The sequence below is a fragment of the Medicago sativa genome, chromosome 5, assembly GCF_051527215.1.
Source record: "Medicago sativa cultivar Bolivia chromosome 5, Bolivia_mono, whole genome shotgun sequence".
In the NCBI taxonomy this organism is placed as follows: Eukaryota; Viridiplantae; Streptophyta; class Magnoliopsida; order Fabales; family Fabaceae; genus Medicago; species Medicago sativa.
In genome coordinates, this window is record NC_140753.1 from 25118931 (window position 1) to 25190284 (window position 71354).

Genomic DNA, 71354 nt, shown 5'->3' on the forward strand with positions numbered 1-71354 from the left:
CTATGCCTCTTAGAATTATGTTGCAGCGAACCTTGGGACTCAACGTAAATTAGTAACTACTGTGTTCATATGCATTGGAAATCAATAATGATTTTTGAAGTACAGTAAATGTAAACAAGAGGAACAAATGTGTTCAATGTATTCTTAATATTTTTTTTTCAGTTTCTATGAATTATTAATTTATGATTTTCTTGGGACCGAAAATTATAAAGGGATCTCCCGAAAAATTATTATCTTATTATTTTATCGAGTTTTTCAATTTTTTACATTGGCCCAAGTCGGGACCAGACAAATTTATTATTTTAGAGAGTTTATTAATTTACCGAGTATTAAATTAAAGAGTTTCTACTGTACTTGGTCCCCATCTTGATTAGGTAAAAGTACATAAGGACATTTTTTTAGGAAATTCACTTGTCCCCAATTTGATATAAATACCCTAGACAAAGGTGTGAAATCTACGTTCACAGTGTTTTTGTACAAAAATAAGTTGCTAATTTCTGTCTTTTTGTGAAACTAATTTCTTTCTACACAACCTTTTTTTTTCTCTCTTGCAGTTGTACCAGCTGCTCACTACCCTATTGACTCATGTAACTTATACAAGTTATACACTCGTAAGTATTGGTAATATCTATAACAACTAATAACTTCCCCTAAGCTATGAAATTATTTATACATATATTTTATATTTTATACATTTGTTTTTATCAAAATCTTAGATTTATATCATAATTTTAAGATGTTACATTAGTTAGGATAAGTCTTTTTTTTTTTTGTCAAGTAGCTTAGTGGTTAGAGCTCACACATTTTAAATGTGAAGAAGTGGGTTATTCAGGGTTTCGAACCCCAACCCATATAACATATAATATGCAATATCCCTACAAACTGAGCTAAGCTCACAGGGATAGTTGTGATAAGTCCTATACGTTTACAAGTATATTTTTGAGAATACTTTTATAAAGATAAACTTAGGGTAATTTTAATTCTATAATAAACGTTTTGTTAAAAAGTAAATTAGCTTTTATTAAAATGAAAATTTTAAACAAAATTAACTGAATTTCTAGAAGAAAAAAAAATTGATTGGAGACCATTAAATTTTATTATAAGGCTAAGTTTACCTTAGCTCAATTTTTTATTTTTATTTTATTTTATGATAAATGTAATTTGCCTAAAGTTTAAGGAACAACGCGTGCAAAAGAAGACATGAATAGGAAGGAGGGTCATCTAAGGTGGTCCAAAAAAGCTACCAAAGCAGCTTAGACAAAACATAAAACATTGATGCAAGAATTAGCCTCACCATAAATACGATTGATATGAATTGTCAAGATTAATCATTGATCAAATTGACAATCTAAACCATATTAGGCTGGATGGAGGCCATTAGCCATTCTTGATGGTGGTAAGTAGAAACGGTTGTGTTTTACTACTTAAAAGTACTTGAAGAGATTAAGTTAAATATTACCAGTTAGAATTATCCGAACATATTTAAATTCCCCTAAATTATAATGTCATTAATTTAAATTTTGGAGTTACTTAAAATGTACTTGAAGGTCTTAAAGAATATTTGGTGCACTCGTTAGCAAAACCTTTAAAGGAAAATTATCATGTTAGTAAATCACAATTAATCATGTGTATGACTTTGAAAATGATAGACAAATAATTTTAATGATATGATGATTATGATTAATTCACAATGTAAAAACTCTTTTGATTGACATTGTATACGAATTAAATCATTTTAAGTTATCATGTAAAATAAATATTTCTAAAGTATAGAGTTTAGAAAATTAGTGTATTTTTGGTGTAAACCGGGTATTCTCCGCAATCAACTGCGAAGATTAATCCATCGAACATTGTGGGACCCAAATGGACGGCAAACTCTCCCTAAGAGTTTTAACGCTGGATGCCCAAAGCTTGATTCAAACCCAATACCTTGGCTAATTTAGAAGAGACTCGTGTTATCTCATCTAAACGCTCTTGGGTATAAACTATATTTTCATAAATTAGAAGAGACTCGTGTTATCTCATTTAAGCGCTATTGGGTATAAACTATATTTTCATAAATTAGTGTATGATATGCTATAAACTATATTTTCATAAATTCTAAAAAAAAAAAAAAACTTGCAAAAACATACAAAGAGCTGATGATATTTTTCCTCATTAAATTTTTAGGATATTTAGGAAAAATCATAAAGTGTGTCCTGATCATGTACTCTATCAAACACATCCCTAACTATATCAATATTTCAAAATAGTTTATGTATTTGTCAAACATACCTCTATCAACATCAATTTGATGACCCTCTTAACAACATTCATGTGACGAGTTAAGTGAACAAATGAGTAGTTTGTGACTTTGTGAGTCACTCTCAAAAATGTCATAAACTCTATCAATATTCAAAAGGAGTCTCTCATTCGGTCAAACATTACTCATAATGGGTATTCAAGAAATGATTCATCATAAATGTATATTTTCTGATTTTTTTATGGTGCAGTCAATTAATTGTGTAAAATTTATGCTTATTCTTTTAGAACCATTTAGATAATTGTAATTATTTTGGGTGAATGCAGTTTTTCCTAATGAAGCTGAAAGTAACTGAACATGCACCTGTTGTGAGTGTATCCGATGCAACTAGAAAAGAAGAAAAAGCAAAGACATAAAATAATGCTCAAATTTGAAGGGTCATTTGTTGAACTTAGAATGCTAAGATTTTGTGTCACTCTGATGAGTTATATTTTGCTAATGTTTATGTTTGTATTTGAGTTGTATGTCGTGATGATAGTAAGACAACCTTGATCAAGGCATAACATGTCATTGATTTAGTCCACTAAAGGTCACCCATAAGCTAAAGGCATAACATGTCATTTTTATTTAAAATAATAATAAAAAAAAAAGTAGAGATCATCCATAAGCGAAAGACATGACATATCATTTACATCCAAAATAACATAAAAAAAAGCTTAATATATCATTTGGTCCCTTAACTTATTTTTGGTTTTCACTTTGGTCCCTTAACTATAAAGTGTCTCAATTTGGTCTCATAAATCTTCTACCGTTTACTATTTTGGTCCTCTCCGTTAGTTTTTTAATGTGTAACATTTCTGATATAATTTCAACCATTCGATTGCAGGTCCATTATATACAATAGTGAACCATCACCACATAATTTTTTTCCCTCTCTTCATCTTCTTCCTTCCACCACTTCTTCATGTTCATACAATTGGAACATAGTTTTTTACTCATGGATGATTTTGAAAGTGGCTTATAAAGTTAGGAACTAATTTGGTCATTTAATATGATGATGGTCGAAGACTATTTTAAAAATCAAGAGAGCCGGAGACATTTTTAAGAGTGTCTCTTGAGGCAAAAATTGATTTTCTAAAATTGATTTTAACTAAACGTAACTTTTTTTTTAGTGTATACATTTATGAAAAAACTAAGTTGAATAAGAAATTTGAGTGTTAACATCAATTTTGTAATAAAAAAGTTTCAATTTCTAACTTCAAATGAAATCAATTTTAAATCAATTATACTAAAAAACAATCAAACATGTTGAAATCAATTCTACACTTTCAGAATCAATTTGATCCCTTTAAAAATGAAATCAAACATAATTTACTACATTTATCCAAGTTAGATTTGAGAAGAAAGCACATCAAGAAAGAAAACTATCAACCATAAGTGAAATTTGAATTCCGTCTCATTAGCCAATTAACAAAGTTAGAGAAATTTACTCAACTAAGAAAAACAAAACAAAAACTCATTCACTTGAAACAAATCTAGAAATCTGATTCACATATCCAATACCTATCATTAAAACCACAGGCACAGCTTTATAGGACCCACGATGTTAATTATTTCTCAAAAAATATAGTACTATACAAACATCATATGAATGTAGCAAATGTCAATGTCATGGTGCACAGAGTTTTTGTTCATTCATTCATTCATTCAAACTCACAATTGTATTGGCTACACTACACATGTTATACGGACAGACTTTATCTAATATTTACTTCGTTCAAGTTACTTTCGAAATTCAGTGTATTTTGTTGTTAGTTTTACATCGCTTAAATTTTTGAGTTGTTGAATGTATAAATATGTTTGAATACATTTATCCTTTGAGCTAGTTTGTGAAATGAAATTCAAGACCATTTTACATGGTATTAGAGTTGGGGAAGGGATTGTAATGTGAGAATTAGACTCAGACCCATGTTAAGTGTGAGGGTGGGTGGCTCAGGTTTCCAGGCTTATGGTTTGAATATCCTCATCCTTTAAGAGTTACGATCACAAATCACAGAAGAGAAAAACATACAAGACCTATGAAGTCCGGATACGGGTACGATACGATATGGGTACGTGGATACGCGAATTTTTCATAATTTAGGATATGATACGGCTAAGATACGTTAACAGAAATTTTATATTTTTTTGAGGGAGAAATTTTATATTAAAACTTATATGTATGTAAAATAAATGAAGAAAATAAACATTAATTAAAAGAACTCAACACAAATTTTATCTAATGTTGATTAGCTGAATCACCCCTCCCTCGTTACCTTCATCCACAAAAAGTATAATTTTAAGTGGTTCATCGAGAAACAATTTTAGGGATATATTTAAAATTGAATCATATACATCTCTACTAAATGTTTACAACATTATCTCACTTTTTTACTCTTAATCTTTTTTTAGGATACATATTTGTGAAGTATCTTATAAGTATTCTTATGTATCTGTATTGTATAAGTATTCGTTAATTTCGATACTTCGTGGGTGCGTATCTGAGAGCATTTGTGGAGTATATCTGATACGGATACGTCTCTGTTTTAAAATATCCAAGCTTCATAATACAAGACTTATCTCACGTGTGCATCGTTATGATAGTTTACGGGTACATAGATAAAGATACCTATAACTTTACATGAGTGCGTGAAACGACGAAGATAAACTCCAAAACATCACAGTATTTTCCAACAACAACGTAGAAAATATGAAAATACAAGTTGGTCCACAATTTCTGCAATCTGTGCCACTATTTTTATTTCACACGTTTGTCGAATAGTCTTTTGCCACGTGGAGTTGATTAGTGGGACCTGTTTGGATGCCTTATATTGCTGCCAACTATGTCTATCTATGACAACTGCCGTCACTGTTTGACAATGTTTTTTGTGTTCATGGTTTTTCCTCCTATAAATCAAAATTTTGACTTTATTTTTTTCTTTATGTCTTTTTTTCGGAGAGGAATTTTATTTGATTGATGTCTCATTTTTCATCTCTGAGACAAATTAAATATGAAATTCAATGTATTTCCTGAAGAAAAAAAATCTGATAAAAAATAAGTAGAGATAACTTTTAGTCTCTGATCTTAAAAAGGTAAAGATTAAATTGTTTTGATTTATTTTTCTTATAATTTAAAAATAACTTATTTTTTTCAATAATTTGACGAAACGTTGCAGTTAAAAAAAATAAAAATAGATGCCGTAGTTTTGTTTTTATTAAATTTTAGTGTTTTTTGTTTTTTAATATCAAAATAAGTCTTACATTCATTACATTTTTATAAAGTTTTAGTGTTTTTTTTTAGGGATAAAGTTTTAGTGTTATTAATTCTTTCATGAATGTCATTTTAAGATCAAATTGTTGAAACATTCGTAACATGATCTAATTGATTTAGTCAATTACCGAAAAATAAACTAATAAATAAATAAAAATTAGTTGAACCAACTATACTTCAATATTCTCATAAATAAAAAAACTATACTTCCATACAATGTAACCAACACACTAACGAGAATTCGAACATAACAAATCAAAATTTAAATTTAAAATGTAAAATGAGAAAATTAAAATTGTTAGTGTAACAAACTCATAATTTGTTATAATCTTTAATTTATAAATTAATGTTGATATTATTTACTTTACACTCTAAATTGACCAACTCGGTTTAGAGGAGCCGGATCGAGAAACAATCAATACCAACAATCAGTGTCATTAGAATATGTCATCATAGAAAAACAACATATAATATAATATAACTAACCCTAGAAGGAGAAATTCTAATATGGTCATATGATCAAATAAAAAGTGTTTGGTCACACACACATAAAGAAATATTTTTTTAATAATAAAGAGGAAATTGATAAAAAAAAATGATTAAATATTTTAAGGACCATCTTTTTATGTGTGTGCAAACACTATTGATTTAGTCTTGTGATCATGTAAGAATACCTCCCCAGAAGTTGGCAAATTCCAGTGCATCACATTAAAACGCACGGTTTGGTAAGATATTAAATATCTCTTGCATCTTATACTTATATATTTATTAATTTGATTATGGGGACAAGATAGTTGGAGTCTTTTTTGTAACTTCAACAAATAAATAAAAGGTGGCTTCAACTTTCACAACCTCTCTTATATTAATATATCTTTTTATTTATTTTTTCCTTTTGTCTATTCTATTATATTCACTTCCAAGCTTCTCTTCTATTCTTTCTTTCTTTCATATCATTGTTTCTATGTGACAGAACTTTCTTGTATGATATTGTTGTTGGAGAAGGATCTGAAACATCAAAGGTAACATATAGATTGATATATAAACATGGGAGCATGTGTGTCAACTCAACAAGGTTGTGTTGGAGGAATGTTTAAGAAGAAAAACAGAAAAAGGAAAAGAATAATTGGATTCAAGAGAAGAGTTTCTTCTCAGTTTTCATCATTGGATAATAGCAAAGTTGATTTGCCAAGTTTGCCTCAACATTCTTTTACCAACCCAACTTTCCAAGGTTCATGTTATTCTTTGTTTTTTTGTTTTTTTTATTGACTTGCATTTTTTCACAGAAATTATTTTGTACTTTAAGTTTATAGAGCTGGTTTTGTTTTTGTGTTTTTCAAATTGAATTTGGTATTTTAAGTGCATGTTTGGATTGTCATAGGTGAATATCACCGCTATTTTGACAAAAGTTACATTTTATAGTTTCTACATAATCTTAGTATCACCGTGATTTTGTCAAACTTACAGCGAATACAAACATGCATTAAGAGGTTCTTTTATTTATTGAGTTTTTTTTTTTATTTTTTTCAATTGTTTCGATGTTTTTGGTGTAGTTGAAAGTTTAGACTTTAGGAGAATATTGTAGTTGAAGTTTGTTTGTTACTTTGTGGAAATTTTGACTAAAGTAAAATTAAAGTTGAGCAATTACTTTAGGAAGATATAAAAAAGATGTTAATGATTGGTGCAAATTACATTTTTTTTCTTTTTCCCTTTTCTCTTAGCATTGTCAATATTGTGTTTGAGTTTTAAGCACGGTAGGCCAAATTTTAGGCCTAAGAGTCAAAAATGAGGTAGTGGTAATAATAATATTAAATTGTTATGTTGATATCTATCACTATTGACCACTTAATGTAATATTTTAAGTTTTTTGGCCATGTGAATCTGTTTCATCATTTAATGCATAATTTATTTTTCATCATATCTTAGTTGAATTTTGTATGACATTTTAAATTTGTGTTTGCAGGAAGCATTGAAGAGGCATGGTTTGATTCAGTTACTGTATTTGATTCTGACTGTGATGATGATTACCAGAGTGTTCCTGATGGTATGATTTTGATTATTTTTCTTACAATAAACTAAGAGTTTAATTTTGATACATTGCCGGTTTAAAACCGTCAATGAAATTACACGCTTTTTAATGATCTGATAGTTATGATTGATTGACCGGCATATACATAAACTAAATCGTTAAAATACAATTAATATCTGCAGATGTTGTATCTCTGAATGGAATTGAAGTTGGATCTGTATCAAGTCTTCCACATTCAAGAGATACCAATCAATCGCAGAAACCGAATATCTCTGAGGCTGCTAGAAGTTCAGATGTTCAACATGTCGGTGTAGATGGAAATATGATTGAAGTAAATGAACCTGTGTTCCTTGACGATATTTCCTCTGTCGATGCGAGTTCAAATAAGGACGAAGGAATTTTGGATAATTGTGGCATTATTCCAAACAATTGTTTGCCATGTCTTGCATCTACCATTCCTTCTCTTGAAAAAAGAAGATCATGTTCAAGTCCTCCTAATTCAAAGAAGAAGGCTCCTCCGAAACTTTCTAGTCGATGTGAGTTCGAATTCTTGACACAGCAGTCTTGCGTAGAATCGTTGTTTTTTAGGAGTCTGCATCTTGTGTTGCAGTTGTGTGTAAACGTAAATATTCTAATTCTTCTTTTTGCTTCATTTAATGTTTTTTAGTTTCTTCGAAGACACTACAAAGACCAATTGCAGGTTCTCAAGTACCCTTTTGTCCAATTGACAAGAAAATGCTTGATTGTTGGTCACACATTGAGCCAGGAACTTTCAAAGTACGAGGCGTAACTTATTTCAAGTAAGATTTAGATTCTGTCAGTAATTTGTTTTTTTACGAGTAGAAATTGAACTCGGTGTCTCAGTTTACAACACTCACATACAATGTGCACCGACCACTCACACCAAACCCCGGTGGTTGTCTGTAACTTGTTTAAGAATGCATACATGTGCGCAAATAAATGCATAAACAGTTTAAGCCACATGATCATAAACATATGCTTTGAAGGCATACACATTCATAGAAAATAGTGTTGACGTAGCTGTTTTTCATTATGACAGGGACAGGAAGAAGGAATTTGCTCCTAACTATTCTGCATATTATCCATTTGGAGTTGATGTTTTCTTATCTCCGCGAAAAGTGGACCATATCGCTCGGTTTGTTGAACTTCCTACTGTTAGTTCCTCTGCCAAATTTCCACCAATTCTTGTTGTAAATGTTCAGGTACTCTTACTTTGCTTAAACTTAGTTACACACTTTTTAGTCTTTTTCCAAAAAAGTTATATGAACATATTGTTGCTGCATATTCTCAGACTCTTTGTTTTGTGGATTTCAGATTCCGCTGTACCCTACAACGCTTTTCCAAGGTGAAATTGATGGAGAAGGAGCGAGTTTTGTCTTGTATTTTAAGCTTTCGGAAAGTTACGCGAAGGAACTTCCTCAACATTTTCAAGAAAACATCAGAGTAAGTAGGATTCTTCATGTCTCAATTTAGTGCTTGATTTTATCGATATATCTGGCTAAAAATGCTATTGTTCTGTTTCTTTCAGTCAATAAGTTCTTTAAGATTATTTCTTACAATGTTGTCATTAAACAAAAATTTGTGAAATTAATAGATACATGTCACCAACTTATGTGTTGCTAATGAAATAAAATCTGTCCATGTCGTTTGACAGAAGTTGATGGATGATGAAGTTGAAAAGGTAAAGGGCTTTCCAGTCGATACGATTGCACCGTTTCGAGAACGATTGAAAATACTAGGCCGTGTTGGCAATATAGAAGACCTTCATTTGAGTGCGGCTGAAAGGAAGCTTATGCAGGCTTACAATGAGAAACCTGTTCTTTCACGTCCCCAACACGAGTTTTATTCTGTATGTCTCCTTCACTAATTGTAAATTTCTAATGTTTTCTACTTCCTTCAATCATTTTGAAAGTCTGTTTTTCCCTTAGTGAAATATGAATGTGAAGTTCAACACATGCATATGGATTTTACATTAATGATCCCATCCATATTCATGCAATTATGTGGTTAGTTTAGTGCTTTCTTTAATGTTAAGAGTTAATGTAGAATTACTTCTCAAGTGGATGTCAAACTGAGAAAGACAAGAAAATTTATATCACTAACCCTGTCTAAAATAATATCTTAATTAAGTGCTTATGTATATGCTATTTTTATAACAATAATAAAATAAAGTCAAACTTTTTTCATATAAGTCATAAGCTATTTTTGTAAGGTATACTATAGAGCTTATAGAATTAAGTTGATAACAGCTTATGAACATGTCATAAGTTGTTACCATAAGCTCTATCAGCAGAATCACAAGCTGGTAAATCAGTAGTAGATAAGCTCAAATAAGCGAATTCAAGCTGACCCTAAATTAAATGACAGACTTTCAAATAAAGTGAGTGAGAAACTTCAATTTTTCATGTGGGGCTCCTTCCACTTTTTGATAATTTTGTACAACTATTTGCTTACAGTTTTATGGATTAATTGTGGTACCTTTATCTTTGGCCCACTATTTAAAGTGGTGTCATTCCACTATAAAAGATCTAGTACTTTACTCTCTGACCTTTATTTCTAATAACCTAACTAACCAATATGTTTATTTATTTTTGCAGGGAGAAAATTACTTTGAGATTGATATAGATATGCATAGATTTGGTTATATCTCAAGAAAAGGGTTTGAAGCATTCATGGACAGATTAAAGATCTGCACTCTAGATATTGGTCTTACAATTCAGGCAAGTAGTTTTTATCTTATGAAAAAAATCAAATGCATTTTATTTTATGCTTCTACTAATTATTATCATATTAATATTTGATTCAGGGGAACAAAGTTGAGGAGCTGCCAGAGCAAGTGTTATGTTGTATTAGGTTAAATGGCATTGACCACTTGAATTACCACCAACTAGGGCTAACTCAAGATCCTCTCTAATAATATAATGGAAAATGCATTTGCATATCTTGGAATTAATTATTAATAATGGTAATTTCAAGATGAGTTTTCAATTCAATTCTATCTAGCTCTTTGTTACTATGAATTCTGATTTCGTGCCATCAGTGATTCCATGCATTAATTCAATCAACAATTCAAAGTTGATCCAACGACTATAAATTGCTGATTGCGTGAATGCAATATGAATGAATGTGTTAGTATAGGTTTCCAATATAACCCTATCTAGCTCTTTGTTACTATGAATTTGTATTTCATGCGATTTCATGCATTCACATAATTAGTAGTTCAAAGTTGATTCGACAACTCTGAGTTGTTCACTACATGAATGTATAGAATCTCTCGCATATCAAAAATCAAAAACGTGTCTAATGTCTAATATGTGTCAATGTCAAAATTGTCAAATGTGTCAAGTGTCATTGTCAAAATATTATAGGCAAAGACATCTTGTCATACACAATTATTGAAGCAACGTGCGTGTGATGATGGGATAGAAACTGTGTTTGTGTCTTGTGATAATGGCCAATGCCAGCCACAAGTCAAAGGAGGGGTCAAGTGGCACAAGAAAGGAAACATGGACCTACTACTCATTCATGTCTACTTAAATTTCAAAACCATATAGGGTCCATCCATATACTACATACTAAAGGAACTGTTTCATTATTTAAATGAAAAAATTTATTATTATTGGTAAAGAAACAAAGGTAAAGAGACATAAATTCAAACTAGTGAGCTCTGAAAACAATGTCCTTTTTTGTGTAATAAAAAAACAATGTCATATTCCTGTTTGTTTTTTCATGGAGGTGTACAATTTCTGCTAACAAATGAGTGTGGTGACATTTAGCATGGGAATGAACTCTTTTTTCCCATGATGGGAAAGTGTGCTTTACAACCATAGATTTAATATTATTTTAATTGGATGGTTGTGATGGAAGAAGTGGTAATTGTTGCAACTTGTTGTTGGACATTGGGTAACAAAAATTCTGGCCCCACCAATTAATTAAATAATAATAATTCAGCATTTTTTTTGACAAATAATAATTCAGCATTTGTTTGTTTTAAATTTTTTTTTTTTATGAATTCATGGGCCTTAGCATGAATTGAAGCCAAGCAAATAAATAATGGCTATTTTAATTCAGCATTTGTTTGTTTTAAATAAGTTTAATTTAATATTTGTTGATTTGTTTTTTTTTTTCATGCCAATTTTGGTTGATTTATTAAAGAATGGCTATTTTTTGTGCATTTTTTTTTTAAACATGAATTGAAGCCAAGCAAATAAATAAGAAAGAAGCTTATATCTCCCAGAAGTGTTCATCGCTTCTTCATTCTCAGATTCCTTTCGACTCCTTCTTCTTCATTCCACCTTTCTATTCCTTCTTCTTCATTCCACAAGCTTCATATGCAAAAGAGATGACAGATCCGTGTATAAATTACCCCCAATTTTTTCAAATTTCAATCAGAATTGACAAATTTCATGTTTTAAATGCTAAATCGTTTAAGAATCACTTAAAATCCATACCTTCAGTTGAAGAAACGAGATCGATGGATGAAGGTGTTTTGCTTGGTTCGAACAAACAACCTCTGTCAATGGAGATTAGGAGTGATTGGGGAAAGGTTTTTGATGAAAAAAGTCTCAGTAATGAAGAAGAAGAGAAGATAGATCAACAATGAAGAAGAGAAGTTGGTATACTTGAGATTTTCAGAAGCATAGTATTTTCAGAAGCATCCATCGTATTTTTGGATGTAGAAGAATAAAACGATGTTAAACAAAGAATATGATTTTCTGGTTGATAATAGCAATTGGGGGGTGTGGTCCAGAAAGAAGAAACATTATTAAAAAACTGATTTTAAATTTTTTGTTTTTTATTTTGGTTCAGGTTACCGACCCACAGGTGGCAGGGAAAAAGACACTTTCCCATGATGGGAAAAAAGAGTCCATTCCCACCCTAAACGCCACCATGAATACCACTTTACCAGATGAACGTGTGCATAGTTAGTAGTGATTGAAAGCAACTAATAATGGAATCATAGTGTAGTGTCACAGGTTTTGTATTCTGTGCAAAATCATAATCTTATTGGGAGATTCATTAGTTCTTTCCTTCTTAAGTAAGGCAAACTTTTCTGTTAATTATCTAAAAATAGATGATAATTTGTTTATTATATTATTATAAGATATACAAATACAAGCATGGTTTTCACTTTTCATTACAATATTTAATAATCTTATTGGGAGAGATTGATTTATCCTGTCCTTGAGTGATGCAAAATCATATTGTCAATTAAAATATATATATATATATATATATATATATATATATATATATATATGATTATTTTATTTATAAGATATACAAGCATGGTTTTCATTACAATATTTATTAGTTCTTTTTGACAATCACAATTGGCGCTTTGATTGAGATTTGGGCTATGAAAAATGGTAGGCTGGATTAAGGTAATCTATCGAATCTTGATAGATGAGTGAAGTTGGCAAAGAGAAAAGGGTTATCGCTTGATTAGTGATGATATAATTATAGCCGTTGTGGATGCTGCTCTTAAAGGAGGCAACAATATTATGAATCTCACATTGAATAAATTAAAAAACTTGATGTATAGTTCTACCTAATGGTCTGGTTTTTAAATTGAACCATCTACCTAATGAACTATAGAATATTGATAGATGAGTGAGTCGACAAATAAAAAAGGGCTATCATTGGATTAGTGTCGACATCGTTACAGTCGTTGTGAATCCCGCTCTAAAAAAGGAGGCAACAATATTATGAATCTCTCATTGATTGAGTAAATAAAAACACTCGATGTATAGTCCTGCCTAATGGACTAGTCTCATAAATTGGACCATCAACGTGGTCGTAACCATGAGTTTTGTACATAAAGGGGTGATGGATTTATAACCATACTCATAAATAAGGCAGAGAGGTTCACAAGGTTAATAGAAAGATAAAGTATTTGAAGATTTTGAAGGTAAGACCCTTCAATCAAAATATTGGAAATGTTAAACATTATTAAAGAGCCGAATGAGTTGACCTATATATTGATTTTGGTATTTGTCCTAACAAGGTATTGCCACAAAGGTTAAAGAAAGCAGATTCTCCAAACCAAAAATCAATACCACTTTTAAGTTTGTTGTTTTGATAATGAAACTATTTGAAGAGAAATTAGGTAGCTAAGGTCATAGACTCTTAAGAAGCCCAGAGAAGGCATTTCACAAGAACTTGAGGGAAATATGATGATTCCTCGTGGGGCTGGTATCCATATACAAAACCGAAATAGCAGATATATAATTGGTATTGGTCTCTCAAGTTTGAGTGAAGAGTCTTATATTGAATGGAAATGTGAACGTTGAGAAACATATATAAGATATGTGATCATATGTCCAATGATTTAAAATTTTGGATGAAAACGTAGTGTTCAAGTCGATATTTAAGTACCCAGTAGTGGTATTAGAGTTGATAGTTTGACCTAGATTGCTGTTAGTGTACTCAATCTCAGTAACCCTAGTTAAAGTTGATCATTGAAATCAAGAATTGGACTAAGACTGCACAAAATAAAGAGCATCACATTATGGAAATATTATCTAATCAGGACTCTTCTGTTCTCTATCTTTCTCATGCTTCATGGTTTTCAATAATATTTGACAGACCATAGAGGTCCTTAAATTCTCCATCACAGATGTATGACACATTAGAGCAATATCATGGACATCCACCAATGCCACCAAATATGTCAATCACCCATGTTATTGAGGTGTTGAGCCTTATTAGTTAGCATTGGTATTATTTGTAGAAGCTGCTCTATGTTGCTCCACCCAAATGAAGGTGGCTTTACTTATTTTATTCAATGTTACCTTGCAATTGAAAAGGCTCTTAAGAATGTTGGCTAGCTCAGACTTCATTTTCACAAATACTCCAAACTTCAAGGGTAAGAAAGAACAACATAATATTGCATTTAAATGTAAACAGTAAATAGACAAATATCAGAGAAGTTTTAGATCTGCAAAATTACAAAAGCAATCAAAGGTTGACGAATTATCCATGGTGAATTGGTGATGACCGTAGCAATGAAATGGTGGATGTTTAGTTGTTTTTGCTTTTTTGGCCGATTCATTAAAAAAAAAAAATCAAACCGTGATGAGGCAAAAATAATCAAGCGCGTGAACTACTCCCTCCGGTCTCAAATGAAAGAAACTTTTCAATTTTTTGGTTCATTCAATAAATGATGTATGTTGTCTATAATAAAGACCACATACATCATTTATTGAATGAATCTAAGTGAAAAATTTCTTACATTTGAGACCGGATGGAGTACCTCAGAAAACCATTTATTTAATCTCAGCCATACAATTTTAATCCAAAAGCTAATAAGCATTCCACCATTCTCATATATAAATTACATTCTCGTATGATATGTCTTGCGGGACATATATATATTACATTTTATTTTTGAAAGCATTATAATTATTCACCGATTCTTAACCAAAAAAAAAATTATTCTCCGATTTGAAATATTTTAGAAATATTGAATGGTGTTTCATTTTCAATCTCAATAAAAAAACATCTCTCTATATACATAAGTAACTATACTTAATTGCATTTTTTACCCCACAAATTTGTTAATTGTGGACTTTAACCCACTATTTTTTTTTAACAATTTTAGCCCCCAAATCTCCCACGTTTAATTACGTAGCGCCCTCTCTCAATTTAATGTTGAGTTGCTAATTTTTTTTTTTGAAGCAGCATATATATTTCATATAACAGCCTAGCACAAGAAGTGCAAAAGGCAAAGAAGAACAAATAGAAACCCAAAAGGCTATAACAGAAAGCAAAAAGCACAGGAATCCTCACAAGCAAAACCAAAAATACAGCAACTAGAGCCCTCAAAAAACACACACCAGTGACTAACCAAAACTGCCAACCTCCAGCTACAACACCAACAAACCTGTCAAAAACCTGTGCTCAAAGAACAGCAGCCCTCACCTCCTCTTTAAACACTCGGGTTCCAACACTATTCATAATAGAGGCAAGATCCGATCCTTAATAACTCAACATAAAATTGATTGAGAAGCCACATCATATAAAGGATTCCTGTTATATTGGAGTCACGTCAAGTGCTCATCCTTTATTCACTCACAATCACCTTGCTATCATGGATATTAATTAAAATTAAAATTAAAATAAACGATGAGCACTTGACGTGACTTCAGTGATTTCAATTACTTATCATGCTTCTTAATTTGCAATTCCTTCAATACGGTTGCATGCTACCATATACTGTAAATTGATTGCAACAACAAATAAAACTCCTTGAAATTCTTAAGTGCTTGCAATGTCTTCAACACATGCATCTTCATAAGAGATTAAATCACTACATACAGAGGTTAAATCTACCATCATTCACATCTACCATCATGTTTGCTTAGGTTAAATCTAGCAATATTAGTACTTAAAAAAAAATATTATGAAAGTTTTGTGCAGACAGGAGCCAGCCCCTGACTCCGGTGGTGCTATGAGCTAGACTTCCTTGTTAACGATATCCAGGTACCTCTGGCAAAATAGATTTTAGAAACAACTGTTAGTACATTTATGAATAATAGATTTTTAATCAAACAAAGAAGAATCAACAAAGGAAGATCAGACAAAAGAAACAACACCCAAAGAGAAGAACACCATGACCAACAAAGAAAGGAACCATTTTTTTAGATGTTATTTCAAGTAGCTTTTGAGGTTAAAATCATTCACTATATTAGTTTACTATATTTCAAGTACATTTTCTTCCAATTTTAACCTTCAATATTAGTTTACTATATTTTACCATTTTTTATAGCTTATAAGCTCGTACGACTAAAAATGTCATGTTTAGTAAGGGGGTGTTTGTTTCCTAGTTGTAAAAATCATTCACAAGAATATAGAAGTTACAAAGAAAGGTTCCTATGTTTGTTACAATGTTAGGAAATTAATTCCCGGATATAAAACATTCCCAGGAATAAAATAACCTACCATTTCCCATGTTTTTATTTCCAAGAAAATGGGTGAGAATAAAATATTCCCATGAAGGTGGGGGGAAAAACTTAAATAACCACCTAGTCACTACCCATATTCTCCAAGTTTACAAATAATCATAGGAATGTAGTAAATATTAACCAAATGCTTTTTTCAAAAAGTACCCGGGATTATGATTTCACTTCTTAGTTCCTGGGAACATTAATATTGGGTATAAATTTCTCATCCAAGAAACAAACGCCCCCTAATTGTTTTTCATCACGAGCTTATACAGTCAATCCAGTTTCTACTATATGCCTATGCTTCCTTTTTACAGACCCATTTTGATGTTTACAGACCCATTTTGATGGTGAGTCTGTGAATAATGCCAAGATTGTTCAAATATAAGAGGTAGGGGCCAAATTCACCACCACCATTAGTCTGAACAGACTTGATGGAAGAGTTGTACAGAAGTTTTACCATATTTATATTTTTGAAATTTTGGAAGGTTGTTAATGTGGGAGACATCAGTTTTAACGGAAATATCCAGGTCCAAAAATTGCAGTAACCTCCAAAAGAATCTACTGGAGCAGGTCCCCATAAATTACAAAAGATGAGTTCTAAAGTTTATTAATTAATTATTATAAGTGGCAGTAGAAGTAAAAGAGGGAAGTCTATGAGCTTTCCCCAAACAACAGGCAGAACAAAAATCAGAAAGCATTTTATTAGATAAATTATGATTAAAGTTTCATGACAGATTTGAGCACCTCATAGTGAGGATGTCCAAGTCTATAGTGCCAGATTTTGTACAATGAAGGAAAATTTTGAACAGACTAGCTAGGGGTGGACAGAAAACCGCCACCCGCCTTGAACCCGAAAACCCGAATAGAAAAATTGACAAACGGGTGGTGTAGGATCGGGTCGTCGGGTCAACATTTTTGGTTTAATCTGGGTAGTAACAGTCGAGTGCGGATGGTCAAAATTCATCCATCAGAAACCGAAACTGACCCGTATTAATTTAATTTTTTATTCAGATATGAAGGGGTGATGTGAGGACTCTCGTGCTCGACTTGAGAACCACACACAGACAGAACAACGGCCAACTGATATAACTAGAAAAGATGTAATTAATTATATTTTTATACTAAAGTTGAGCAGCTTTAATATTCCTTCACTTGCAAACACGCTACCAAGTACTACAGTACCAACTATCAATCAATTTTCTTTTTACTTTTTATTAATGATAATTAATAATAATAAATAAATCCCTAGAAAAGTGGAAATCATCATTAGTTACTAGTTACTACTTACTACCAGTAAACACGGCGCTGTCTACAGTGGGAGACCTTGATAGGTCTTGTACCGTGCATGACCTTTCAAAACCATTAGATTGATTAAACACACCGTAAATCAAATACACTTGATTATTTTTCTTGTCTCCCTTTCATTGACTTTCATCAAAGACAAACACCCATCACATCAGACTTCTCAAATCCATCTTCTTCTTCTGGCTATTTCACTCTCATTATTTATGTATTCATCATAAAATCAACACTTTTTTGATGCAAAACAGCAATGTGTCTAATTGTAAAATTCTCAACCAATTGTTCATGTGTTTCTAAAAAAAATTCATGCTTATATTTAGCATAAACTTAGAAAAGAATGGAACTCAAATCTGTAAATCTACCATGTGAAAAGATTTTTGAGAAACCCAGTAAATAAAAGATTCAAATTCCATTTATATCAAAGGTTTTAGAACAAAACTTCAATATTTAACAGAAAAACGTAAAAATTTCTAGAGGTTTTATGTCTGTGTGACTGCTGATGTGTTTTAGACTATCGATTTAAGTCCTATAGAGAGTTTATTGGGATGTTTGTACTTTTGCTCATGCTGACAGTCTATGATAAGATCTATAAGGTTTCATTATCCAACGGCCAAATTTTTCTTATTTAGCTTGCTCACGGTGGGAGACCTACCAATGTCTCTCATGGTAGACAGAGCCAGTAAACACATCTCTCTCTTGAGAGAGAAAACAGATTTGAGATTTTTCAAAAAATTCTTCTCTATCTCTCATCTTGTTTGTATTTTCATCTTACCCATCTTTTTATTTTTTTGAAGCAGCAAAAAAATGAATTTATTAATTTAGGAACACACAAGATGTGCAAGTAACAAACGGAAAGTACCAAGAATATAGCTTGTAGCCAAATTAAACCCAAAATAAATAAAACTCCACACCTAACACCAAGGAGCAAACCGAACTCATATCAGCACCAAAACAGACTTGTTACACGCCTAAAAGCAGGAACTACGGAGCTAAGATAACAGAGACATTCTATACAGCCTGACCTTAAATTTCCACAACACTCAACACAGACTCTATAACACTATAACCAACACAGATGCATCCTCCTCAGTCCGAACAGAAAAATGCAACCCCAAAACCAAACATAAAGGATTGAAGAAAACACATGATGGACAGTACATTAATAAATTTACCAAAAACTTACATGGAGAATAAGCTCGGAGACCTTATTTTTTGCCCCTTTCTTCGACAGCTCCTCCTTCTCCGTGTACCTCAAAGCCCGTATCCTTATCAACAAATTTATCATATGAATAGTTCATATCACTGATAATATTTGTTTTCTCGAGCTTTTGGACGAACTTCTTTACTTCTTGAAACTAGGTCGAATGAGGGAGGACAGAATCACATAAAGAAATACTACATGAATTAATTTTTGAACTTAAAATTAAACATACAACATACATCGGAAGACAGGGGACAACCATCAGGCTGTCCAACGTCCAAGCCCCAATCCACCCTTCCAAACACCATGCCCTTGACATTGTTCCGATCAACCTATAATTAATTAAAATGAAAATGATTATAAGTACGGGCTCCTTTATTTCAGATGCAATAACAAAACTATAATTAATTAAATGATTATAAGTACCATCTGCTTGATTTCAGATGCAATAACAGCAACATTCCTGGGCTCTCCAGACTTATCATTCAAGGGTATACGGCTGAAGATTAACAAAAATACCCTATTAATGTTTTAGTTTTTTTTTTTTTTAAAAAATGATTTAAAAAACAATACTAAAAAAACATATAAAAATGACAAATCTGATTCTTTTTGCTAATTATTATTATACGTAGATTTGTCCTTGAGTTTCCTCTCCAAATCTCCCATGAAAACTCCAAGAAACTCAGTGCCAACATTGACCCCCATAATTCTTCCAGGTAGTGCTTTGCTTAAAAATTGAAACAGCTGCTTAGGGGGCATGTACTTCATTGCCTATTTAATCGGTGAACAAAGGATACCAACATGTACAATACAAAGAAAACAAAAAATATAAGCAAAATGATTATCAAAATTACCCACAGTACAGCACAGCAGTAAATATAAGAAATAGATCAACAACAAACTTAAAAGATATCCAGGCAGCGTATTAGCAGATGTATTTACCAATTATAGATCAACTTTGTATTTGGACAAAACAAAACAAAAAAATTGACAAAGTTACAATCTAAACTAGATTGTTGCGTCTAACTCTCACTTCACTTCCTCTTCAACTCCATTTCTCACCTCTTCATTCTTTCACATTTTCCCCCAAATTCTTAAATCTCGATTCCTTCAAAACCCTAACCCAAACCCTATTAAGGGTTTTAAACTGCTAATACATCTGATTATAACCCATAAATCAGAGAGAGAGAGAGAGAGAGAAGGTTCAAACCTGATCGATAAGGAAGCAGCGATTCAAAAGGTGATGCGGCAGCTGTACTCAAGAGAATAGCGGCGGTGCTCAAAAGCAAGGAATTGGGGTTTTGTGTTTGATATATACTGTAGGGGGTTTAGGCTTATTATTCATTTTTTTTTTTTTTGAGGAAGGCTTATTATTCATTGTAAATAGGTTTAAATTAAAAAAATATTTATATAATTTCTTATAGATGTCGAGTTATACAATCAAGTAATTCGGTTTAATCCAATTCAGTCATGCGGTTCAACCAATGACTTATTGGTTCGACCGATGACTCAGTTACATAGTGACCTTACCAAATCGACGAGCAATCTGTTTTTTAAAACAATGACTTGCCGTGAATATTATAATTTATAACTATTATTTGTAAATTAAAAATTAAAGGTATCCCCGTGAATCTAACTTAGTTGGTAGGGATATTGCATATTATATGCAGGGGTCGAGGTTCGAATCTCGGACACTCTACTTCTTCACATTTACTTCTTCACATTTAAAATGTGTGATCTCTAACCACTAGACTACTTGACAAAAAAAAGATTAAAGGTTATATTTTAATTTATTTAATGATAATTATTATAATAAAGGTTATTATTTCAATTATATTATAAATACGGTATATGGTTATGTCCTGAGAATTTTGCCATTTATTTATTTTATTTAAATACAACATGAGCGCCGTTATTTATTTTATTTAAATACGACCTGTGCGTCGTGATTTATTTTAATTATTTTATTTAAGTGTTAAATAATGTAGTTACTCAAGCTCGGGAAAAGATAACGCCAAAAGATGGTTCAAAACTTGTGAAGTTTGTTCATGTTCGAAGTATTGTGATAAAATAGTATATTTAATTAATTTTTACGCAGTAGGACATAACCATATACCAAATTTATTATTACTTTATGAATGTGATGCATAAAGTATATGTTTAGTTAGCGCGTGTATGAGATGTATGCTTAACATGTTTTAGATGTATGCTATCATGTATGTTTATTATGTTTTATATAGTTGCTATCTATGAACATGAATGTCATGTATCATTAAAAGACGCGTGTATGTGATACACATGTCGGTGAGAACAAACTTAATTAAAATCCTTCAAATAGAATATTAAGTTAAAGGGTCATGTTAACTCGTGCCCTTATTTATGGCACATGTCAATCAACCCAAAAGTAAAGACTTTCACTTATATTTTGTGCATTCAATTAATTAGAAGTTTAACAATTAAATTCAATGCATACATTCAATGCATAATATATGGTAACCTGGAGGAGCTCCATATAAAATTAAAGGGAAATGATAGCTACAATGACAAAATGTATCAAGAAAATTTTAAGACAATGTATTTACTAACACATTTCCTTAATTACACACCATTACCTCCTTGATTTCCGGCAAACAACAAATTTAATTGGCTGAGACTTTTTCTTGATAAATTCTTGATAAAAACTCACTAGATAAATAGCAATGCTCAAAATTAAAATGATGCTACTGTTTGAAGACTTTTAATTATATACACTTGTGAACATATTTTGGTTAGACTATAGAAAAAGAAAGAAAGAAAAAAGAGAGATATTTTGGTCAGAGCTAAATTTTGTCAAGCTTTGATGGATGTAGCTGTTTAAGCTCATTTGTATAGTGGAGACTACAAAGGGAGGGAGAACCTTATGATGGTTAGGAAAAATAGTGAGCATTTGGTTTTTAGGATGTCTTTGTTAAAGACTATCCATGTAATGTAATAATATTTACTCATCTGCAAGTAGCTTCTTTTTTTCATTCTTAAAAAAATCATAGCTTAAAGTGCAGTAGGAATAGTTCAATAATGATATTGTATGTTAGGGAATCATTATGAATAGCATTGAGGGAAAAGTTCGACAATGCTCATGCGGAAAATCATAGCTACTTGTTCGACAATGCCTATGTATACATTTCAATGTATGAAACTTGAAGAACATCAATTTATGTCTTTCCAGTTATAATATTCTTAAATAATATACAATCCTTCCAAATGAAAATATCAAAATTCTAATACAAAATAAAGCTAAAAAGTTGCAAAAGCAGTGACTGAATTGTGTCTTTATGATGATAGATGGATCGTTCATCTTGTGTCTCTATGGTTATTGTGTTGATCTTTCATATGATATTGTTCCTACAAAAAGACACAAAGAGATTAGTGCATTTTTTTTAATTAAACTTTGATTTTGCCACACAATAAACAACTAGCTGAGTGTTTTGCCATACAATAAGAGAGTACCTGAAATAGATCAGAACGAGTAACATTATCGTATTTCATTTGAGAATAATCTGGAACCTGCATGGAATATACTAAATCAGTTATGTCAATGATATAAACATTAGTAACACCTACTGCTGTCAAATTTACAGGAAACTCAGCCGCAGATCACACCTAAGATAAACACAGCTCCTTTGGCATCCAATTTATATTAATTTTCAAATAAAAATCAAACAATATTAAATTCTATATATGCACCTTGTTTACTTCAGCAAAATGTTCTTGATTTGGATTGAAGGGAGCTAAATTGTTTATAGTACCATATCCATTCTTCCTAAAATAATCTTGCTCACACTACAAATACACAGGGAGATAAACATTAATTTATGGTATAAATACTGAAATGGAAATAAATAAAACATATATCCTATGTTTAAACCTGATTTATTGCACTGCTATGTTCTTCATTTGACAAATTCAAAATCGCCTCTTCTGAACTCTGACAAATTATTCTTTTTTGGCTACTTTGAGTTTTTTTTTTTTCTGCAATCTTCTTCTTTATAACTTAATCAACTATAGAAGCCTTTCGTTTTGAAGGAGGGCGCCCTTTTCCTCTAGCCACTACGGGGTCCAGAATTCTAGACGCTTGATTTTGAATTGAATTTACTTCTTTCTATAATAATAGGAGAAGTTTTTTTACAAGTTAACTTAATTTTCAAGTCCTTGATCCAATTCATCACTTCCAATAACTCTTCTTCGGTGTTTATCTCTGTAGAAGCAACTTCATAAAAGGCATCACATGCTTCACCAACACGCTGTAACTAAACATTTCCAGTTATCAATACCACATTTTATAACGGTATGTCGTCGCTTTATATCCTTCCTCCACTGAGAAAAAATATAATGAGATGGCACTGAATCTGTTTTACCAGAGAGTTTAAGCACACAGAGTATTTGTCTACACAATATGCCTTTAAACTCAAATAAGCAGTAAGTGCATTGTATCTCAAAGTCTTTTTCATTGTAGGACACCTTGAATACCACATCTTTTGCTTTATCGTATACTTTCTTACTTTTTATCACATAAAATATAGAATTTAAACCCACCAATTCTTCAAATGAAGTATTGCAATACATCATAGAAGCAACTTCTACTTGAAATTCTTTGAATTTTGCATTGGTAAATGATTTTTGGAATTGGGATTCAAAGCCAAAACGACTTGCACAAGCAATTTACTGAATTAAATGAACCAAAATCTACCCTGCTTTCCTTTTCAATCTTATATTTCAATTTCAATGCACTGTCATATTGTTCAACAAATTGCTTCAATGATGTCTTTGAGCATATATATTTACGTAGTGCCACCTCTAAATTTAATGTTGAGTTACTATATTTTTTTTTTAAGCAGCATATATATTTCATATAACAGCCTAGCACAAGAAGTGCAAAAGGCAAAGAACAAATAGAAACCCAAAAGGCTGCAACAGAAAGCAAAAAGCACAGGAATCCCCCCCAAGCAAAACCAAAAATACAGCAGCTAGAGCCCTCAAAAAACACACACCAGTGACCAAAATCACAGCAAAACAGCACATGTACCACCCCCCATAACCAAAACTGCCAACCTCCAGCTACAACACCAACAAACAGCCACCTACTGTCGAAAACCTGTGCGCAAAGAACAGCAGCCCTCACCTCTCTTCAAACACTCTCGGGTACCATCACCATTCATAATAGAGGCAAGATCCGATACTTAATAACTAAACATAAAATTGATTGAGAAGCCACATCATATAAAGGATTCCTGTTATATTGGAGTGCTCATCCTTTATTCTCAATCACCTTGCTATCATGGATATTAATTAAAATTAAAATTAAAATTAAAATAAAGATTGAGCACTTGACGTGACTTCAGTGATATCAATTTCTTTTCATGCTTTTTAATTTGCAATTCCTTCAATAAGGTTGCCTGCTACCATATACTGTAAATTGATTGCAACAAAAAATAAAACTCCTAGAAATTCTTAAGCGCTTGCAATGTCTTCAACACATACACATGCATCTTCATAGGAGATTAATTCACTAGATACAGAGAAACTGTACTCGTATTTTATATGGATGATAAGTCATCATTCACATTTATCATCATTTTTGCTTAGGTTAAATCTAGCAATGTTAGAAACAACTGTTATCATCTGCCAACCTCTATCAACCTTGTGTGTGGCTCCGCCCTGACTCCGGTGGTGCTACGAGCTAGACTTCCATGTTTACGTAATCTAGGTAGGTCTGGCAAAATAGATTTAAGAAACAACTGTTAGTCTACTCGATACATTAATGAAATAATATATTTTTAATCAAACAAAGAAGAATCACAAAGGAAGATCAGACAAAAGAAACAACACCCAAAGAGAAGAACACCATGACCAACAAAGAAAGGGACCAGCCATTAGATGTTATTTCAAGTAGCTTTTGAGCTTAAAGCTTATAGCTTCTTACATTTTCTTCCAATTTTAACCTTCAATATTATTTTACTATATTTTACCATTTTTTATAGCTTATAAGCTCGTATGACTAAAAATGTCGTGTTTAGTAAGGGGGTGTTTGTTTCCTAGTTGTAAAAATCATTCGCAAAAATATAGAAGTTACAAAGAAGGGTTCCTATGTTTGTTACAATGTTAGGAAATTAATTCCCGGATATAAAACATTCCCACGAATAAAATAACCTCCCATTTCTCATGTTTTTATTTCCAAGAAAATGGGTGGGAAAAAAAATATTCCCATAAAGGTGGGGATAAAACTTAAATAACCACCTAGTAACTACCCATATTCTCCAAGTTTACAAATAATCATAGGAATGTAGTAAATATTAACCAAACGCTTTTTTTGAAAAGTACCCGGGATTATGATTTCACTTCTTAATTCCTGGGAACATTATTCTTGGGTATAAAGTTCTCATGCAAGAAACAAACGCCCATGCTTTCCTTTTTACAAACCCATTTTGATGGTGAGTATGAGGGGAGGTGAGTCTGTGAATAATGCCAAGATTGTTCAAATAAGAGGTGAAGGGGCGAAATTCACCACCACCATTAGTCTGAACACACTTGATGGAAGTGTTGTATCGTAGTTCTACCATATTTTTGAAATTTTGGAAGGTTGTTAATGTGGGAGACTTCAGTTTTAAAGGAAATAGCCAGGTCAAAAAATTGCAGTAACCTCCAAAAGACTCTACTGGAGCAGGTCCCCATAAATAACAAAATTTGAGTTCTAAAGTTTATTAATTATTATAAGTTGCAGTAGAAGTAAAAGAGGGAAGTCTATGAGCTTTCCCCAAACAACAGGCAGAACAAAATCAGAAAGCATTTTATTAGGTAAATTATGATTAAAAAGTTCAATGACAGATTTGAGCACCTCATAGTGAGGATGTCCAAGTCTGTAGTACCAGATTTTGTACAATGAAGGAAAATTTTGAACAGACTCGCTAGGGGTGGACAGAAAAGCGCCACCCACCTCAAACCGAATAGAAAAATTGACAAACGGGCGGTGTAGGATCGGGTCATCGGGACGTCGGTTGAACATTTTTGGTTTAATCTGGGTAGTAACTGTCGAGTGCAGATGGTCAAAATTCATCCATCAAAAACCGAAACCAACCCGTATTATTTTAATTTTTTATTCGGATATGAAGGGGTGATGTGAGGACTCAGTCTCAAGAACCACACACAGACAGAACAACTGCCAACTGGTGTAACTTGGAAAGGTGTAATTAATTATGTTTTTATACTAAAGTTGAGCAGCTTAAATATTCCTTCACCTGCAAACATGCTAGCAAGTACTACCAGTACCAACTATCAATCAATTTTCTTTTTATTTTTTATTAATAATAATAAATAAATCCCTAGTAAAGTGGAAATCATCATTAGTTACTAGTTACTAGTTACTACCAGTAAACACATCTCTCTCTTAAAAACAGATTTGAGATTTTTCAAAAAGTTCTTCTCTCATCTCCCATCTTGTTTGTATTTTCATCTTTTACCCATCTTTTTATTTTTTTGAAGCAGCAAAAAAATGAATTTATTAATTTAGGAACGCACAAGATGTGCAAGTAACAAACAGAAAGTACCAAGAATGTAGCCTGTAGCCAAATTAAACCCAAAATAAATAAAACTCCACACCTAACACCAAGGAGCAAACCGAACTCCTTATATCAGCACCAAAACAGACTTGTTACACGCCTAAAAGCAGGAACTACGGAACTAAGATAACAGAGACATTCTATACAGCCTGACCTTAAATTTCCACAACACTCAAAACAGACTCTATAACACTATAACCAACACAGATGCATCCTCCTAAGTTCACATAAAAACGCAACCCCAAAACCAGACATAAAGGATCGAAGAAAACACATGATGGACAGTACATCAATAAATTTACCTGGAGAAGACGTTCGGCGACCATATTTTTCGCCCTTTTCTTCGACAGCTCCTTGTTTTCCTCCTCCTTCAAAACCCACATCCATATCAAAGCACTCTGCACATTTTAAAACTGATATCATATAAATAACACAAGCCTATGTATATAGCAAGAAATAAACGTGTGATTCACCTTACTGGAGAAGCCATCTTTTGCGTATGTATAGTTCATATCACTGATAATATTTGTTTCCGTAAGCTTTTGGACGAACTTCATAATATTTGCTTCTTGAACCTAGGTCGAATGAGGGAAGACAGAATCACATCAAGAAATACTACATAAATTAATTTTTAGTACAACATACATTATGAAATTAAACATACAACATACATTGGAAGACAGCGGAAGACCATCGGGCTGTCCAATGTCCAAGCCCCCTGTAGTCTTGGAGGACAAATTTATATTGGAAGACTGAAGTCCATCCTTGGGCTTTCCAATCACCATGCCCTTGACATTGTTCCGATCAACCTATAATTAATTAAAATGAAAATGATTATAGGTACAGGCTCCTTTATTTCAGATGCAATAACAAAACTATAATTAATTAACTGATTATAAGTACCAGCTCCTTGATTTCAGATGCAATAACAGCATCACTCTTGGGCTCTCCAGACTTATCATTCATCTGTATAAGGCTGAAGATAACAAACATACCCATTAATGTTTAAAAATAAACATGGCAACTCCCTAAACCCTGAAAAAAAAAAAAAAAAACAAATGGGGCTAATTATTATTATACCTAGATTTCTCCGGGACTTTCACCTCCAAATCTGACATGTCAACTCCGGCTTTCATCTCCAAATCTGACATGGTAACTCCAAGAAACTTAGTGCCAACGTCGACCGCCATAAGTCTTCCACCAGGTTGTGCTTTGCATAAATATTTAACCAGCTGGATAGGGCGCATGTAATTCATTGCCAACAACAATAACAGATCCAAACAAGATGTGATAATGAAACGAGACCTGCGATGAGATGTAGACAGAAAATAAAGATCCAAACAAACATGTATATCAGTTAAAAAAAAATGGTAATGAATGAACTAGAGTAAATAGAAGCAAAATTTTTAGGCAGCAATCCACTTAAACACAACCTTCAGTCTTGTATATCAGTGTATATTTAGTGCTTGTTTATTTCTTTAAAATTGAACAGAATTAAAAAGTTCTGTTCTGTTCTACTAAAACATTCATTTGGTTCCTCCTATGATTAAAATAAATAAATAATCATATTTTAGTGAACCAAACTACCCACAAACAGCATCAACAACAAACTTAAAAGAGATTCAAAGAAAACCCTCTCTAGGTGTATTAGCAAGTTGAACAAAAAAAACCACTAACATTAAACATTTAACTATATACAAACACCCATAAATCAGAGAGAGAGAGAGAGCGATAGAGAGAGAGACCTGATCGATAAGAGGTGATGCGGCGGCGGTGCTCAAGAGAATAGGGGCGGTGTTTGATATGAGTCTGACTCTCAATAGAAAATCATTTCTATTTATATTAGGATTGATCTTTTTTTTTTATTGGATAATTGGGAATGATTTTTTGTTGATGTATATTAGGCAAAATTGCACTTTTATCTTATTTTAATTTTAATTTTGTCTTTTTGGTCCATTTTTCATGTGAATTTTCAAGCTTTAAATATAATATTCTTTTATAAACGTAGATAAAGACCATATATTGTCGCTTCTCTTCTCTTTTCTCCTACGTGAACCAGTATTCACTAAACATAGAAGCTCAAAAGAGAGTGTAACGTTCACGTAGGAGAAGAAGAGAAGCGCGTGTTTCTCCTCTATTTTTTTTTAATTAAAAAAGCTGATGTTTTGTTTATTTTTAATCTGAACCATTCAAACCTTTTTTTTCACATGTCACTCATCCAAGTCTCTAAATGGGGTAAATGGAGCATACCCGGACTCATGATTCCCTCCCATTCCATCATCTTCCTTCATTTTTCATTCCCCCCAATTTGGGGTGTATAGGATGGAATGAGGTCTCCTAATGAGACAATTACCTTTTTAACCCGGTTTGTTATTTACTTAATCACACGTATCATCTGCTCCTTGTTTCTTCGTGAGTTCTTTCTTCCGTGCTCCTTCCTTGTTTCTTCTTCGTGAGTTCAAGTAAAACTGCAAATACCCGAAAGTATCAAACTCTACATTTTATAACATGTGATTATGCCATTAACATACTTCTTAATGAACTTGCTTTTATGGAGATAGTGGGACGTCATGGACAAATTTTAAAAACAAAATTAATCATTTTTTGCTATTATTTTTATCATAAGTTATATTATAATTCTATATATGATAGTATTTTTAAATAAGGGTAAAAATGGAATAAAAAAATTATAATGTATTCCATTCCGTCAATTTCCAATCAATGGAATAGAGAGTTTGTTCCGTTCCGTCGTAAAATACCCAAACATCCAAATGGAAACTATACTCCATTCTGTTCCGCTCCGTCCCACTCCATTATGTTCGTTTTAAAGTATCCAAACATAGGGTAAGAGAATTAGTTTTTGTATAAACATAAACGTAGCTTCTCTCCATTCATTTATGTCGAGCACAAGGAACATGAAGACGCCCAGAAGAATCAGCTAAATGAATCTGATGTAAGAATCCTTAAAAAATGAAATGAAAAGGGTTTTCTTGGAACAACCAAATTTGAAAACACTGACGACCGCAGCGGAGACGAAGCAAGTCAAAAACATTGGCGACGACGGAGACGGTGGCTGTTGTGCGCCTTGAACCATGTCGCCTCTTGTCACCGGAACCACCCCATATGTTGCAGTCGTGAAACCCCCAACCATAATATCTCTCAAATACTCTCAATCCATTTGATCGTACGCCTTACTAATATCAAGTATAAGAGCAACATCACATTATTTACCTTTTGCATTATCCAAAATGTATCTCCCCAGAACAAAGGCAGATTGATTTTGATAGCCACCATAGAGCAATAGGCCGTCAGTCTTTCATAGAAACTCGAACATCTATTGAATAACTACTGTATCTGGTCCATAACCGAAGTAATTACCCGTGAAAACACATCACACTGACTCATGATAGGACATGATATATATGAGCAACCAATTCAAAGGAAAGTTGAACTATTCTTTGTTACATGTATTAAAAGCGGTTACGGATGTTCCAACCAATTGTTGTTTTTAATTAATTATTAAATGAAACTTACAAGATTACCCTTATATTTAAAATATGTTTGAACAGTGACATGGGTTACTTAGGTAAAAAAACAAGTGGATATCGCTTGGTAACTTACACCTTAGTATTTTTAAGTGGGTGTAAGTTAGCAGCCCTATATATATAACCCATTTAAAACACCTAAAATGAAGAACTCTATTGTGGATGCTCTCCATCCACACTTGAATTCACTTGTGACAAAGTCAAACATGATTATAAAGATTTTAAATTGATTTAATATGTTTGAGAGTTCTGTAGTAGAATTAATTTTGTTTTTAAAATTGATTCTTAATTGAAATTAAGGTTTGTAATTTTTGCTTCTAAATTAGATATTTTTTTGAAGGGTGCTTCTAAATTAAATATGGTTTTTACATTTAAATTTATTGTTTAATTTGTTTTTATGGGAACATATACAAATACAAATTATTTTACCTTCGAATTAACTTTTATAACTAAAATTGGTTTTACAAAATTCAATCAAAATTATTTTGTGTGGATCGTTGAACTTAGCGGACTCCACTAATACTATGTCAAATCATTTTGAAACAACTCATTTATTTCTATTTTTAATTATAACAGCACAACTCTTAGGGTGTGTTTGGATCACCAAAGAAAGTGAAAGGAAAGATTGTAAGAGGAAAGATTGTTAAAGGAAAGAAAGTATGAGGAAAGTGAATGGAAAGTGAGATGATTTGTTAGGTTGTTTGATTATAGTGAAAGTGAATAGAAAGTGGAAGGAAAGAATAAACTATATTTTGTAAATGACATTTATACCCTTTTATAAAAATGATATATACACACATGTATTATACAATTTTAATTTAATATAACAAATTATTTTAATAACATATGTACCAATAACAAATTATTTCACAGTTTTTAGTCCCTGTAACATTTTCCATCAGCATTTTTAGTCCCTATAAATTTTTCCATCAGCACTTTTAGTCTCTGTCCAAAATTTCCATCAACAGTTTTAGTCCCTAAAATGCTTAAGGAAAATGTTACAAGGACTAAAAAGTGTGATTTTATTTTGTAGGGACTTAAAACAAAACTGTGAATATTTATAGAGACTAAAAACTTAATTAACCCTTAATTAAATAATATAATATTTTTATTAATATACCTATTAGATAAATAAATGAATATATTAATAAATAATAAATATATCATGACAGACAGTAGAAATAAATATATAATACATGTTTTTGATTTGCCATTTTTTTTTAGGTACGGTCATATTCAATAAAAAAATAGAAAATGGCAAGGCAATAGTCTTTCAGCCTTTTCCGTGCCCTTTCCATCCTATATAGAGCAGAAACAAGTTTGTACGTGGACCCCACAAAAAACAATCTTTCCTTGCTACAGTAATAATTGAACCAAACCATGGAATCACAAATTTCAAAAAACTTTCAGTCTCCATAGCTATCTTTCCCTCTACTTTCTTTGGTTCCAAACATACCCTTAAGAATTTGTCTTTCAAAAAAAACTCTTAAGAATTTACAAAGAGTTCCATGTTTTATCTCACATATTAATATTTTTTGGGTTGTGTTAACCGGTGCCCCGGGGGCACCGGTTAAGGAAACCAAAAAAAGAAAGTTTTAGTTTAAAAGTAATATTTTTTTAAACCTTTAAAGAGTTGACTTCACAAGTTCCAATGCATTATTACTATATATGCTTCCTTCACCGGGACACGGTTAACATTTCCCATATTTTTTATTTACATTTTACGTAAAAAGAACCAACTATCAAAAAGTGAATGACTTATATTGTGTTGGTGTGTCAAACGAAAGTTAGAAATTTCATATTAAATGAAAGAATAAATTTTGAATTGTTATGAAACTAAGTAAATAGAAACAATAATAGAGAGAAGGAGAAGAAGAGAGAATAAGGAGAAGTATTCTTATTCACTGATGTGTTTATGAATGTTACAATGAGCTCTATTTATAGGGAAATAGAGTAGCATATGAACTAAGCCCAATAACCTAGTGGAATGGCCCATTAACCAATTTGCTATTTGGACATCCACTATTAATATTTATAACACTCCCCCTTGGATGTCCATTGAGGATATGCCTCATTAAAACCTTACTAAAATAAAAACCCAGTGGGAAAAAATTTAGTGAAGGAAAAAGAGTACAATATCCTTTTGAGTGTGAGCTGCCTCATTAAAAACCTTACCAGGAAAACCCAATGGGATAAAGCCTAGGTGAAGGGAAAAAGAGTGCAGAACACATTTATTTCTCCCCCTCATGAAGACAAATATCTCTTAGACGACAAAGACCAATTTTAGTACAAGTTTCTCAAAAACTTTACATGGGAGTGACTTTGTAAAAATATCTGCAAGATTATCACACGACCGAATTTGTTGAATGCTGATATCACCATTCTTCTGAAGATCATGAGTGAAAAAGAATTTTGGAGAAATATGTTTTGTTCGGTCTCCTTTAATGTATCCTTCTTTCAACTGAGCGATGCATGCCGTGTTATCTTCGTAAATAATTGTTGCATCCATTTTTCCGGAGGATAAACCACAATTCTTTTGTATGTGCTCAATCATGGATCGTAACCAAACACATTCTCTACTTGCCTCTTGTAATTGCTGTATCTCCACTTGTAAACAAATAACCTGTTTGTGATCTCCATGATGAAGATCTGACAAATAACCTGCATCTGCATAACCAATTAATTCTAGTTTGGGTACTTTAGGATAAAACAAACCCATATCCATTGTACCTCGAAGATAACGAAATACATGCTTGACCCCATTCCAATGTCTCTGTGTAGGTGAAGAACTGTATCTTGATAATAGGTTGACAGAAAATGATATATCTGGACGCGTATAATTAGCAAGGTACATTAGTGCTCCTATTGCACTAAGATATGGTACTTCAGGACCAAGTAGTTCTTCACCATCTTCTCGAGGTCTAAAAGGATCTTTCTCCACATCTAGTGATCTAACAACCATTGGAGTCGGCAATGGATGAGATTTGTCCATGTAGAAACGTTTTAACACTTTTGCTATGTAAGTTTCTTGATGCACAAAAATTCCATTATTTAAATGTTCGATTTGTAATCCGAGACAAAACTTTGTCTTTCCCAAGTCTTTCATTTCGAATTCTTTCTTCAGGCAATCTATGGCTTTTGGAAGCTCTTCGGGAGTCCCAATAATGTTTATGTCATCAACATAGACAGCAATTATAGCAAATTCATTTTCAGATCTTTTCATAAAAATACATGGACAAACAGAGTCATTTTTGTATCCCTCCTTTAGCAAATATTCACTGAGGCGATTATACCACATGCGTCCAGATTGTTTTAGCCCATAGAGAGACTTATTTAATTTTATGGAGTAGTCTTCCCTAGATCCTGAACTATTTGCATCAGGCAAGTTAAATCCTTCAGGGATCTTCATGTAGATGTCATTATCAAGTGAGCCATACAAGTAGGCAGTGACCACATCCATCATGTGCAAATTTAGCCCTTCATGAGCTATAAGACTAATTAAATATCTAAAAGTAGTTGCATCAACTACAGGTGAATATGTCTCATTAAAGTCAATCCCAGGTCTTTGCGAAAATCCTTGAGCAACGAGTCTTGCTTTATATCTTGCAATTTCACCATTCTCGTTACGTTTTCGCACAAACACCCATTTATACCCAACTGGTTTCACTCCTTTAGGTGTTCGGACGACAGGTCCAAAGACTTTTCTCTTGTTGAGCGAGTTTAATTCTGCTTCAATTGCATCTTTCCATTTTGGCCAATTCTCGCTTTGTCTACAATCTTTAATAGACCTAGGTTCATGATCCTCGTTATCATTCATCATATTTCGCGCTATATTATATGCAAAAATATCGTCAACGTTGACTTCATGTCGGTTCCATTGGATTTTAGTAGTGACATAATTTACTGAGATCTCTTTATTTTCGGGAATTTCAGGTACCTGATCAGTTTCTTTTGGAACTGAAATATCAATTATGTCAGAACACTCTTTTAGAGTTTCTATATCCTCGTTTGGGTTATCTTTCCTTTAAGCTCATTTTCTTATTTGAGGTTTTTTTTTTCTATATATTTGGAACCGATTGGTCTACCATGCTTCAGGCACAGTTGAGACTCATTTGCAATATTAGAATATCCTACAGGGATATCTATTTCGTTTGGAGCATTAGCAGCTGATATTCAATTTGTTTAACTTTGCAAATGAGTTATATCTTGAGGATCATGATGAGACAATAATATTTCCTTTCAAATAATTATTTGAACTTCATGTTCACATTTTTTAGCTGCTTCTCATCTCCCCCTAATATTGGGAAAACTAATCTATCAATCGATAATCAACCTACTGGGCTGTAAACAAGTTGACTTAATAAAACTTATGATAGATGGAGATTCATATCAAAAATGTTTTCCCAATATTCTTTCAAGATTTATCCTAGTGTATTATATTGGAACAACTGTGATATACAAAACACATCCAAAAATTTACTAAGATGAGAAATATTAGATTGTTAGCCTAAAACCAATGATGAATTAGAGGGAGGACTTACATATAGTAATAAGTTGGCTTGATGCAAATCAATATATCAACATAAAAGATTGTTGATTCTCAAAATAGAGTTTATAATGTATGGTTTCATAAGTATCAAACATACAATTAACTTTAGACGTCTAAAGAATGGATCTTCAAGTCCATTTTTTTATGAGCATATGCTAGCAATTTTTCAATATCAATTTTAATTGACAAATGATACTTATCAAACGCTTTCTGAAAATTTCAGAAAATAAACTCTTTATCAACTTTGTTGACAAAATAATCTCACAAACTTCTGGTTGTGAATTGACAATAGTCATACATGTCATTTAGTTTATCCACACTTTCGATATATCGATTCACAAATATCACCAATTTTGAGAGACTCAAATTCTCATATTTTCTACTTCCTTGAAAATATTAAGACACAAAAGTTATTTGATTGAAGAATCTACTGGATCTTCAATACAAATCCATTAAAATTTATCTATTTTGCATCATAATAGATCCGGGATAACCCAACCGGTCTTGCCAACGACAAACTTAATATAGTATGTAAACTTCTGGTTTACATAATATGTGCTTTCATTGCACTAATATAAGCGTATTACAAATCATAGACAACATCACTTTTCCATTACGCTTATTTTCACCAGAGTATATCTCATAATAGAGATATTTAACATATATTTTTCAATATGATATCCATTTGGATGGATATTTTATAACTCAATAAAATCATATTAGAATGCAATCTCAACGTGTAACTTTGTTACTTTATGTAACAATACATTAGCTCTTCAGGAGCTTCGAGTAATCTTGTAGTTCTTCGGGAATTATACCACAAATAATCAAGAAAAACAATTTTGAGCAATCCTTCTGGAATTGTTATATATTTTTAAGAATTGTCATTTGAAAGATGATTTGTAAACTTCTGGTTTACAATAATATTCGCTTCATTTGTTTTTATCAATTTGAAACAATAACAATAAACAACAACAAAATTCTACCCAAATAAAATTATATAAGGAATATTCTTAAAACCTTGATTTATCTTTTGCATAACCATCATTTTATCAATTATAAAATAAACTAAACACGAAATTTCTCGAAGAACTAAAAGTTTATAAATCATAAAGCTTTTCTTTCAAGGTAATATTTAGGCAACACAAATTGTCAATAAAATATCCTTTTCAAGTTTGATATCTCCACCATGTAAATTACATGTGAGATCAAGATCAAATAAATGTATTTCATAAGAAAATATACATATCTAACATGTATTGTTTATGAGATAATAATCTTGGAGGATTTAGAAGTAAATAAGAGAATGATAATTCATAGAAAATATTTTCAAGAATTATGTAAATAAAAGATTTGTGCTTACCTTGTAATTCAAGCCATCTAGAAGTCTTATGCAATAAGAAAGAAGAAAATCATAACCAAACTTTGATAATGCAATAAGAAAACAATCTTTCAAGATTCAATCCATATGATATAAATATAATCGTATCAAGAAAATCTTTGATCAAATAGTAATTTTCTATCTAATCTAAGTTCATACTAAAGGAATTGTATGACCTAGGCATGTATCATATCAATACTAATCTTTACTAAATCAATTACCATAACCATGATATTAGTTATATAAAACAAATAGTATGAATCATTCACTTCTGGGAATGACGTTCAATGTGACTTTTCACTATTTTGATCAAAAACCACTCATTAATCAATTACAAATGTGAGTAACCTTTCAAAAATATTCTTCAAGATATTCACTCATTTTGCTACTTCAGGAGCATATTTCGAGTGGTATAAAAACATATATTGTCTCATATTTTCCTCCTTTTTTTTCATGATAAAATAGATCTTATAAATTTGTGTTATGTTATGATTTAAATGTGTAGTTCTTCAAGAACTCAACATCAAATTTACATAAACGGTGACCAAGAAAAATCACCGTTTTTTACGGCCCATAAGGGTGTTTATTAAACCATTAGTTCTTCAGGAACTATGCCACAAATCTTCATGAACAATGATTGAGATAATTCATTCCTTAAGTAGTCCTTCAGGAATGCTTTCAATAATATGTTTATTTTAGTTCTTCAAGAACTATATCACAGATGTTCATAACCAATGATCTTTGAAAATTATTCTTCAAGTAATCCTTAAAAGGAGGTATCAATATTGAATTTTTCAAGAATTCATTGAGAATAAAAATTGGCTTTTTAAATTTTCAGGAATTAGCCAACAGATTTAAACAAAATTTGAGACTTTTGAGTTCTTTTGAAACTCATAGAGAATAAACTCTAGACTTTTGAATTCTTGTGAAATTCATATAAAATTTGGTTTTTAAGTTCTTCAAGAACTATATAACCGATCCAATCAGTTAATTGTAGGATCCTTCTAGGATGTATCATTACTGAATTCTTCATGAATTCATAGAAAATAAAACCGAGTATTTAAGTTCTTCAAGAACTATGCAATATATTTAAACAATAAAATCAATTCTCTAACAATCTTTTAGAGATCAACACTTTTGAATTTTTCAAAAATGTATACAGAATAAATAATAACAGTAATATAAAAAAATTCACATAATTATGATTTAATGCAACCATAATGACAATATTAAAATATGGTAATTATTCATGCATATTAAAATACTATTGATTACAATATTAAAATACAATAAAATTCACATTAAAGAAGAAAAATTGTTACTACTCTTACACATTAAGGTATTATTCATCACAATAATTAAAATAAACACTAAAGATGATCATAGTAAAACAGACCAAATTTACGATAAAAATAATGAAAATTGTGCTACTTTTGCAATGCTTCAGGGATATTAAAATACTTACTGAATTCTTTTTGAGTTCTTCTGGAACTATATAATAAATTTTATCTTGATCAAAAATATAATAAATATAATTAATTCATTTTTACAATCCTTCAGGGACGTATCTTTGTTGAATTCATCTGGAATTCAGTAAAAATTGTGTTTTTTAAGCAATCCTTCAGGGATGCAACATCTTTGAATTCATCAGGAATTTATTGGATAACAATTTGAGTTTTTAAGCAATCCTTCAGGGATGCAGCACCTTTGAATTCATCAGGAATTCATTGGAAAACAGTTTGAGTTTTTAAGCAATCATTTAGGGATGCGTTTCTTTTTTAATATAGTTCTTCAGGAACTATATTATAGATATGATCAATCTTTTGTGCAATCCTTCAGGGATGCTTGAATTTTTTAATTAAAAAATAAACAAACAGTATATAATTTGCATAATAACGATAAAGTGTATCTATAAGGCATTGATTCCAAATTGATGGAATTACAACAATAGCCTATAATCATCGATACAAAATTTCAATCTACTATAATAGATTAAGAAGAGTTATGTACCTTCTTAGTTGATTAGAGCGTGCTGATAACGTGTTATGAAACTAAGTAAATAGAAACAATAATAGAGAGAAGGAGAAGAAGAGAGAACAAGGAGAAGTATTCTTATTCACTGATGTGTTTATGAATGTTACAATGAGCTCTATTTATAGGGAAATATAGTAGCATATGAACTAAGCCCAATAACCTAGTGGAATGACCCATTAACCAATTTGCTATTTGGACATCCACTATTAATATTTATAACATGAACAACATATAGTTACCTATAGATATGAAATCCAACCTCATTTGTGTTGTTGCTCTAAGCCAATATAATAATCCAACCTATTCATCCACCCAAAAGTCCCTACAATATGAAGGACTCTTGTGTTTCACTAAACTTTCAATTTAAGAGATTATTAGACCATGTACAATGAGGGTGTTGAATCTGACTTTCAACAAGTGGAACCTGTCCAATGGTGTGTTGAATGTTGTTGAGGGATGAGCTGGAGGTGAGAGTTGTTGAATCCATTCAACGTTGTTGAAGCCTGCTCCATTGTGCCACCTGTCGCAGCTTGGTTGGTGAGAAATGGAGCGTGTAACAAACACGCCGACAGAAGCGCGTGGAATGTCAGTGGACGGAGAGAGAAGAAAGAAAATATGGAATAAGGGGACGCGTGTTGGTTTTGTATTGGCTGAACTGTTTTTAATTTTTTTTAATAATTCTACATCAATTATTTTGTTGAAAAAAAATTTTAAAAAAATATATATATATATCAAAATTCAAGATTTTTTTTTCTCTATAAATAGAGACTTGGTTCATTTCATTTGGACACAGAAAAAAATACCAAGTTTTTCACTATCTTCTTCTTATTATATCTTTCTATTAGCAAACTAAGTGAAGTTTTAATCTTCTTTTTAGTGAAATGGATCCCAAAAATAAAAATAAATTATTTAAATAAATTTTTTTCAATTTTTTTTCAGTTTTTCTTTATTTTAATTTAATTATAATCGATAATTGTAATTTTATGTAATTATAAAAACAAAAATATAAAATTAAATAAGAATAAGAAATAAAAGGTGGTGGGGTAGAGTGTTGAATGAAAAAAACCATTGGAGAGGTTAAAGTTGAATGAGTGTTGAATTAAGAGAGAGAAAATGATGTGGAGTGTTGGGAATTGAAAAAGTGGGTGTTGAAGGTTGTTTAATGTTGGTGACCATTGTAAATGGTCTTACATGGAAGACTTCCATGTTGCAGTCGTTGAAATACACATTTTATCATGTTAAAGACTAGAAGGAAATCTCGACTAGAATTAGAGGTACTATAAACACACTTAGTTGATGTCCCACTATAGAAGCCACCGGGGACCACTAGATTGAATTAGTCTACCCCCAAGTCATTACAAGTTACAACGACCCACACCTCTATCAAAGTCAAGTCATCATCATTCTCCAACGGTCTAGACTCTCAAAACTTATATAAACCTCAACGCTCAAACTAGACCATTTCTACCTTTGATAGTTTCCATTTTCTTTTCAATCATACATTTCATCGTCACTTCTTACATGTAAAGTAATATTTTCGAATTAAATATTGGTCAAATATAAGCATATTTTAATTACAACAATAAGAGCAATTACATATTTTTTTAATTAGGAATATGATATGTTGTTGTAACGAAGTAGTAATATTCTTGAGAAAGAATAAAAAATTGTCCACCGACCCATTTGGCAATTGGAGAATGAGGTGTGCCATGCAAGACCACTTGTCTCCTTAGCGGCTATCCCTCAAAAGGAAATTTTGAACCCACTACAATTAATCATGTCATCTTTCTCAATCTTTTCAAGGAAAATGTTAATCCCAAAAAATTTAACATGAAAATACTGCTACTTATTTTTTTCATTAACATGTTCAACATTGATTATTGGAATTTTTCATCCATTCTTTTCTCTATTTACAATTTTCTTTTTAAATTTTTTGTTAGCATAACCCTTATAATAATAATAACTATTTAGTTTAGTTTATATATGCGACAATGTAAATAAAAATTTACAAAGCTGTCCAATTAAATATTATAATCTAGGGTTACGTTTTTTATCTTTATAAATATACAAATTTTACGTTTTAGTCCCTCTAAAATTTTCTTTCAACTTTTAGTCTCTATAAAATTATCAATCACTACTTTTAGTTCCTATTTTTAAGTCAATTTTTATATTTTTTTAATGAAATTGTGCAGAAATGTATAGAATATTATAAAAATCTAAAAAAATTATAATTTTTTAACAAAACATAAATTAAATATGGATTTTTAACCGCCAAAATTATAAAAAATTATATTTAATTAATGTTTTGTTAAAAAAATTATTTTTTTGGGATAGACTCTTATAGTATTGTAAATTTTCTGTAAATTTTTTATTTAAAAATATGAATTTTAAATATGAGTTTACTTAAAATGAATGACAAAAAATGAAGATGATAAACTTTTGGGACTTAAAGTCGAAGAAAAATAAAAATAACAACTGAACGGTTTCTATGAACTTATTTCACTTGATAAAGGACAATGAATTTTAATTATATTGGGTCAGAGTTTAAAATCCAAACAATCCATATGTTTATCTTAAATGTGAATTTCTAACTATTTGACGATAAAAATAACAATTGAGCAAAATAAGCACAATTCACGCAAAACTAAATTATATTAAAAATACAGAATAGTATTTTGTTTGAAAAAGTCAACAAGAACATTCACAACAAATTTAAAGAGTCGAAAACAAATTTGAAAAGAGAATTTGTGACTTTTTTTTACAAAAGAATCTGTGACTTGAACACCAAAATCTTTGATAAATTATCATCAATATAAAGAAAATTCCAATTGAAAGACTTGACACACAATTGAAATATTATACCTTCGTCTTACATAACTCTATGACAATAAGAAATAAACTGTTTTCTAAAAAAAATTGTTTATAGTTTTAAATATTTTTTTGACCAAAATAATTTAAATAAATGTAAATATGTAGTAAGGTGGTCTTGTGATAATATTTTTTCTCTCATGAAATTAAGCATATTAATATTACATTCATAATTAATTTATAATTTTATCATCCATTTAGAGTCAACTACATTTTTTTAGAGACAACATCAACTATTATTTTGCATAAAAAATTTGTTCTTTTCAAAAATCAAGTTTAAGTTCTTTTGAATGATTATTTTTTGGTGAAAATTATTAATCATTTGAACGCAATTACTAGGTTTAAATCAAATTATAAATATATTTGTTTAAAAAAATATCTGGTTATTCATAACATAAATAAATTTTAATATTTAAGATAAAGAAAAATTTCCCATTTCCTCAAAAAAAAAAAAAAGATAAAGAAAAATTTCCTTCACATTTATTTTGACCAACTCTCTCTCTTATTTTTGACTAAGTTTTGACCAACTCTATTCTTGTTTATGATATATGAAATGTTTTTTTTTTCTTATAAAAAAAAAGCATATGGAATATTTTCGGGTTTTTCTCAGTCTTATGTTTTGTATATAGAATATTTTTTATAATTAAAATGATTATTCTTAATTTGACCAAAATATAATTAATATTTTCAAATTAATTAAAAACTAAAAGTTCATATTATTTTTACTTTTACAATAAGAAACAGCTTTCATTTTCATTCTCTTTCTCTGTTCTCTCTGCATTCATATTTATTCATGTGACTGCAACAACAAAGTTTTTTCACAACCTTCCCACAAAATTCCATTTTTCAACAAGCTTTCAAATTCCTTCAAAACAAACCCACAAAAAAAAAAAAAAAAACCATTTTTTTCATTCTTCAAAAAATCTCAAACTTTTTGCTTCCATTTTCGTAGCAAAATCAAAGCAAAAGCAGAACAAAGATGAAGAAGGTGAAGCTTGAAGTGTTCACAGTCCCAAACAGACTCACACTGATTCAAATTTTCATGATGATGATGCTTCTCTACATGCTTTTCATGAGCTTTGAAATTCCCTTAGCTTTCAAAGCAGGGTTAGGTTCAGAAACCGTAGCTAATATTGGGGTTTTCACCACCGACGCAATGCCACTTTTGGAAGAACAAAATCACAAACAAAAACGACCCTTTGGGCTATTATTACAGAAAGTTTCAACCTTGAGCTTTAACAATAGCTTTGAAGGTGTATCAGAGCTTCACAAGGTAGCAAAACATGCTTACAGTTCTGGTAAAAAGTTATGGGAAGAAGTTGAAAGTGGTAAAGTTAAGAGTTTTTCAGGTTTTAAAAAAGCCGAAAATGGTTCTGATTCGGATACTTGTTTGAGTTCAGTTTCAGTTTCTGGGTTTGAGTTTAGGGAGAAGTTGAAAGGGGTTATGGTTTTGAATTGTGGGTTGACACTTTGGTCTCATGTGACTGTTGTGGGGACACCACGTCATGCACATGGTGAGAGTGATCCAAAGATTGGTGGTGTGAAAAATGGTGATGAAAAGGTTATGGTTTCACAGTTTATGTTGGAGTTGCAGGGTTTGAAAGCTGTTGATAATGAAGAGCCACCAAAGATATTGCATTTTAATCCTAGGCTTAAAGGGGATTGGAGTGGAAAGCCTGTTATTGAACAGAATACTTGTTATAGGATGCAATGGGGGACTGGTCTTAGGTGTGAGGGATGGAAGTCTCGCGCAGACGAGGAAACTGGTAATGTATTAGCCCTTTGATATGCATGTACGATCATGTGTTTTTGTTTGGTTTTTTGAATTGAATTTAAGATAAGGGGTTTTTCTAGATATTGTTTGCAAAGATTTTGTGTTGTTTGATTAATGGGGGTAGCCGGGTACTGAATTAATTTTGTTGGACTTTGCAGTTTTCAATTGTAATCTATGAAGCACAAACATGACACTTGACACTACACTTGACGCTGGTAATAATTGAGAAAATAGAATAACTGAATGCAATCACATACATTGGTGTAAGACACTAAGATGTGTCAGACACTAGACACGCCTTCAATCTGAAGTGTTGATTCTGTATAGATTGTTTGATTAATGGGGTAGATAGTTTATTTTGGACTTTGGAGTTTTCAGTTGTAATCTATGAATCACTGACACAGACATTGACATGGTGACACTGATAATAATTTGAGAAAATGATATAATTGAATGCAACCACATGTATCGGTGTTGTGTCAGACATTGAGACGTGACGGACACTAGACATCCCTTCAATCTGAAGTGTCGATGATACATAGCACCATAGATTATGATGCCATTGGGGAGTGGGAATTCTTCTTACATTCTGCAATTGATAACACTGGTTTATGTTTGTGTTTGGTTTTTCAATTGAATTTTGGAAAAGGGGTTGTTTTTGATATTGTTTGTAGAGATTTTGTGTTGCTTGATTAATGGGGGTAGGGAGATTATTTTGGAGTTTTCAATTGTAGTGAATGTGATTTCTTTAGTTCTTTGAAGGAACTTGATTTGTGTTTTCTACAATTAACATTGTGGTTTGTTTGCGTTTTGAGTTGGGAAAAAGAAAAAGGGTATAGTTTGGTCAAACTTTTTTACAATATTTTTGAACAAGAACTTTTTTACAATATTAACCATTTTTGTTTCAAAATCTTCAAAGTGGATTGACTATCATGTGTCTTAATGAAGACAGGATTACTATACAATAATTAACGATAAAATTGTTGTGGCTCCCATTGTAAAAGAGATTGGAGAATTGTCTTAGGTGGTTTGGGGATGTGTGGGAAACACCTACCGCTATGGAGGCTTGGATAGCTGTTGATCAAATAAGAATAGTCCAATAGCTAGAGATAGAGATTGACTTAGACGGAAGAATAGTCCGGTAGCTAGAGATAGACATTGACTAAGACGGGAGAATAGTTCAATAGCTAGAGATAGACATTGACTTGGACAGAGACTAAAGAAAATTGCACACGTCAAACAATTAAGAACCGTTTTAGCGGTAAATGGTCTATCTTGGGACCTGATACGTGATAGGGATTTAAGATATTTATTAATCAATGTAGCCAACGCTGATAGCAATTTATGGCACCGATTGATACATGTAGCCGACTCCATATAGTGAGAAAACATCTGGGTGATTGTTGTTGTTGACTATCATAAATTTTATCTCAAAATTTCAATTTTTGGAAAGATGGAAATCATCGGATGATTGTGTAAACACTAGTTTTTGCTGACTGATTGATATTATTCTTTTCATTCTCTTTTCTGAATGAATACATTTTGTATGCATGTTTGTTTCATTGTTTTTTCCTTCTGTGTCTTGTTACAAGGGACATTAATTTCTTTACTGATTTTTGTGATGGTATTATGAAGTTGATGGACAGGTGAAATGTGAGAAATGGATTCATGACGATGATAATCGATCGGAAGAGTGGAAGGCGACATGGTGGTTGAACAGACTGATGGGGCGAAAAAAGGTTGTGCCTGTTGAATGGCCATATCCTTTTGCCGAGGGGAAATTATCTGTTCTCACCATAAGTGCTGGCTTGGAAGGTTACCATATTACTGTAGATGGGAGGCATGTGACTTCCTTTCCGTATCGCACAGTAAGTACGCTAATCATATCATAGAGAAATTATTTTTTGACATCAAAAAATTGATGTTAAAAACGGTGTCATTTGGTTTTTGTATATACTTTTGAAATACATGTAAGTTGTAGAAGATAAAAAGCAAGAAAGAGATAAATACATATGATATCTGTATTTTGATGTTCAAAAAAACACATCTGTATCTGTTATCTCCTGCCGGATTGTTGTGAAAGTGACTCAAAATTGGAGTTTGGAGGCCAAAAATTGATGTTTGCTGAAAGTACAAATCGGGGCCCGAATGGCAAAAATCGGGGCCCGATTTTGGCTGTCTTTGGGAGCAGTTTGGTACTGGAAAAATCGGCGCCCGAATGGTAAAAATCGGGGCCCGATTTTGCGTGCTGTTATTTTTCAGAAACGTATTTTTTGGGCCAGATTTGGTACAATTTTATGGGGGTTTCTTTTACTATAAATATAGGCATTGTATCAGTGTAAACCTTGAGATAGAGGGGGCTGAAACAAGGGTTTAGAAAGGCAACAACAAAACTAGGGTTTGTATAGAGTTTGTCTCTTTGGAACAAACACTAGGTTTTGAGGGTTGATTCACCTTGGGAAACACTATTAGGATTGAGTCTCTTGGTTACGGGAAGAGGCTGGGATTTGGGTAGAATTAGGCGGGAGACTTATTCTTGTAATCCATCTCTTTTGTAACGTTACTCATCATATAGTGGAACGGAGGGCTGCTCTCTCCCCCAGACTAGGTCAATTTGGACCGAACTGGGTAAACAGATTCTTTGTGTTCTCTCTTCTTCTTTTCTCTTGCTGTGTTGTTTTCTACTTTTGGCTTGTGATTATAACTGTTCTATTCACTTTGATTATTGGTTGCTTTATTATCCCTTGCTCCACACATCAAGTTGTTATTGGTGTGAGTTTTCTCATCGAATTCGCAACACGGATGACTACAAAAATGTCATTCTTTAAGTGTTGATTATAATCACATTTTGTAGGGCTTTGCTCTTGAGGATGCTACTGGACTATCCATAAATGGAGATGTTGATGTGCACTCTATATATGCTGCTTCCTTACCTACATCACATCCTAGCTTTGCTCCTCAGATGCATCTTGAATTGCTTCCTCGGTGGAAGGCACCACCTATTCTCAACGTGAACGTTGAGCTTTTCATCGGTATCCTTTCCGCTGGCAACCATTTTGCTGAACGGATGGCAGTGAGGAAGTCATGGATGCAACATAAGCTAATCAAATCCTCACATGTTGTGGCTCGGTTTTTCGTGGCCTTGGTAAGAGAGGCTGCATCTTATATCTACCCTAAATAATGATAAAAAAAATCTATGAATAGTTTACACTATGTTTTGATCTTACGATTGTTCCATTTCTCATATGATAGCATGGAAGGAAGGATATAAATGTGGAGATAAAGAAAGAAGCTGAGTATTTCGGCGATATTATTATAGTACCATACATGGATCATTATGACCTTGTTGTTTTGAAGACCGTAGCCATATGTGAATACGGGGTAAGTGATCGGAGAGGAAAACATGTTGCTTATTTGTATGTTGTATACATTGTTAAGTTGATTTATTATTGGTTGTTGTTGAACACGATTTTTTGCAGATACGCTCGGTGGCTGCTAAGTATATCATGAAGTGTGATGATGACACATTTGTTAGAGTGGATTCTGTCATAAGCGAAGCGAGAGAAGTTCAAACTGGCAAAAGCCTTTATATGGGAAATATGAATTACCACCACAAGCCTCTTCGTGATGGGAAATGGGCTGTAACTTACGAGGTATAAGTTTTCTTTTGGTTTTCTGCGTTCTGGAGTGGTTATTTTATTTTTCAGTTTATAACGATGTTTTATATTATAGGTAGCTGGCTTTTGGCACACATTTTGCGTAATCTGAGTTTAAAATAGTTACTTTTATCAGTTCTTTCTTCAACAATAAGCTGAAGTTCTACCCTGTTTTGAAAATTCTATGCAATGATATTTATGACATTCACTATCTTCGACTTTTGATTTGTTTTGTGGCTTTGGATTGTCATCTCTGAAAACATTGTTGAATGTGTTCTCATTTTATTTTATTTTGCATAATTTTCAGGAATGGGTAGAGGAAGAGTATCCTCCCTATGCTAATGGTCCGGGTTACATCGTCTCATCTGACATTGCTCGGTTCATTGTATCCGAATTTGAACACCAAAGATTGAAAGTATGTCTGCAAATCATCTTTTCTAGTCCCTCATTTTGAGTCCATTTGCTACAAATTCTTTTTTAAAAAACACTTCTTTTGAATTAATCACGTTTAGAGTATTTCATCCGTGTGTTGCAATAATTTTAAAAAGGTGAATATGAAAAACAGTTTTGAGTAGTTTCTCTTAAAAATAGTCTCTGCCCCTCAATGCACTTTGTTGTATGTTACATTGCATAGAACAAAGTGTATATGAATGTGTTCATAACATCTTCAACTTTGTACGCATGTTTGCGTTTCGATACATGTAAATCTTGGCTTTTAACCGACTTTGACATGATGCAGTTATTTAAAATGGAAGATGTGAGCATGGGAATGTGGGTAGAACAATTCAACAGCTCAAGAGAAGTAGAGTATGTGCACAGCTTTAAGTTCTGCCAATTCGGGTGCATCGAAGATTACTACACCGCACATTACCAATCGCCAAGACAAATGACTTGCATGTGGGATAAATTGCAACATCAAGGTAAACCACTTTGTTGCAACATGAGATGACAAATATAGAGAAGCACAGCTAGGAAAAGTTACATTGTCCTGATAACCTTTATTTATATAAATGCGCCCTCTTTGGAGGCGGTTTTGGCTCAAAGTATCGTTGTTTTCGCCCTTATTTGATCCATCCTCTCACCAAAAAGAACAGAATATATAGCCTAGGCATGTTAATTTTCTATATATATCGAGAGAGAGCGAGAGTTGGGTACTACAGCGATCGTCGAAGGAACAAACCAATGGTTTGTATATTTGTAGTTTAGACTGTAGAGTAAGACGTGGTATAAGCGGAATAAAATTATTTTATTTTTCTTCGACTTTATTTTCGTATGATCTTTCATACATTTTAAGTTGCTGCTGGATGAAGAAGCAAGTCTTGTTATGCCAAATTTTGAGTCCAGAAGGTTATGATGTGCTACAAGATAAACTGTAGTTACACAGTTCATATGAATATATCACATTCACAATTGCTAAAATAATTTTCTCCCTCCGTCTCCGATTAATTGTCGCATTGGATTGTGGACGGTTCTTAAGAAGATTATTAATTGAGTTGATTTTAATGGTGAAAATTAATATTATATTTACTAAAACATTCTTAAGTGGAGTGAACCACAATAAATAAGGGTATATTAGTGGAGAAAATTAATAAATCTTGTATGGATATTTAAAGTGACAATTAATTTGAGTTAGAGAATAAAAAACAAAAACTACAATTATTATGAGACGAACGGAGTAACTAGTGTGCACCGTAAAATGTTTAACACATAGATTTTTTTAAGGGAATGTTTAACATAGATGTTCAATTAGTTTTTATTATTTAGATATTTTTGTAAGTAAATTTTGAAGCAATAGAGTGATATGTTTAAACGGTGAGATCTAAACCTACGTCTATGTTAGACAATTATATTATTGGTGCGTACTACAAATTAAATTTGTGAAACTTAGTGTGAAAGAAAGTCATACTCGGTGGAAGTTTTTGGAATAATTAAATCAAACGATTTGTATATTTTTTTTTTCAAGAGAATAAATGATGTCGACTATATTTATTCAAAAAGAAAAAAGTTGATGTCGACTATATTGGTTTTATTTGGAAAAATATTCATGTGTCGTAACACTCACGTGTATGCTAAACTATGCAAAGGGGTGTAAGATTTGATAGATTGATACTCATTCGGATCACATTTATAAATAACTATTTGTTTTTCAAGTTCATTAAAAAACTTATGTATAAGTTGGAACATTGTTATATACAGGGTTGAAGTTTAAACCCTCAACATTCCACTTATCCACCTTTAAAAAAGTGAATTATAGCCACTAGACTTAAAAAAAAAAAAACTTACGTATATAAACTATTAGAGGGAGTCACTTATATACTTGGTATTAAATAGACCATTTATTTGGAAGAATTTTGCGACCATTTATTTGGATGAATTTTGCGTTTACCACCTGCAGAGGAGAATTTAATTTTTTTTGAAAGAATTCCACTCTCTTACTGAGTGTTTTTTGGGGCAGTCATATTGAATTAAGCTTTCAGGGTTATTGAGGGAAGAGGAAGACTTGTTTTTCTATTTTAGATCACGGATACTATAAGATATATATATTTTTTTAAAATCAATTAAGTGTGATTTAAGTAGTATATAATTATTAGTGAAAAAACAGGCGTTCACATTTAAGTCTTTTCGTCCTTTATATTGTGTTAATGTTTGTAAATTATGAACAATATTTTTTTATGAAATTTTGATTTAGATTAAACGTATAAGTATAAATGATTGTTCGTAAAAAAAATATAAATGATTGTGACTCTCAAAATATAACATACCCAACAAACCATGTTTATCTTTTTTAGTGACATAAAAAATATAGCAAATACAAGATAATTTCTTATATTTTCAATGACACCAACAATACAACATTATTATTTCCTTTAAAAAAATATAAAATTATTATTAAAAAATTTGTTTAAAGATATAATTAGAATGATAAAAAAGTCAGTTAAAAATCTCATATTCTCTTGTATATAATAGAGTTATCACATTGTTCTTTAAAGTTTTTTAAACTATAAACATAGTACTCCAAAGTCGTCTCTTCTAAAAAAAACCCTCGCAAAGGCCCTTACATTTTTGTTAGTTTATGTTTTTGTTCATTGAATAGACACAAACTAATCGTATGTTCCTTTGTTTGCACAACTTATATTTGTGGATTCATTTTGTTGAAATGATTCATTTTGTTGAATGAAATACCACTAATGTTGAAGGATAGGTTTTTAATTAAGTGATTTTAGGATAACCGGCAAACAAAACGCTCTATTTGTCTATGTAAACAAACAAACAAGCTATCAAACCATCTCGAGTTTTGTCTGGATCAACACGATACGTGATTCATGATAGACCAAGTTTAAATATTACGTAGATTGTTAGATATGCATGCGTAGCTGATTGTATGATGTACCTACATTATTATTTGATTTCCCTTTCTCATAAATTAAAAAAGATCAATAATTTAAAATAATAATTACAAAATAGTATATCATTTTATATTATTCATCAGCTAATTTAATTACTGACTTTAACAAATATTTTAAATTTAATCTAGTGGTTTATATCACTAGTTTTTTTTTTTTTTTTTGAGGAAAAATAAATTCATTCGCAACTGAATGAATTGTTCATCCTTTATTTTTAGCCAAATTAAACAGACTAATCATCCAATTAATTCTCCCATTTCTTTATTTGATCTGATTTTCTGTTCAAAACATTCTGTACTGCAAATTACAACTTCAATTGTGGGGGCCATATTTTAAATTTAGAGATACGTAGTAAAGTACTCCCTCCGTTTCAAAATGAGTGTCGTTTTAGGTGTTTACACACATATTAAGAAATGCAATGATTAAAAAGAATGAGAATGGTTATTTTACCAAATTATCCTTATTAACTATTGGTTAGTTTTAAAAGTAATATTTTGGAAGTAGTGTGCAGAGTATTAATTGGAGGGTACAATTGAAAAGAAAAAGTTATTATTGCATTGGAAACTGAAAGCGACACTCATTTTGAAACAATTTTTTTGGCTAAAGCGACACTCATTTTGAAACGGAGGGAGTACATTTTACCCTTAATTTACTGCATCTGCTTATATATAGGAAAAACACTTTTTACCATTTTTGATGCATTGAAAGAGATATATAAAGTTGGACTACATGCAAGCATACAATAAACTTCATAAATTCTGTCGGGCTTATATTTTCCAATTGAATTTGTATTTAGTTCCTTGGTAACAAATACAAATATAACAATAAAAAAAAAAGAAAGTGAAAGAGTTCGACCGTAAGGATCAGACTATCTTTCATCACAGTTGAAATCCAAATTACTAGGGTCCTAGGACGGGAAGGTTAACGCAAAAAAAAAAAAAAAAACGAAAGAGTTCGGGGCTTAATTCCCCTTTCCCCGTAAAAAAACAAACAAACAAGATTAATATATTTTCATATTTTTGTTTCTTTTTATATTCTTTTTTCCCTTCTTTAGAAAAATGGCCTTTATTATTCAGAATAGTTGCTAATGTTAAATATACAAATGGTGCTTTCCAGATGAAACTTCATGCCAATTGGCAATACCCTTTGTGAGAATATAAATTTGTAGGCTTAGGTATAAAGTAGAAAGAAGAAAAGGGTGCTTGACAAAGTTAAGAGATTCTTCTTTAATGGAAAAAGAGTTAAAGACCATCATAGACTTGGAACCCAATTCCGTATCCTTTTTCAGTATAGAGATGTTTCCTTCCACATGTATACACTTTAAAGATGAGTGAGGACTCACTCTTTAAAAAAAATGAAAAACTTAATTTAGTCTCTAAAAAAATAAAAAGCAACTTTTAGTTATTAAGTAATAGAATATTAAGGAAAAAAAAAGTATTAAGAAATAGAATTAATATGGTTAAACCAAAAAGAGAATATTGGTTTCCAAAAGAATTGTGTTGAATTATTATGGTTAAAGTGGAGATGAAATAAGTAACAATATTTGGACAAGATGACACGTTTATGATGTTAAATATTTTTTAAGGAGCATTTTGTTGTCAATGGAGTCCTACATAATTCGAAAAATTAATCTCTACAATTGCACATAAAATAATTCATAAGTTTAGCTAAAAATAGTTGTTTACTCTATCCTTTTATGAGTCTCATACTAAATTACTTTACACAAATTAAGGATAAGCTATAGATCAAAGAAGAAGAATGTTAAATAGTACTCTCAGGACATTGGTTAAACAACCAAAATAAACAAATTTTTTTTTTTTATAAAAAGTGGTGTAATTATTTAATTAAAAGTCAAAACTTATATTTTCAACACAAATTTTCTATTTATAGTTTCCTTGACCATTGCCCTGAAGGCACTGGTTAGCAATATCAAAGAAATAGGACATCAGTTTTATCAATTTAACCTTATTAAGTAAGGATGTATTTAATATTATCATAAATATAAATATAAAGTAAAGAATAATAACTTGAGAGCAATGTACGTAATATATTAAGTAAGGATGTATTTAATATTATCATAAATATAAAGTAGAGAATAATAACTTGAGAGCAATGTACGTAATATATATTAGATTAAAAAATAAAAATGATAATTATTTTTTAGTTTTTTTAAAAATGCGACACGCATCATAATGATAATGAAACAGGGAGTACATTCACACCACCTTTAGTCAGTCCATTCCAAATTCCATAAAAATGGTTTTTTGTTTTTGGGGCATTAACTGACTTTAGTAACATAATGAACACATAAGATTAAAATGAGTCAATTACAAGTTGCATGCGCACACATTTTCCACAATAGAACACAAGAAATAAATGGCATGATTCTCTTAATCAATAAGTCATACATAATCTCCCCCATGCAATCCATTAAAATTCCATGCACTTAAAATGTGAAAACCTTTACAATCCTAGGTGATGATAAGCTTGATTGTTACCATCAATTGCTTATAAGATGAGCCTAATCAAAGACCATGCAAAAGCATATATCATCCAAGCAAACCCTGAAAACAGAAAGGCCAGAACAAGTCATTAAAAATGAATGAAAAAAGTAGGCTACTTATAGAGTACTACACAAACACGGAAACCTGACACAACACCGATAATAATTTTAAAATATTAATTGAATGTAACAACTGTGTTGGTGTCATATCAGTGTTTGACACAGACACGTGTAGACACCCTCTAATCTTAAATTTTAGTGTTCCTTTTCAAAAAAAATAATCTTAAATACTAGTGTTATATAGATGATGCAATTGACAAATAAGAAAGGGAATAACTTTGCTTACCATTTCTAAAACCATTATTGTAAGATGATGTGAAGAAACAATCTGTAGTGGTGTTAATTCCATTAGGACAGTTGCATAAAAATGAATTATAAACTTCACTATATCCACAAAATCCAAAGCTCCTTTCACATGCAGCACAAGAACTAGGATAATCATTTGTAACACTAAACTTATACTTAAGTGCAATTCCATAGTTCCACTTTTGAGGATCAATTTGTTGATCATTGTAATTGTAAAAACCTGTATATGAACAGCATTGAAGCTTTTGAAGATCCATATCAAAAGCTGGACCAAGATTAACCGGTGTATAAACACAACATGTCGAAATCGGAAGGTTAATATTAGTACTAATAGGCCTACAAGAATACATAACATCACAAATTTGTGTATTTTGATCACATTGAAGCTTGGAATTGCTTCCATCATCATAACTTCTTGATTTACATATCGATGATGAGTTCATCGAACAATCTACTAAAGCAAATATGGTGCTATCATCGAAAGTAAATGGTGCGTTCCAATCTAAACCGAAGCCTTTGCTAGGTAGAGTACAAGAACATGTTGACATGGTGGGATCTGAAATGTATATGACTTGATTTGCATAGTCAATTGAGGTAATAGGGTAGGAGCCTGTGTGTGTTGTGAAGGTGAGTTTTTGTTGGCTGCAAGTTATATGTGGTTGGAAGCGAGGGTCGCCGCAACCGGGGCCGTTACCGAAAGGGTACTTGAGAGGTTCTTTGCCACAATTTCTTTGGCACATTTGAGATTGGATCAAAGAAGGAAGTAGGAAAAGGAAAATGGTGAGAAGAGGAAGTGAAGGGTAACTAAATTTCATTTTGTGATTGAGAGAATGAGGGAGGACAAGGAATGAGGTAAAGCAATGTTTGTATGTAACAAGTTTTGCTGCTAGCGTTACTATATATATATTGAATTGTTGAAATAAAATGGAAGCAATAAGGAACTTGCATTTTTTGTTATGTTAAGATTTGTCTAATACTTTTGATTATATGCTGTTAGGCCTTTTGGTTTATTTTTATTTATGATATAATATAATGTAAGGCTTTTAGATTTATGTCTTTGTCGCTTTTAAATTACTTAGAATATGTTTGGTATGAAGTTGCGTTTAGCAAAACCACGACATAAAACAGTGTCAACGTAAAAGCTGGTTTTTTCGATTTCTCTTTTTCCATGACCATTACTCATTGAGATGCGCGTTTGGCACTTTCACCACCAAATTAAAGAGACTATTAGAACATGTTTGGATGCATGCTCGTAGCGTATCCATATGTTTTACCACAGTGGGTTTGTAGAAACCATAAATCATAGAGTTCCTGAAACATATGGTCAATGTGGTTATTGAATTTTCCAAATGCAGCTTATGGTTAGGGTAAGTAAGATCTGACTACATGTTATTCCAAACTAAGGGGGGTGTATTGGATTAGGATTTTAAAAGACTATTTTAATAAAACAAGTCTTTAAGATTTTAAAAGATTGTGTGAGATTGTATTGATTCTGTGAGATTTTAAAAGACTTTTTATGTAAAAGACTTTATACACTCAAGATTTTAATGGATTTATCACATTGACTTTTAAGGATTTCAAAGGATTTTATGGGATTTTAAAATTTTAAAGGATTCAATGAATTTTAGGGAAAAAAAGAACAAACTTACAAGTGTGAATGATAAAAATAATGAACAAATAAATTCTAGCGTTTGAATAAAGAAAAATAAAACCAATAAAAAAATTCTTTTACTATTGATTTTAAAATTTTAAGGATTTTATGGATTTTATAAGATTTTAAGGGACTAAAAAACACTCTTAACACATTCTTCTCCATACACATTTTTTATTTGTTAAAAATGTTATTCCCACAAAATTCAATTGTACATATTTAAAATTATGACAGCCCTTACAAATCTTTCAAAAAAAAAATATTGTGTCAGCCCTCATTTTGTGTTTGAAATTAGAGAAGTCGTTTGAGTTTTTCTAAAAGAGGTGAGAGAGAGAGAGAAGAGAGGAGGGAGAGAGAGAGAGAGAGAGAGAGAGAGAGAGAGAGAGAGAATGGAGAGATAGAGAGACGAAGAGAGAATGGAGAGATAGAGAGACGAAGAGAGAAAGGAGAGAGGGGGAGGGGAGAGAGAGAAGGGAGAAGAAAGAGATAGTAACTTTTAAATGAAAAACAATCCCAAGAAATCTCATCTTTTCATGAAAGACTTTTTCTTGTTAAAATTACACTACAAAATCCCACAAAATCCATCAAAATCCAATTTATTAAACAATCCTTCGAAATTTGAATGATTTTGAATACCATGAGACTTTTTTTAAGTGATGAAAAGTCTTGATTGAATACCTCAAGACTTTTTTAAAATGACAAAGAGTCTTGATTGAATACCACAAGACTTTTTTTAAGTTGCAAAAAGTCTTGATTGAATACCACAAGACTTTTTCATAATTAAAAAGTCTTTTAAAATCCCATAGAATCCTAATCCAATACATCCCCCAATTTAAATTTGGATTTTTGTGAATAACTTGCTTACACTAGAATTCTAATTTGGTATGCTAAGTTTGGAATGGGCTATTTATTTCTCCTCGCCCTTATCTATTGATGTAGTTGTAGCATATGCATTAATTATTTCAAATCTCATACTGAGAGAAATCACATGACCACATGCTGAACTCTGTAGACAATTTTTTTCTTTCCAACATCGGTAAGTATGGAATTTTTACAATACTTATTTTTTCAATATTTTTGGAATTGAATCTGTTATTATTTCTTTTTCTAAATGGCTAATATTAATATTATGTTAGGAGTGGAGATTGAACCAACGACTCTTTATCACTTTGTTTTTAACTCCTTCTTCACATCCATCTAGCATTTTTTTTTTAAATTACGGACTATATAAATGGCCAATATTAATATTATGTTAGGAGTGGAGATTGAACCAACGACTCTTTATCACTTTGTTTTTAACTCCTTCACATCCATCTAACATCTTTTGTTTATTCGGTTCGAAGTGCATATAACTTTTTGTCTGCTCCTACTTCTGTTGATCATGTGGTGCCCGTGTCTTCTCTATGGCACAAGAACGTTCCTTTGAAGGTGGTCATTTTTGCCTCGCGTCTATTTCGTGATAGGCTTCCTACCAAAGACAACCTTTTCTGTCGGCATGTTATTGCATTTGATGCTCAGTATTGTACTGGAGATTGTGGGGAAATGGAAACATCTTCCCATCTGTTTTTGCACTGTGACTTTTTTCGATCTGTTTGGTTTTTTATTCTCAGATGGATAGGTGTTTTTTCAGTTATGCCTAACGATGCACCAAGTCATTTTAATCTGTTCGGTTTTCTTGGTGGTGTCGCCAAATCAAAACAATACATCTTACAGGCTATTTGGTTTGCAACTGTCTGAGAAATTTGGAAAGAAAGAAACAACATGGTATTCAATGAGAAATATTGCTCCATTCAACAGGTGGTTGACAAGATTAAGTCGACAACGTTCATGTGGTTGAAGGGAAAATACATCAATCTTCCCCTCAATTACCATGGTTGGTGGCTTAGTCCGTTCAATATATTAGGCATCGGTTAATTGTTAGTTTCTTCTTTGTTTTTCTTCCGCTCTTGCGGATTGGCTTTGCCTTGTAAATATATATGTGCTACTGTTTGTATTTTGATGTTTCTTCCTTAGCACACCTTGTGCTGGGAATGCCTTTTTGAGGTGGTAATACAATTTCATTTTAGCTTCTTCAAAAAAAAATTACGGACTATATAACATGCTATTTCTAAAATAAATTAAGTGTGATTGAAGTATTATATATTCGTTTATCATGTTAATATGTTAACTTAAAAAAAATATTTAATAGTATCCGTAATTTAAAAAAGAAAAGTAAACTTTTCCTTCATTTCTTTTCCTAAACCCCACCCTAAAGATAATTATTATAGTTTTTATTCAATAGAAAAGAAAGATCTCATAAAAGAAGCAATATATACCTACTTCTTCTGTCCCCAAAACAAGGGTTGCCATACATTTGTGCTTTATGAAGGCTAATGGTTAATGCAGGCACTGCTTATAACAAGTAAAAGGGAATAAAACCAAAAGTATTTTTTTTTACTCAATAATACTAAAAGATGTGAGTAAAATAATATTGTAATGATTACATTTATACTTTTTATCTTCTTTTTCTCCAATCCCTATAATTTTCATTGTTATTATTATCTAATTATCATCCACTACATCTTGCCTTTGGCCATTTGGACAAAAGTTAGTGGAAGGAAGAATATTTAAAACGCAAACAACTTTAGAAAAAGAATATATTCATATACATTTATATTTATGCCTTTTCACTTTATTTACTGTATTTACATTATTTCACTTCTAACAAAAACCAGTACTGATTATTATTCAAAATTTACATAATATATTACGTGAAGATTTATTTACATAATATATTACGTGAAGATTTATTAAAATTATTGTTACTGACTACAAGACGCAAGCACCAGTGGTCCAGACTCAGGTTTGAGAGGCCATTTATGTTCTTATTGAAACAAATTATATTTAGGCTCAAAGCAAACAGTAGCTAAACTTGCAAAAAAGTGGGCCACCACAATTATAGTACATAATAGCAAAATAAAAATAAACCTTGTATTTTTTTTTTGGTAGTGTTCATATCATGTTTTTTTTGGTAGTGTAAATAAATATTTAAAAAAAAAACTTGTAAATAAATATTTTGTACAAATATTATAAAAAAAAAACTTGTAAATAAATATTTTGTACAAATTAACTATAAGTATTACCTATATTTTTCATAAAAAATATTTTGTAAATTTTACCCTACAATCTCGTATATCAGGAAAAAAAAACTATATCACACCCTTTAAAAAAGTAGTTATGTTATCATGAACTTAACTCAATTGATGGGAATAATGTATTCTAATATTTGGCTAAGGTTCGAACCATAAACATCCATTATCTGTATTTATAAATATAGATAATGTCTTAAAATTGCATTAAAAAGACGGTAATAGAGGAATGTTAGAGACACTTTTTCAACACTCTCTACAACACTTATTCTCTTATTGGATGAAACCATTGTATAACCCACCACTTTGAATGAAACTCATTTCCAAAGTGCGAGACCCACCATGATTTAATTTAAGCCAATAAAAAAGTTAGGACACGATCGTGGTAAGCCTTATGGAAAGGACAAAGGAAAGAAGAGGGATTTTGGTGGTGGTTCTAAGCCACGTGGGGAAAGAGTGAAGTGCTTTAAGTGTGGAGGAGTTGGGCATTTTGCTAATGATTGTAAAGGTTCTCCGGCGAATTGCTACAAGTGTGGGAGGATTGGACATCGGGCTTTCGAATGCAACAACAAGGAGATAGTGTGCTACAATTGTGGTGAAGCGGGTCACATTTGTACCAAGTGTACTAAGCCAAAGAAGGAGAAGGCGGGAGGAAAGGTTTTTGCTTTGAATGCCGAGGAGGAACCGGAGCCGGACAACTTGATTAGAGGTATTTGTTTTATTAACAGTACGTCTTTGCTTGCTATTATTTATACGGGTGCGACACATTCTTTTATTTCTCTTGGTTGTGCTGAGCGTTTAAATCTTGTTATGTCTCCTTTGTCGAGAGGAATGGTAATTGATACCCCGACCAATAGCTCGGTGACCACTTCCTTAGTGTGTGTTAAATGTCCTGTTAATTTTGGTAATGTGGATTTTAAATTGGATTTGGTTTGCTTGCCTTTGGAGCATATAGAAATGATTTTCGAAATGGATTGGATGTTGTCTTTTGGGGTTAACATTAATTGTTTAACCAAAAGCGTGACATTCTCTAAGCGGGTAGATCAGGTAGGAGAGAAGTTCTTAACCAGAGGGGAAGTGAATAAGTCTCTGGGTGATGAAGCTTGCGTGTTTATGATGTTTACTTCTTTGAAGGGCGATGTTGAGAAGGGAGTTAGCGATTTGCCGGTAGTGAAAGAGTTTATAGAAGTTTTTCCCGGACGACATTACCGACTTACCGCCGGAAAGAAAAGTGGAGTTTGCCATTGATTTGGTACCAGGTACAAGTCCTATTTCAATGACACTTTATCGGATGTTCGCGTCGAAATTGGGCGAGTTGAAGAAGCAGTTGGAAGAGTTGTTGGAGAAGCGGTTTATCAGGCCGAGTGTTTCGCCTTGGGAAGCGCCATTATTGTTGGTTAAGAAGAAGGACGGTGGTATGAGGTTGTGTGTGGATTATCGGCAGTTGAATAAGGTGACGATTAAGAACATGTATCCTCTCTAGAGGATTGATGATTTAATGGATCAGTTGGTTGGTGTTGAAGTGCTCAGTAAGATTGATTTGAGATCCGAATATCACCATATAAGAGTTAAGGCAGAAGATATATCTAAAACTGCGTTTCGAACAAGGTATTGACACTTTAAGTATTCGATGATGCCATTTGGTGTGACTAATGCACCGGGTGTCTTCATGGAATACATGAATAGGATTTTCCATCCTTATTTGAATCAGTTTGTGGTGGTGTTTATAGACGATATTTTGGTGTATTCGAAGTTGGAGGAGGAACATGCCGAGTATTTGAGGATTGTGTAGCATACTTTGAAGGAGAAGAAGTTGTATGTTAAGTTGTCGAAGTGTGAGTTTTGGTTGCATGAAGTGAGTTTCCTTGGTCATGTTACACAAGCCAATTCCGATTTATTCCAAATTTCATCTAAGTTCGTCTCATTTTATCATTTTTGAAAAGATTTCCATTTTCAAAGCAAAACTAAGTTTAAAGCTCACACACACCTTTCAAAACCATTTTATAATCATTACTACATAAAACAAACCACAACCCTATTAATTTCCTTGAGAAAAACGACTTTTCGAAAAATTATATGTTCTTGAACATTTTTCAAATAATTTCAATTCGATTCACAAAACCAATCTCAATCTAATCCATTTGATGCATCCAAAGGTTTAGAAAGCATAACAACACTTAAATACATCAAAATAATCATTTAGGGATGTCCGGAACGACCCCAAACGCCCAGAACCTCCAAAATTATGGGTTCTACCCTGTGTCACTCGCCACGGTAAGTGATTACTCACCATGTCGAGTTGCACATCACACAACAACCCATAATTTTGGTTCCTCTCGGGAACTCACTTCAAATTTCACAAAAACCCCAATTTTGTTCCCCTTTGACCCAAATTCGTTTCCCAAACTTGTTTATTAGTTAACATACATCAAAAGGCAATCAAAACACTTACAAACATGGAATCACAACATCAATTCATGTCAAAATCATCATCTAGTTCATTTTTCACCAAAAGTTCATATTTTCTTATTTTCATTCAAGCTTCGCAAACAACCACACCAATTCAAACCCCAATAACATACAAACATGTATAATCATTTATGAAATGAATTTAAACATGTTCCAACAATAATCACTCATCAAAACATCTTATCACCAACAACAATTATGAGTTCAAGCACATAAATTCATCATAAAAAATTACAAAAAGTCATAATTCACAATAAACACGTATGACCCATAATTGAATAGATGAAGTTATTGAAGTAGATAAAATAGTCACAAGGGGGGGGGGGGGGGGGGGGTGTTTGAATTGTGACCCTTTAAAAATTATCCTGAAACTTAGAAGTTATTCTCAAGTTGTTTACTTGGAATAGTTAAGTTAATATTCTGACTTCAAAATGTTCTGAAGTTCATACACAAAAATTGATTAATAAAGTAAGTGTGTGTTGTGTATACTGTAATTAAAGAGTATAGGGAAGAGAGAAAGAACACACAGAGATTTATAAAGGTTCACCCAATGTGGGCTAGTCCACTCCTCACAATCTTATGAAAGTTTCCACTATGATGCTTGAGATAACCTCTCAAATCCTGCACCTTACAGTCTTTGTTCACCTGAACAATTACAACTCTGTATTCTCTAAGCCTCAGCAGGCTCGCACCTTCTTGCGAAGTTACCTACTTAGACTTTTACAACCTTTGCTCAAACTAACACTTTAGTACCCCAAAAGCTAGATGAGACTTTGTTTACAATTTGTATGAAGGTTGGATGTTTGACAACAAACAAAGGAATGGAAGAAGTTATCTATAAAAGAGATAACATAAAGAATTGATTTACACTACAAAGAAGATAGAAAGAGTCTTCAGTGATGATCAATTCAAATTGCAAGAGCTTCAAGCACGTTTCAAATGTTTTCTTGTATGCTTTGCAATGGTGCAAGTAATGTTGAGCCTTTGATCTCTATTTATAGAGTTTTCGGGCTTATATAGCCGTTGTAGGATGTCCAATGGTGTTATGCCATGTTTCCTGGGTCCCACAAGCTTTTACTTAAAATTCTGGGTAAGCATTCTGATCAAAGATGAACTTCAGAATGTTGTTGATGATCTTTATCTGGGTTCATCATGATATTCATCTGGGTTCATCATGTATGAATGAACACATGAATTTCTGGGTGTGTCATATGCTTTTCATATGAATTTATAGGCAATAACCAAAGTAGTGGCTTTTCCACATACATCAGAAAGTTACTTTCCCAGATCTACCTAGGGACTGGTGCAGGAGAGATAAAGTGGATTCTGCATCTTCATGCCCATGCTTTGAGAGGTTGTGTGGTCCATGTACTGTACCAACTCCCATGTGTGTCTATCTCTGATGGAGCAGGACAGATTTGCTTTGCTTATTGCTTTTTAACCTACTGTACTGTTCATAAAGTAAGCATGTGCAGAGCTGAACATTATGACCATCAGAATGTTCCCTTTGTTTCACTTAGGATGATTTGTAAGACTACCATTTGATGTAATCAAATCCTAATAGTGAAACAACAATGAAAAGCAGTGATTTTAACGTCTAGGATGATATTCCCTTTTGGAATATTCCTAATACTTCAATGTTCATAGTCTTAAATGAACATTGAGTATTCTTTTTGACATAATCCTTGTATATACCTTTATTGCTTGATTGATCCATGCAAATGTACTTTCCTGGACATTTATTCATGTCACTTGTGCCTTGCATGACCTTGATCAATGTTCTTGAGATTCTTGGCTTGTATAAGAACAACCTTATGATCTCTGCTCGAACATTCTGATCTCTGAGCGACATTCTGATCTAACTTTCTGACCTCAGTGTTAGATATGAATTCAAATGTCCTTTGATTTCTTGATTCTTGGTATGATTTAAACCTTGTTCATGTCTTAGTAAAACACTCAAGAGCACAAGTTAAATACCAAGGAATTAATCAAAGTCCATTAATACTTTAATCATAATAGTTTATTATCTTTAAAATTAATTAGGGATTTTGCCTCAACAGTTATAGCTTAATTGATGAAAGGAATCTATCCCCCTTACCTCTAGGTTTTGAATCCACTAGCTTAAGCTTCAATCTCTCCCTAGCTATTCAAACCCCAAGCTTTCTCTAGCTTCCTCTTCTTTCCTTTTCTCCAAGTTTGTGATCTACTTTCTCTCTCTACCTCTTAAGTTTGCGAAATGAAATAATGAATGACTTAACCTAGTTTTCTCATAAGAGTCATGTATATATACCACCTTCTAATTAAGCTAGGTTTTTAATTGTCATAATGGGCTCAACGTTCTTACTAACTAATTCTCAAAAGTTACTATTCACTTAATCCGCTAAAACACTGAATAATTACGATCTCTAAATAATTACCCCAACTCACTAGTAACTTAGTAAAAATAATTATTCTCACTAAAATACCAAAATAACCTTCTTAGTAAAACGACTAATTTACCCTTACTCGCCAAATGACAAAAATACCCCTTTCTCTAAAAATGACTAAAATACCCTTGTATGCCAAAAATCAACTATTCCCAAATAAAATACACAAAAAGACAAATAAGCACACATAAACACATATTATAAATAATTAAAACAAACCTGTGGCTTCACCTTCATTGACTCTTAATGATTGACATTGCCATATAGTTTTAGCCACCAAGAACTCTCCCTCCTGATCGTCGGGTAAACAAAGGTCGAATCCCATATGTTCATTATGAGATGAAAATTCCACATCTAAGTTGCCCCTCACAATATACCTTCTGACACTTTCCTACATACAATCCCACTTGGATTATGCAACGACCAATCAATCTTAAGCCAAAGGTTATTATATTGATTTCTTAACTAAAGTATTTAACATAGTTGTTAACAATGTTTTAAAATATTAAAACTTTGCTGAACTGAGACATTAAAGACATTATTAAAAAATTTCACTAAGATTTCTAATACTTCTATGGACACATGTGAAGGCCAATGAGTTTCTCCTTCGTCAGATTGAACGTTTCTTGTTGCAGACACCGCAAGTATTTGTCTTGTAAAATGATGAAAGCTAAAGCAAAGACATTGAGAATCAAGATATGTACCATATTCCCTACTAGAAGAATGAATAAAGGGTCTTGTAAAATATAGAAACGATTATACAGATTAACGATATCAAAAACCAACAATTTTTCAAAACCCTACGATTACAGCAAGTTCACGAGCACACAAGTAGGCTGTTATTATTTCATTGCTACATCTACAATGTTGGGAACTTTTTAGAGTTCCCGGTAATAGACGACTCATGCATGTACATTTTGCTTCCTACAGCTAAATATACATCGTAAGCAAAATGTTCAAGTAACAATATGGATCAAGTCTAATTATATGATTGAACATCAAAACTTGCTGCATAATTATACAATACACTGAAGTACACAACAAACTTAAAAAACTTATGAGCACGTCTTAATAATATCCATCGATTTACATGGCCTGTGGGAGCATAAATAAATAAAAAATGAATACCTTTCTGTCAGTCCTTTGAGATATAGTTGGTTGTAAGCTGCCAAAGAAGATTGAGGCAAGCCAGCAGAATAAGCAGGCATATAGCAAGTGAATCATTCTATTAACACATTTGGTCTCAAAAGTATATTGTCAGACCAAAATATGTATAGTATTCAAGCAAATGCATACAACAATTGCCTTGAAAATAGAGAGTAGAGACTGATATTTTTCCTCAATTAGATCACTAACAAAATTAACCTGAAATAAAGCTAAATATTCTTTTCAAAAACCAAATAAAGCTAAAACATCCTTTTAAGAGTCTCCTCAACATAACCCATTTTGGTTTTACATAAAAAGAAATTGAGCTCCACAATAATATTCATTCTAATATTCTTTCCAGAATCCAGATCTTCAACCACAATTGAGCTCCACAACGACTGCCTGAAAAAGGGCGCGCAAATAAATTTCCAGCAATTCAAATGTTTATGAAAAAGTCTCACATTAATTATATTAAAACATAAAAAGGTAGATACATTACCTAATGAATGATGACCCAGCATTCACCTCAATGTCCAGCCGCCTATATTCAAAAACAGAATATGTAAAAAAAAGGCACCATAGACAAAACTTATCAAAAACTGTAACAAAACCTTTACCTGATTTCCACCAGCAGAGGCAGGTGGAATCACAACAACTGGCGGGACAAGGGTGAGTAATTCGATTTGATTAAGGGCAGCTGAATTTGTTGAATTACGCAATTTGCTACTCAAAGAACCATTATCCCTCAAGCTGAGGATACGAGGGAACGTTTCTCGAAGAGTCTCGATTACATGAGCATCACCGTTCAGATGGAATGCAGTAAATAAAGCCAGAGACTCGACATCAGCATAAGACCTAACATAAAAGCACAAACAGTCAGGACATTGAAGAATTCGAATCTTTCATAAGATTAATGTTCAAATATCAGTTACTAGTGTTGAAGTTATAGGGATTTAAATGAAGTGAACAGAACTAACCCTAAGATAATCAACATACTCTAACGTAATATCAAAATATTTTCATATCATCGAATACCCCACCTCAAGTCAAAGCTTACTAAGCTTTAAGCTTGTTATAAGTATAATCTTTGAAAGAGAATAGAAAATCAAATAACATATAGAAAACCAGCAAGGCATGTCTTGGGCAAAAAAATGGTGTCAGATGAGTCAACAGGAAACTTCAAAAACATCACATGAGTTTGTGGACAATGCCAATGGCAAACAGAAAGGGTAATCCAATGAACTGCTTTGAACAGTGAACAGTTGTATCTGGAAGTGTGAACTGACCCAAGGACGCTAAGACAGGTTGTAGAAGCAGCAGACAACGAATCATGTTAAACAGGGACAACTCAAAAGACAAAAGGCGGCTAAGAGAACAAGCAGATAAGGAGCTTCAATAGTTACCCGGAGTAACATTTCCAACAATTAATCACCTAGCATTTTGTCACTGAAAATAAAGTCCCGGGAAAACATGAGAAAGGGAACCTTCTCAACATATCTGGTGTCGTCAGAGAAGTTAAATGGTGGACACAGTGGAATGGTGGACACGGTGGAATGGTGTGGCAGATTTTTGGACAACCAACATTGGGTGTGGCAGATTTTTGGACAACCAACATAGGAAATCTGTGAAGGAATGTCCACCATGGTGGCACCAAAGGACTCAATGGCGTGTTTATGTGGCTGATTTTTGGTCTTGCGTCACATACAACAAAGTACCGTTCAATATGGGTTTGGCCTTGTGTCGTCTACAACACAGTGCCGTTCAGCATGGGGTTACACCATATTTTAATGGAAAGTCTTACACCAGTTTCCAAACTCTACCTCTCTAAGGATGGCAACAGTGCCCAGTTTCCAAAATTTAGTTTTGAAAATTAAAGCAGTCACATAGGTGCAGAATGAGGCATTATGTAATGCACGTGAACCAGCTAAAAATTTTTGAAGTTTTCATAAACACTACTTTCTACTGTCTCATTGGTGCATACTTTCATCTTCAGATTAGACAAGTTGCAATCTAGACATACTATGAGTAAATAATCTTTTAAATGTTCATTAAAAGGGTATGATAAGCACAGGCAATATGATACAGCCATGATTCGAAACCTTGTGTCATTAGTACATAAGATTACACAAAGATTGCCTGATAATTGTGTATAAGAAGAAATTCACTATAGCTAATAAACTAAGTAACACCTTCGACATAAAAAACAATTAGAGTTATGATGTAAAATTTCACAACCAAAAACCGGATTCAAGACTATGATAATGTGTGGCTAATAAATGAAAAAGCTGAGTTTGAGAGCATGCAGAGAAAGCAAGCAAGGAAGGATAATACAAAAAGTTTGTAAAGTCATATACTTATAATGCCATTCTCCTCAACACACCATAACACATTCAAGCTTGTCAAGGATAAGACACGTTTTTTGACAAAAAAAGACAGTTATGTTGCTCTCCGGAATTATGATAATTCTTGCTAATTCTTGATAATGTTGCTATGATAATGTCAATTTGACGAGAATTATCATAGTTTGAGAGCAAGCAAGAATTAGCATTCAAGCTTGACGAGGTACATAGCTTTTTTTTGATAAAAAATGTGTCTCCGGAATTATGTTAAGGATAAAAAGCGAAAAATAGCATATTGAGATGAAAAAACGTGTTCTTTTTTTTTTTTGAAAGAAAAAAAAAACAGTTTTTAAGCCTATATAATAGTGCCCAACACATTGATTTATGCCCAATTAATTTCCTTATTAATTTATGAGCTTAATTTTTAGTTGCCGCAGTGTAAGAAGTTTTACACTATCAGCAAATCACAACCAAAGCATATGTGTGACTTTGGAAGTAATTAAGCATAAAGTCAAACATTTTTAATGATTTGACAGTTGTGATTGATTAAAGATGTAAAGAATCTTAACAAAAATCAAAGTGTATGAACTAAATCCTTTATTTATTTTTATGGAATAGTAAATGGTCAAGAACAAAACTAGAAATACAAGCTATGTACCTCATCAACCAACTCCATATGCGCAGTATCAGATTCCTCTGATTTTCTCTTCAAGGATTGATTCTCCTCCTTGAGTTCCTTCATTGATTTTGCCATCTGATTTTAACCGCAATAATCAAAAAGTAAGATGACTTTAGAATTATACCCATCAAAGTCGATATTATGATTCAAGAGAATGTGATTAGAACAAATGAAATATTTATGAGAAATAAGTTTACCTTCTCAATCTCTAGCTTAATTGTTTCAAATACATCACTGTTCTTCGTCAATCCTTGCTGAAATTCAATGCATATATAAACACATAATTGTAGTAATGTATAAACATCTAATGCAATTTTACAACCCACACTACGTTTCAAATCACATGCAGAAGTGCATGAACCATTAATAGATATTATATGCACATAAGTGATATTATATGACCAAGAATTTGAATCCATTTAAAAAAATTGTTTACCTCCACCAAATAGTTCAGCCTATCCTTATGCCCCCCAGTAGTTACATTTTTGCATGCTGCCTGAAAATAATGAAGCATGAATCTTACTACTTTCAAATATCAAAGTCAAAATATTTCTTAAAAATAAAATGAATAAGAAGCGGACTACACTACCAGGTAGAAGTCACATTCAAGTGATAAAAGAGGAACTCGTTATTATAATAAAGAGAAGATACAGCATTGAACAAGAAAAACTTAAATGCAACAAGGCTGCTCTCAATCTCTAGACAAATCATAAATAACTACTACCATGTAACAACCGTGAGCAGAACATCAAAAATCCAGGAAAAAAGGTACAGTAGTGAGATTAGGTGACAGACATTCTTGAAGGTGGAAGCATTTACATACACTACACAATTACATGAAATTTGAGACTAACATGTAAACATAATTACATACACTACACACAATGACATGAAATTTGAGACTAGGTACCAAAACCTTCATAACAAATCAACAAGAATTTCCCAAAGAGGAGGGACAGAGACGAACCACACAAAATGACTAGCAAGAATATCAAAAAGATTTTCCAGAGCAAATTAAGTGGCCTATAAGCAAAAAAAAAAATTAAGAAAAGTGGCCTATATGCAAATGCGAGGCCTATATATTGCCAAAAATTCGTCAGTTAATCATGTTCAAGTTCATCTATTCGGTTAAAAAATTCACCGGTGGGCATTGGGCGTCCAAATAGGTGACTCAAGAAGAAGCCTTTTGGGTGATTAGGAAAGTTAATTAAAAACTAAAAAGGTGTGCAAATATGCCAGGAAGATTTCGGACGGAAGTACTCCCTTCATTCCAAATCTTTGGTAGTTTAAACATATTGTTTGTGTCAAAACAATGAGTGTTTTAGAAAATCAAGATATAATTAACTAGGAAGGGAGGGGGTACTTTGGAAGGATGGGAAATAACTAATAAGGGGATGAAAATAAAAATCAAATCCTTCAGTCAAGAGAGCTTAAGCATTTCACTTTTGCACGGCCTTTAGCTAATGTGCTTATGTGAGTAGAATGTTCGTTTTGCACTAGAGCTGGTTATAAACTAAACATGAGAAATGGACAGGATATGTTACCCTTCGTTTGAATCTAGATACAAAGGTGCCTCATCAAGGCGTATTAGTGCATATAAGAAAGATAAAATATTTTGAGGCTTCGAACATCTTGTAATTCTTATATACCACATAATCAGTTTTAGAGGTAGTGATGTAACAGAAGAATACCATCAGCTGTTTATTTCGACGATGTAACTTCCTGAAAAGTAAATCAAGCTTATCTGTGACACCAAGAGCACAAAAAGAAAGGAAACAGTTACTGAAAAAAATTAGTTACAGAATAAACGCTGCCAGATATTCAAGAATCCATAAAATGTGTCTATAAAGATATACCATTTTCCCAAACAGTATTTCTAATAACAACACAAAAGCTTACGCAACACTCCATCCTAGCCCAAATTAATACACGTAAAAATATATAAAAAAAATTGTTCCCATGTTTAGATGATCACTTGGAAAAATAACTTTTTGATACACTTAATAGTATAAGAGGCAATACATGTAGAAGCAATAGCAATGCAGTCAATCCCATTAAAATTAAGAAGATACCGTTCAAGTGCTCAATTACAAAGCTAATTGCTTAATATCCTAACATTAATTAACACTGATTTGAAGTATGAAATCCAATAATTGGATTAGAAATATGAAAGTACTGCTAGTAACATGAAGGGTATGATTAGAAGAAAAAGTACTATAACAAAACTATGCGTTCCTTTAATATGTAGGAATAGATTAATAGTTAAAAATATATAAGCATTTGGCAAAGCTAACGGTTGTAAATTTGGGGGTTCCTACTTGGCAAATGTAAAGTTTAGGCATTTGGAAAAACTAACGTTCAGAGCAATATGCAAGTTTGACGGTGCAGACTTAAGACTTAACCTGCAAAACAGTCCGCGTTTTCAATGTGGACTTAAGTGATCTTACCTCTTTCACTAGGATCCTTCTTGTTCACAACCAAGATGATTCCAATAGCCACAGTTTGATGCGTATCTCTGACAATAAAACGGCCGAGTGAAGGATATTCAGAAAAAGTCTCTACCACCATAGGCTTGGTGGGAATCATCTGAATAATGCCACCATCACCTTTCTTCAAGAATTTGGGCTCCTTCTCAATTATCTTGCCAGAAAACCTGTCTACCTTGGCAAGAAGCTTAGCAAACTTGACAGCAATGTAGGAGGTGTGGCAGTTAAGAACAGGTGTATAACCCTTTTCAATTTGGCCAGGGTGATTCGTGATGATAACTTGAGATGTAAAGTTAATGGCCTCCTTGGCTGGGTGATGCTTGGAGTTTGAGGCAACATAGCCTCGGCTGAGATGTGCATCAGACACATTCTCAACAGCAAATCTCACATTATCACCAGGAAGGGCCTCGGAAAGATCTTCATGGTCCATCTTCACAGACGTCACTTCACCTTGCCGGCCATTTGGGGCAAAAGTCACCACCATTCCAGATTTCAAGACACCAGTCCTGACACATCCTGCAGCCAAAGCTCCAATTCCTCCAATCTTGTAGACACCCTGAAGCGGTAATCGGAGAGGCTTGTCTGATAGCCTCTTAGGCTCGTTGATTCGGTCAAGAGCTTCAAGAAGGGTGGGACCCTTGTACCAATCAAGTTTTGTAGAGGGCTCAACCAAGTTATCTCCCTCAAAACCAGAGATGGGAACAAATGTAATTTCGTCTTGTTTATAGCCAACGTTCATCAAAATTGATGAAAGTTGACTCACAATTTCTTCAAACCTACTCTTGAAGGATAGGTGACCAAAGGCATCCATCTGTCAAGATAGATAATAATTAGTTATATAGATGAATTATAAAAATAAAAAATCAAATACAACTTTAAAAGAGCTGAAAATATGAATACCTTGTTGCAGCAGCAGATCATTTGCTTGACACCAAGAGAGTAAGCAAGGAGAGCATGTTCACGGGTCTGACCATTATTGGAAATACCGGCTCCAAAACCAGCAGGAGTGGAATCAACGATAAGAAGAGCACAATCAGCTTGGGATGTCCCAGTAATCATGTTCTTAATGAAATCCCTGTGTCCGGGGGCATCGATGATAGTGCAGCGGTACTTGGTTGTCTCAAAATTCAACATAGAATTGTCAATTGTGATACCTCTTTCGCGCTCAGCCTTGAGTTTGTCAAGAACCCATGCATACTTGAATGAACCCTTGTTTAACTCAGCAGCTTCATTCTCGAGTGTGTCAATTTCCTTCTTTGAAATACCTCCAAGCTTGTAGAACAAATGACCAGCAGTGGTTGACTTCCCAGAGTTGACATGACCAATAACCACAATGTTAATATGAACCTTTTCTTTTTTTTGAAAACTAATATGAACCTCTTCTTCAGCCAAACTCTGCTTCCTCTGCCAGAAGTGACCGGTATAACTATTCTGCCCACGGTCTCTTGAGCTCTCAGGCTGCTGCTCTGTCCACTTTCTCTTCAAGCTCTCAGGCTGCTCAAAAAATAAGAAACAAAATGTCATTGTTGACCCATATTTAGAGAGGAGCATGATGAGAAGGAATTAGTTTAAGGATAAAAAGCCAAAATTAGCATATTGAGATGAAAATACGTTTTTTTTTTAAGTGTTTTTTATGCCTACATAATGGTGCCCAACACATTGATTTATGGGCAATTAATCTCATTTATTTATGAGTTTAATTTTTAGTTGCCGCTGTTTAAGAAGTTTTAATCAGCAAATCACAACAAAAGCATGTGGCTTAAGAAGTAATTAAGCCTAAAGTCAAACATTTTTAATGATTTGACAGTTGTGAATGATTGACAATGTAAAGAATCTTAACAAAAATCAATGTGTATGAACTAAATCCTTTATTTATTTTTATGGAATAGTAAATGGTCAAGAACAAAACCGGAAATACAAGCTATGTACCTCAACTAACTTCATATGCGCAGTATCAGATTCCTCTGATTTTCTCTTCAAGGATTGATTCTCCTCCTTGAGTTCCTTCATTGATTTTGCCATCTGATTTTCACCACAATGATGAAAAAGGTAGATAGTCGATTCAAGTAAATGTGATTAGAACAAATGAAATATTTGAGAAATTAAATTTACCTTATCAAGCTCTACTTTAAGTGTTCCAAATACATCATTGTTCTTTGTCAATGCTTCCTGAAATTCAATGCATATTTAAAAACAAACAATTGTAGTAATAAAATAACATTTAAAGCAATTTTACAACCCACACTACGTACGTTTCAAATCACATGCAGAAGTGCATGAACCGTTGATGGATATTATATGCACATAA

General features: G+C 32.3%; 7 protein-coding genes and 1 pseudogene across 10 annotated transcripts in view; 3 read left to right on the top strand and 5 right to left on the bottom strand.

The window, feature by feature from the left end:
• The first annotated feature begins 6294 nt into the window (after nt 1-6294).
• Nucleotides 6295-10592, top strand: LOC146921281 (uncharacterized). 2 transcript variants are annotated; one of them, XM_085714710.1, is made up of 10 exons: nt 6295-6384; nt 6523-6780; nt 7513-7593; nt 7761-8114; nt 8246-8378; nt 8639-8801; nt 8914-9042; nt 9254-9448; nt 10197-10319; nt 10406-10592. In XM_085714710.1, exons 2-10 carry the CDS (start codon nt 6597-6599, stop codon nt 10511-10513), a joined length of 1470 nt encoding a protein of 489 aa, XP_085570836.1. In that variant the 5' UTR covers nt 6295-6384; nt 6523-6596; the 3' UTR covers nt 10514-10592. The 2 variants fall into 2 exon arrangements, with proteins under 2 accessions (XP_085570836.1, XP_085570835.1); XM_085714709.1 differs by lacking the exon at nt 6295-6384 and having other exon boundaries at nt 6447-6780.
• A 5235-nt stretch (nt 10593-15827) lies between these two features.
• On the bottom strand, nt 15828-20331 carry LOC146921282 (uncharacterized). 2 transcript variants are annotated; one of them, XM_085714714.1, is made up of 6 exons: nt 20261-20331; nt 19679-19821; nt 19477-19549; nt 19290-19382; nt 19033-19114; nt 15828-16089 (listed from the first exon to the last, which is right to left on the bottom strand). In XM_085714714.1, exons 2-5 carry the CDS (start codon nt 19816-19818, stop codon nt 19055-19057), a joined length of 366 nt encoding a protein of 121 aa, XP_085570840.1. In that variant the 5' UTR covers nt 19819-19821; nt 20261-20331; the 3' UTR covers nt 15828-16089; nt 19033-19054. The 2 variants fall into 2 exon arrangements, with proteins under 2 accessions (XP_085570840.1, XP_085570838.1); XM_085714712.1 differs by having other exon boundaries at nt 19033-19204.
• A 1835-nt stretch (nt 20332-22166) lies between these two features.
• On the bottom strand, nt 22167-23789 carry LOC146921283 (uncharacterized; annotated as a pseudogene). The gene is made up of 4 exons (XR_015012065.1): nt 22955-23789; nt 22774-22869; nt 22537-22593; nt 22167-22431 (listed from the first exon to the last, which is right to left on the bottom strand). The product of XR_015012065.1 is annotated as an uncharacterized LOC146921283 (transcript).
• Nucleotides 23790-24419: 630 nt separating this feature from the next.
• On the bottom strand, nt 24420-28453 carry LOC146921284 (uncharacterized). Its single transcript, XM_085714711.1, has 7 exons — nt 28388-28453; nt 27723-27947; nt 27546-27618; nt 27314-27451; nt 27116-27217; nt 26945-27040; nt 24420-24799 (listed from the first exon to the last, which is right to left on the bottom strand). The coding sequence occupies exons 2-7, from the start codon at nt 27896-27898 to the stop codon at nt 24767-24769; spliced, it is 618 nt and encodes a 205-aa protein (XP_085570837.1). The 5' UTR covers nt 27899-27947; nt 28388-28453; the 3' UTR covers nt 24420-24766.
• Nucleotides 28454-41839: 13386 nt separating this feature from the next.
• LOC146921285 (hydroxyproline O-galactosyltransferase GALT6-like) lies at nt 41840-47709 on the top strand. The gene is made up of 7 exons (XM_085714715.1): nt 41840-42785; nt 44429-44661; nt 45648-45938; nt 46046-46174; nt 46273-46446; nt 46757-46864; nt 47189-47709. The coding sequence occupies exons 1-7, from the start codon at nt 41999-42001 to the stop codon at nt 47396-47398; spliced, it is 1932 nt and encodes a 643-aa protein (XP_085570841.1). The 5' UTR covers nt 41840-41998; the 3' UTR covers nt 47399-47709.
• Nucleotides 47710-52202: 4493 nt separating this feature from the next.
• Nucleotides 52203-53643, bottom strand: LOC146921286 (Putative membrane lipoprotein). Its single transcript, XM_085714716.1, has 2 exons — nt 52703-53643; nt 52203-52417 (listed from the first exon to the last, which is right to left on the bottom strand). The coding sequence occupies exons 1-2, from the start codon at nt 53535-53537 to the stop codon at nt 52362-52364; spliced, it is 891 nt and encodes a 296-aa protein (XP_085570842.1). The 5' UTR covers nt 53538-53643; the 3' UTR covers nt 52203-52361.
• A 2491-nt stretch (nt 53644-56134) lies between these two features.
• On the top strand, nt 56135-58749 carry LOC146921287 (uncharacterized). Its single transcript, XM_085711279.1, has 2 exons — nt 56135-56246; nt 57875-58749. Exons 1-2 carry the CDS (start codon nt 56135-56137, stop codon nt 58747-58749), a joined length of 987 nt encoding a protein of 328 aa, XP_085567405.1.
• A 4825-nt stretch (nt 58750-63574) lies between these two features.
• LOC146921288 (uncharacterized) overlaps nt 63575-71354 on the bottom strand; it is a 14197-nt gene continuing 6417 nt past the window's right edge. Inside the window, exons 6-16 of the mRNA XM_085714717.1 lie at nt 71159-71215; nt 70976-71068; nt 69947-70540; nt 69008-69857; nt 68252-68304; nt 66997-67056; nt 66758-66814; nt 66540-66635; nt 64160-64397; nt 64042-64083; nt 63575-63944 (exon numbers count right to left, since the gene is read on the bottom strand). Coding sequence (XP_085570843.1) covers nt 64386-64397; nt 66540-66635; nt 66758-66814; nt 66997-67056; nt 68252-68304; nt 69008-69857; nt 69947-70540; nt 70976-71068; nt 71159-71215 — 1872 coding nt within the window. The 3' untranslated portion in view covers nt 63575-63944; nt 64042-64083; nt 64160-64385. The remainder of the gene's footprint in view (nt 63945-64041; nt 64084-64159; nt 64398-66539; nt 66636-66757; nt 66815-66996; nt 67057-68251; nt 68305-69007; nt 69858-69946; nt 70541-70975; nt 71069-71158; nt 71216-71354) is intronic.

What these genes read in the sequence shown, in the direction of transcription:
- LOC146921281 (XM_085714710.1), top strand. Translation starts at nt 6,597, where the DNA reads ATGGGAGCATGTGTGTCAACTCAACAAGGTTGTGTTGGAGGAATGTTT. An exon ending in CGAGGCGTAACTTATTTCAA is followed by an intron (nt 8,379 to 8,638) that starts GTAAGATTTAGA and finishes TCATTATGACAG; the next exon opens with GGACAGGAAGAAGGAATTTG. An exon ending in ATTTTCAAGAAAACATCAGA is followed by an intron (nt 9,043 to 9,253) that starts GTAAGTAGGATT and finishes GTCGTTTGACAG; the next exon opens with AAGTTGATGGATGATGAAGT.
- LOC146921282 (XM_085714712.1), bottom strand. Translation starts at nt 19,818, where the DNA reads ATGAAGTACATGCCCCCTAAGCAGCTGTTTCAATTTTTAAGCAAAGCA. An exon ending in CATCTGAAATCAAGCAGATG is followed by an intron (nt 19,383 to 19,476) that starts GTACTTATAATC and finishes AATTAATTATAG; the next exon opens with GTTGATCGGAACAATGTCAA. An exon ending in GTTGTCCCCTGTCTTCCGAT is followed by an intron (nt 19,205 to 19,289) that starts GTATGTTGTATG and finishes CATTCGACCTAG; the next exon opens with TTTCAAGAAGTAAAGAAGTT.
- LOC146921284 (XM_085714711.1), bottom strand. Translation starts at nt 27,898, where the DNA reads ATGAATTACATGCGCCCTATCCAGCTGGTTAAATATTTATGCAAAGCA. An exon ending in AAAGTCCCGGAGAAATCTAG is followed by an intron (nt 27,619 to 27,722) that starts GTATAATAATAA and finishes TGTTATCTTCAG; the next exon opens with CCTTATACAGATGAATGATA. An exon ending in CATCTGAAATCAAGGAGCTG is followed by an intron (nt 27,452 to 27,545) that starts GTACTTATAATC and finishes AATTAATTATAG; the next exon opens with GTTGATCGGAACAATGTCAA.
- LOC146921285 (XM_085714715.1), top strand. Translation starts at nt 41,999, where the DNA reads ATGAAGAAGGTGAAGCTTGAAGTGTTCACAGTCCCAAACAGACTCACA. An exon ending in TAGCCATATGTGAATACGGG is followed by an intron (nt 46,175 to 46,272) that starts GTAAGTGATCGG and finishes GATTTTTTGCAG; the next exon opens with ATACGCTCGGTGGCTGCTAA. An exon ending in AATGGGCTGTAACTTACGAG is followed by an intron (nt 46,447 to 46,756) that starts GTATAAGTTTTC and finishes CATAATTTTCAG; the next exon opens with GAATGGGTAGAGGAAGAGTA.
- LOC146921286 (XM_085714716.1), bottom strand. Translation starts at nt 53,537, where the DNA reads ATGAAATTTAGTTACCCTTCACTTCCTCTTCTCACCATTTTCCTTTTC. An exon ending in CAATAATGGTTTTAGAAATG is followed by an intron (nt 52,418 to 52,702) that starts GTAAGCAAAGTT and finishes TTCTGTTTTCAG; the next exon opens with GGTTTGCTTGGATGATATAT.
- LOC146921287 (XM_085711279.1), top strand. Translation starts at nt 56,135, where the DNA reads ATGGTATTCAATGAGAAATATTGCTCCATTCAACAGGTGGTTGACAAG. An exon ending in TCTTCCCCTCAATTACCATG is followed by an intron (nt 56,247 to 57,874) that starts GTTGGTGGCTTA and finishes TAAAAAAGTTAG; the next exon opens with GACACGATCGTGGTAAGCCT.